This window comes from Salvelinus fontinalis, chromosome 6 (assembly GCF_029448725.1).
Source record: "Salvelinus fontinalis isolate EN_2023a chromosome 6, ASM2944872v1, whole genome shotgun sequence".
NCBI lineage: Eukaryota > Metazoa > Chordata > Actinopteri > Salmoniformes > Salmonidae > Salvelinus > Salvelinus fontinalis.
The window spans coordinates 40,759,312-40,821,331 of NC_074670.1; the positions used below are offsets into that span (position 1 = coordinate 40,759,312).

A 62,020-nucleotide genomic window follows, 5' to 3' on the forward strand; every position below is an offset into this window, starting at 1 on the left:
CACTGCCTACTGTCCCAAACATAATCTCTCTGGGCATTTTTCAACAATGAGCCAATCCCCTTGTAGCTCAGTGACTGTTATTTTAGTGGATTTCTGTGCATGCCCTGGGTATTCAGAGAAGCCTTGCACTTCAAGAGCACTTCAGCAAAGATGTTTACTAACAGCCATGGAGACAAAGGGAACTCTTCTCCTCATTATTACATCTGTTGGAAGGCAAATTGAGTTCTGTCCATGCATCTCTCGAGTAATGAGAAAAGGGTGAAAAGCGAATATGATATTTTGTCACATCACATCTCTGTCTGTGTCACTCAGAAATCATAGTGACGTTAGGGAGCTCTGCTGAGGACCTCATCGCCGCTTTTCATCAGTATTCATTTAATTAATCATCACTTTCTTACTCTGGAAAATATTCAGCAAGAAGCGAATCACAGATTGGATCAGAGCAGCCACATCTCTTGGGGGTCTTGTAAGTAGTTAGTGACTAAGGGACAGGTTCAACCTGTCAGAACCAATGAATATTCCTCCGGATTCACCTTCAGATGCATGTTAGTCTCAATCTCACTCTAAATTACCACGTTTGCAGAAAGTTCTCATGTATCTCATTTAAATAAACAACTTAATTGTAATTAGATTCAGCCATAGATTTACTATTACTCTCTCTCTCTCTGATTATCTCCTTCCTCTCTTCCTGAGAGACATAATTGGTCATGTCAACATCCTGCTGCCTGTAAGGGAATGATACAATCCATGGAGAGGTGCTGTAAGTGTAGTGATTACAATCCTTGTAATCTTAAAGTCTGTTGAATTGATTTAAACATTAACTGATGTTTAGTTGATTTTATTTAATTTGTCCAAATTGAACATTTACAATACCAGCATGTTCAGGGTCAGTGTCTCCATACTATGACTCTACACACACGCGCGCGCACACACGCACGCGCGCGCACACACACACACACACACACACACACACACACACACACACACACACACACACACACACACACACACACACACACACACACACACACATACACATACACATACACATACACATACACACACACACACACACAAACACACACACACACAAACACTGCAGTCCAAGAAAGCCTTGTTATATTGTGTGACACTAACAGGACTGTGGTTGGGTTGCTGCCTGAAGGCAGAGCTCCATCCCTGTACAAACAGTGTTGGCAGACAGTCTGTCTGACTGTCACTGTGTCTCCCATGACAAAGTGCTGACATTATGTAACTGTGACAGAATTTCTCCAAGGGCAATTTCAAATAATAATTTAAACAATGTAACAAGTGAAATGTCACCATTCACTAATTATTTTTTGTGCTAATTGTTAATTAGGCTCTTAATGGGGATGATCTTAATTAACAACGGCTATGAAACTGTGAGGGCAGTATGACCATAAATGAAGCCAGTAATTGCTAACCTCCAGTGATTAACATGGATATTATGGTATTTTACCGAGTTTGATAAATGGTATGATAGATTGAATATATTCTCTCTATAAATATGTTAAAATATAGAAGAGCTCCATGGCAAAATATAATTCATCCTGCCATAAAATCCTTTCATTTGTCTGTCTCTAACTGTTCGACAGCACTTTCAGTTTCAAATAAAGCCGTAACACATAATCAGCATGTCTTATACTGTGTGAGCAGTTACAGTGTTTCTCAAGTCATCCTGACTCCACCACTGTCCATTGTTTTCTTTATATTGGCTAATATTAGTATTATCCGTATGTTTTTGATTGCTTCTGTCTTTGGAGAATATGTTTGGCCATAAAAAATAGTGACCCCAGGAGAGTGGATTCATTGTGTCGGTGAGATAAAAGACGCCATTGGAAGAAATCAATACCATATCTGTCTGCTAAATTGTTGATAACACCATTGGCTTTATTTGCTTTTTTTTCCCTTGTCTCCACATTTTTGTCGCCGAATTTGCTTGGAGACATGATGTGTTACATGGCTTCTGCACATTTAACGGATGCAGGTGGCTGCGTGGAAACCAATGACTATCACAGTGTACGTATCGATTTGTTTGTTGCTGAGGTGAATTTAGTTGTTCATACACGAAACCAACTCTTAATACTGAACGTTCAATACATGAGCAAGTGCAGATGGATAACCTTTTGAAAAGGTCACAGAAAGGATACATCCGTGACAGAGACTAACTACTGTTGCCTTCACTGACAATGATGTGCATAACCCAACAGAGTCAGAATGTTGTATAATTGTTTCAGAGTGGAACATCATGAATTACTTATCTGCTCTAAAAGACTTGCAATGCAGCTCTAGCCTGATTGAATTTGACAGAGAGGGCTGATCATTGCATGGGAGATGACATCCCCTCAGCCTCAATGCCAACGTACGCATCTCACTCTAATTATCCATCCTGTTTTGTGGACCAGTTATGATACAGGGGAACAAACCTTCACCAAAGCCTAATTGCTTTTGCAAGATGTACAATCCTTAGACTGTGTCCTTAAGTAGTCACTTGGTTTTCCCTAAGGAATGTATCCCTCATTCTGTTTTCCATAAAATGTAGGAACCTTTAAGCCATAGAGTTCACCAAAGTTGAACAGTCGCAGTCCCAGATGCCACTTGGTATGTCTGTAGTACCGTAGTAAAGACAGGTTTTATAAGACTTAACACACTACTCAAATAAAACCTAGATTTATGACAAACCAGAATAACTTATTTTGGCCAACAACCTATAAACCAGAAAACCAATCATTGTCCCTTGATTGTTCTATTTTGTGTTATAGTCTCACTGTGTAGTTTGCACTATGATTTTCTAACAGGTATAATGAGAACAAGGGATACATGATACCCCCTTGTTAGAATTCTCGTAAAGTTGAAGTCACATGCCTCATTGTTGACCTGGGTTTACACTTGTGCTGAGAGGTGAGTTGTATCTACAACCACCAGCAGGTTTAAACTACTATAATCTTTGAGTAGTTAATGACTATTAGATATAAATTAACAATCACTGAAAACCATTTCTCTAATTGAATATTCCAGGACTGACATAACTGCTCCTTTGTATGAGACGCTATACCAAATAAAAATGTATCGATTGATTAGCCTATCATCATCTGCCATGAATATCCCCCCCGAGGGCCACACCGTCCACCTCTTCGCCATAAAAGCGTGTGATGTCAGCAGATTTATACCCAGCACTCCATCTGTTAATTAAACTCATAGGGCCCTGGGTTCCAATGCATTTAAACTACTCCTGCATCTGGCACGTTACCACAATTTAAAGCCTGATCCACAAGTGCGGTGGTAGATATCACATCCCTGTGTATAAATCCAGCTCTTCTACTCCCAGAAGGAGATTTGCACCATGGACAAAATAAAGTCTGCCTGTCAGGGGCCAGAGAGAGGTGGGTGGTCCACTGTAACCCCACTGCCCGATGGGTAATATTTATCTGTTGTTCAAACAGAGGTATTGCATATTGATTGGGCTGCTGTTACTGCAGGGCAACATAAAAACTAACCTCTCTCACCATTACGAGCCAGGCAGAAGATCTGGAGAGTCCCATGTCAGAGGTACTAGAGGGACAGTAGCTATGTTTTCATTAACTTGTACAGTAATTTTTTGTCGACATTTAGAAAGTTTGCATAGAAAATAGATGCCTTTGCCTGCTACGGTGCGTTTTCATTTAACTACCTTGTTTCAATAAAAACAGCTGGATGTAATGATCTAAAAATATTTTTTACATTTAACCTTTATTTAACTAGGCAAGTCAGTTAAGAACAAATTCTTATTTACAATGACAGCCAAACCTGGATGATATTGGGCCAATTGTGCGCCGCTCTATGGGACTCCCAATCACGGCCAGATGTGATACAGCCTGGATTCAAACCAGGGACTGTAGTGACGCCTCTTGCACTGAGTTGCAGTGCCTTAGACAGCTGCACCACTCGAGAGCCCAAATATACTGTAACAGTCAAACGTTTGGACCCACCTAGTCATTCCAGGGTTTTTATGAATTTTTTACTATTTTCTACATTGTAGAATAATATTGAAGACATCAAAGCTATGAAATAACAGATATGGAATCACGTAGTAACCAAAAAAGTGTTAAACAAATCAAAATATATTTTATATTTGAGATTCTTCAAAGTAACCACCCTTTGCCTTGATGACAGCTTTGCACAATCTGTTAACCAGCTTCATGAGGTCACCCTGAATGCATTTCAATTAACAGGTGTGACTTGTTAAAAGTTCATTTGTGGAATTTCTTTCCTTCCTGTGTTTGAGCCAATCAGTTGTGTTGTGACAAGGTAGGGGTTGAACTTTCAAGAACTTTGAACATTTCTTCTTGTGCAGTGGCAAAAACCATCAAGCGCTATGATGAAACTGGCTCTCATGAGGACCGACACAAGAAAGGAAGACCCAGAGTTACCTCTGCTGCAGGGGATAAGTTCATTAGAGTAACCAGGCTCATAAATTGCAGCCCAAATAAATGTTTCACAGACACATCTCAACATCAACTGTTCAGGGGAGACAGCCTGAATCAGGCCTTCATGGTTGAATTGCTGCAAAGAAATCGCTACTAAAGGACACTTATGAGAAGAAGAGACTTTCTTGGGCCAAGAAACTCGGGCAAAGGACATTAGACTGGTGGAAAGTTGTCCTTTGGTCTGATGAGTCCAAATTTGAGGTTATTGGTTCCAACCGTCTTTGTGAGACCCAGAGTCAGTGAACGGATGATCTCCGTTCCGCTAACCCGGACGACACAGGGCCAATTGTGCGCCGCCTCATGGGTTTCCCGGTTGCGGCCGGCTATGACACAGCTTGGGATCTAACCAGGGTCTGTAGTGACGCCTTCAGCACTGTGATATAGTCCCTTAGACCGCAGTGCCACTCGGGAGGCCCTGATTTTACTGTTTTATATATATTTTCTCACTACGAGGTTGGAATAATACTGTGAAATTGTGAAAATGATTGTGCAATTATTCCCCCTCCTGGACATTATGGGCATGAGCATCTTGGTTTTTTATTTGTTTTGTAGCTCCATGATGCCTAGCCCTCACCCATCCTTACCCTTCTCACCCCTCACAAGAGATTGATAGATTGTGGCCTTAGCTAATCATTTAGTAGCCATGCACTACACCCTTGTACATGCCCTGAGCATGCACTGTTTCTAGGTTCCTATTGGTCAGTTAAAGGGTATAAATATAGGCCTCAGCTAGGCCTCAGCACGAGAAGTATTTTTTTCTTCAAGGTGTTATCCTTGTGAGAGCGTTACTGGATATATGCCTTTTGAGGTGTGTCGGTAAGAAATACTATTCCCATCCACATTTTGTCAATAAAGTTATATGTATGGAATACTCTGGAATACTCTGGAATACTCTTTTAAGCATTAAACTTTCAAATAGCTCTTTGTTGACTGTTGCTGGGTGTTATCGTCCTCCATCAGCACCGGCCTGTACCATACCTGCCCTAAGCTCTCTACTGGCCCCTTACACTAAATCTGAATTTGTCCTGCTAGGTGACCTAAACTGGGACATGCTTAAACCACCTGACCAAGTCCTAAAGCAATGGGACTCCCTAAATATTTCTCAGATTATTACCAATCCCACAAGGTATGACTCCAAAAACCCAGAAAAGGCTACTCTCTCTGGTGTTTTCTGTAATGACCTTAGGGATCACTGTTTTACAGCCTGTGTTCGTAATGGATGCTCAGTGATTTGTCGTAGACGCTTGCTAAAAAAATTAAATGAGCAAGCCTTCCTTCATGAACTGGCCTCTGTAAATTGGTATAGAATCAGCTTGGACCTTCTTTTTTGATATTTTCTGTGATATTGTTAACAAACACACCCCAATAAAGAAAATGAGAACTAAACTGGTTCGACCGTGATCTTGCAGAGTTACTCCACCTCAAGAATTGCGTTTGGTGAAAGGCTCGCCACACGCATAATCAGACTGACTTGCTCTCGTTCAGGCAAATGAGAAATAAGTGTACTCAGGCTATCCGGAAGGCCAAAGTTAGTTACTTTGAGGAGCGGTTCTCTGTCTATGGGTCTAACCCCAAGAAGTTCTGGAAAATGGTTAATAAAGACCTGGAGAATAAACTCTCCTCCTCACAGTTGTCCATGTCCCTTAACCCTTTCATGCGTGAGTTCCAAATATCTCTAACGGTCGCCCCAGCGTGAGTTTTTTTATGCATGTGATGTTAGAACATTCTTTCCATTCCAGAATGTGATTGTTACGCCCAGTACATTTCATCTGTGCTGCCCTCAAACCAAGACACGCAGCCTGTTTTTATTTATAGGCTGTTTTCAACTTTTCAATTTGAAATTATTTTCTAACAAGTTTTTAATTTTCTAAAAACAGTGTGTTCCGACCTCATTCATTAACATAAAAGTAGTCATTTTTACTTTTCCGAGCAATGAATTTTTGACATTTCATGGACAAACTGAAATGGTCCACCCACACAGACAGCGTAGTGAAGAAGGCGCAGCAGCACCTCTTCAACCTCAGGAGGCTGAAGAAATTCGGCTTGTCACCAAAAACACTCACAAACTTTTACAGATGCACAATCGAGAGCATCCTGTCGGGCTGCATCACCGCCTGGTACGGCAATTGCTCCGCCCACAACCGTAAGGCTCTCCAGAGAGTAGTCTGCACAACGCATCACCGGGGTCAAACTACCTGCCCTCCAGGACACCTACACCACCCGATGTCACAGGAAGGCCAAAAAGACCATCAAGGACAACAACCACCCGAGCCACTGCCTGTTCACCCCGCTATCATCCAGAAGGCGAGGTCAGTACAGGTGCATCAAAGTGGGGACCAAGAGACTGAAAAACAGCTTCTATCTCAAGGCCATCAGACTGTTAAACAGCAATCACTAACATTGAGTGGCTTCTGACAACATACTGACTCATCTCTAGCCACTTTAATAATGAAAAATGTATGTAATAAATGTATCACTAGCCACTTTAAACAATGCCACTTTATATAATGTTTACATACCCTACATTACTCATCTCATATGTATATACTGTACTCTATACCATCTACTGCATCTTGCCTATGCTGTTCGGCCATAGCTCATTCATATATTTTTATGTACACATTCTTATTCATTCCTTTACACTTGTGTGTACAAGGTAGTTGTTGTGAAATTGTTAGGTTAGATTACTGGTTAGATGTTACTGCATGGTCGGAACTCAACACAGGGCCCCTCAAGGGCGCGTGTTCAGTCCCCTCCTGTACTCCCTGTTCACTCATGACTGCACGGCCAGGCATGACTCCAACACCATCATTAAGTTTGCCGATGACACAACAGTGGTAGGCCTGATCACCGACAATGTTGAGACAGCCTATAGGGAGGAGGTCAGAGACCTAGCCGTATGGTGCCAGGACACCAACCTCTCCCACAACGTGATCAAGACAAAGGAGATGATTGTGGACTACAGGAAAAGGAGGACCGAGCACGCTACCATTCTCATCGACGGGGCTGTAGTGGAGCAGGTTGTAAGCTTCAAGTTCCTTGGTGTACACATCACCAACAAACTAACATGGTCCAAGCAAACCAGGACAGTTGTGAAGCGGGTACAACAAAACCTATTCCCCCTCAGGAGACTGAAAACGATTTGGATTTGGTCCTCAGATTCTCAAAAGGTTCTACAGCTGCACCATCGATAGCATCCTGACTGGCTGCATCACTGCCTGGTATGGCAACTACTTGGCCTCCGACCTCAAGGCACTACAGAGGGTAGTGTGAACGGCCCAGTACATCACTGGGGCCAAGCTTCCTGCCATCCAGGACCTCTATACCAGGCGGTGTCAGAGGAAGGCCCTAAAAAATGTTAAAGACTCCAGCCACCCAAGTCATAGACTGTTCTCTTTGCTACCGCACGGCAAGCGGTGCAGGTGCGCCAAGTCTCCTCTCCTTCCTCGGGCGGCGTTCGGCGGTCGACATCACCGGCTTTCTAGCCATAGCTGCTCCCTTTTTCATGTATCCATTTGTTTTGTCTTGTTCCCTGCACACCTGGTTTTCATTCCCAAATCAATCCATATGTGTTTATTCCTCTGTTCCCCATCATGTCCTGTGTAAGATTGTTTGTGTTACGTGTATTTTGGAATTATGGATATTGTTAAGCGCATCACTTTTTGTCTATGTTCCGTGTTTGGGCACATTTTATGTTACTTTGTGCTGTCATTTTGGACCGGAATAAAAAGTGTGCCTGTTCACTACGCTCTGCTCTCCTGCACCTGACTTCGCCTCCAATACACACTCCTAACAGCAATAAGACTTCTGAACATCTAATCAAATGGCTACACCCCCCCCCCCCCCCCCCCTTTTACGCCGCTGCTACTATCTATGCATAGTCACTTTAATAACTCTACCTACATGTACATATTACCTCAATTACCTCGACTAACTGGTGCCTCCGCACATTGACTCTGGACAGGTACCCCCTGGATATAGTCTCGCTATTGTTATTTTACTGCTGCTCTTTAACTACTTGTTACTTTTATTTCTTATTCTGATTCAGATTTTTTAAACTGCATTGTTGGTTAAGGGATTGTAAGTAAGCATTTCACTGTTTCACCTGTTGTATTTGGCGCATGTGACTAATACAATTTGAATTGATTTGTTTGATAATGCATTTTAGTGGTGGAAAAGACCTTGTGAAATATCTACCTATTTTGGTGGAATGGAGTTCTGGCCTGCCTGGTAAAATCACCAGGCGGTATATTAGTTCATAGACCAATAAGAAATAACTTTCTAAACCTCTGCCAATAACAGCTAGTTTCAGTTTTCCCTCTCCAAACTTCTTGCTTGAGAAATAGTTTTTTGCTAAGAAGTTATTTTTGTTTATTTTTTACCATTTTATTTTAAAACACAGTAAGGTACTTAATTGTTACCCAGAAATGGTTTGATATTGAGATAAAAATGGTTGTATTAGACCTTAACAAAACGTGTAAATGCTCTGTATTTTCTAAATTTTGCATTTTCGTGGCTCTTGATTTTCCATTTGACCCAAGAAAATTATTGAAAGTTATTTCAGGGAGTAGCTGTTCAGCAGTCGGTGCGATTGTTGTACACTTAAATCTGAAAAGTTAAGCAGTAGCCTTAACAGTGTCCCTTTTAATTGTTTATAGGGGCTTCAGTTTTTAAGCAGGACTAAACTTTTGCTGAAATAGAGCAAACCGTTTGACAGCTGATGTGTAACCTCTGCAAATCAGACATGATCTGGCTCCTGGCAAAGTGTCTCACCTCGCGGCAGCCATTAAGACGGCCGTGGTGACCCCCGATCAGCCAGCAGGGAACCGTGGAGTCATACTCTCCTTCACCCAGAACATTACAATACTGACCTACACACTGCAATCCATCACAGCCAATATGTGGAGAGCTCTCCCAGTTACAGGGGTGTTGCATCATATGCTAGTAGTGTCTTTCTAGCTGTGGAGCACGGCTTGAAGAATGTGTGTTCAACATTTAACTTGTCACTGTTTGTTTGTGAGAAAAGCAGTGCTTCTACAGCATATAGCATTATCTAGTGTATGTTATCCATGATTGGCTTAGTAGTACATCAAAATACAAAGCTGTGAATTTTGCTGCTCTTTTTATTCATATATAATCTCTCTTTGTTCCCCCTGAAATCTAACAGAGGCTTTGGATCTATTCATGACAAATGTTTCAAATGTTATTATATATGCATGCTTTCCTTCATCTTACTGGTCTTACTGGCCATTTCCCTCTATATTTTTTGCTCACTCTTTCTGCCCATGTCCCTCTTTCTCTCCCTCCTTTCTCCCCTTTCCTCCTCTCCCTCTCTCCTCTGTATCCGAGGAAGGGAGGTGGTTGTATATTTGTTCCTTCACGGCTCCTCATCCTTAGATTAGATTTCTCCTTTCTCATTACCCACCCTAGTAGACCCCTCCGACCTCATCCCAGCCTCAGATATTATCTGACCCGTATAATTAATTAATTATAGCCCAAATATTATAGATTATTAAAAATAGCATAACTAATAGTGTAATATCTCAAGCTGTCAAGTTTAATAGTCAACATTGTCTTGGTCGGTCTTATCAGTGTGAGACACCTGGTCAGAATATTGATTTCTGGTCATTTTAACTGTCATGTGCCATCGCGATGGGGAATTGTCTGGTTTTTACCACTCAGAGCTCATTCAAAATCGTTAAACCGCTGCCGTGCTGTTCACAATCGTGGCTGACCCCCTCAAACACCCCTCCCTGGAACTATATGTCTCTACAGAAAATGTACCAGGAATCAGACATAGTGTTTTGAGTTGCTTTTATGTAGTGTATTTGCACAATACGAGACCCAGAGTTCTATTCAATCAAACCCTGAAGCCAGGTTTCTGCTATAAGAAAAAAAATGTTAATCTTGCACTGTTTGGATTCATGTTACATATTAATTAAGTGTATGCACGTGACCTTTCTACTGTAGCATAATGTTCTTGCACAAATCAAAGGGTCACTGTATATCCACATTTTTCAGGTTAGTTGCTACATTTACATTTACATTTTAGTCATTTAGCAGACGCTCTTATCCAGAGCGACTTACAGTAGAGTGCATACATTTTTTTACATTTTACATACTGAGACAAGGATATCCCTACCGGCCAAACCCTCCCTAACCCGGACGACGCTATGCCAATTGTGCGTCGCCCCACGGACCTCCCGGTTGCGGCCGGCTGCGACAGAGCCTGGGCGCGAACCCAGCCCAGCCTGGGCGCGAACCCAGAGACTCTGGTGGCGCAACTAGCCCTAGACCACTGCGCCACCCGGGGGACTCACCAACCCTGGTGACATATTATGACTGTTGTGAGGTGGTGCACTAGTACTTTTCCAACATTAATTTTTTCTGATTGTTTAAACAGAATCCAACAGGGCAGCTGTATTTGAACTAGTTTGAATGCCAAATGCCAGATAGGCTGGTCCATTTCTTGCACAGAGGGCCTGTCTCACTTGGGTTTGTAGCGCAAAATTATCAATATCTGGCTAATAATGGGGGCCACAAGGAAAGAAATGAGCCGGTGTGGGGGCCTCAAGGAAAGAAATGGGCCGGTGTGTTAGAAATGCCAGGGCCGATTTCTGGTTCCAGTATGCCCACTGTAACAATGTAATAAAATGTATCAAAAATCTGTGGTTGATTCACAGTTCACCTCTTAAAAGATGGCCAATTAACAAGGTTAAATGTCCCCTAGATGCAATGGCTCATTAGCTAGGTACAAGTACCTGACTTGCTGGATTTTATTTCAATAAACAGCTGCTTGTATGCTGACATCAGGGTCAGCTCACATAAGAAAGTCACTCATTTCCAGCTTTATCACAAGCCAGCATTAGAACTTCTTTCGTAGCTAGACGAAAATCCCCACAGGACGCTGTGACGCCAACGGCAGACAAAATATGGTTTTGCATTAGTTTGCCAGAAACACTCGGTTACCAAATTTTACTGAATGTGGCCCACAGTCTTTGATATTATAGTGAAAAACTGTTGTTGTTGTTACTATTATTACCATTAACAGAGTAAGTGAGGGAAGGCTACAATATTGTCTGAAGTCTGAAGCAAGATTTGGTGATATTAACATACCCACTATAATTCTTCTGGGCCCTATGGAGCAAGAAACGGTATCATCTGCAATACATTTCTAAGTTTCTAATTATCCTAATTATGATTCATTCATTTGATCAGATTAATTTAATAATCTAGAGGCAGAGCAGAGCTCATTAACCTTAATTAAGATCATTACTGAGTAAGATTCTCTCTCCCTCCATGGTGATTTAAATCTTCTAGTGTACCTGACACAACTTGGAGTCGCAGTGCTCTCCCTCTCTATCATCCCATCTCTCTCAGGGAGCCATGCCAGTCTCCTTCTCTCTGCCATGCAATCTCTCACAGGGAGCCATGCCTGTCCCACTCTCTGCCATACCATATCTCTCACTGGGAGCCTGGGCTCTCTCAGGATTGGCCTTCTCATGTTCGGTATTGGATGCTGACTGGGTGTTGAACATAATTTTTTCAGTGTCTGATTTGGGTATTTGTATTTATTCAGATTGTAAAACACATGGGTTAACCATCTTATCAAGGGTATATAATTTGAAAGACTGCTCATACAAGTCTGTGTATTCTATCATTATGTGGACTCTTTAACCTTATGAATGCTGCTTACTAGTGGGGGAGTCAGCATACATGTATCTGACATGGAATACAGATTTAAATGGTTAAATCTGCTCAACTCATTCAGTTTGGTATAATCAGATGTAAATTGATGTTCTTTACAAAACACAGATCCTGCCCTGGACCTGAACATTTTGCCATGGACTTTCGAAGATGGAAGAGCCTGGTGCATGTGACCCTATTTATTCAGCTGTTTTTATAACATTGGTGGGGTTGGGGTGTCTGTGGAAGGGCCAGACTGGTTTTTCATGTTGACAGATGACTCATTTTGCCGTTGAAGAAGAGAGAGGCTGTTGTCATGAGATTTAACTTGAGTGATTAATGTACGGATAACTGGCAGGTCACTGTCGGTAATTTACGGGGCCCTTTCAAAGTTCAGTGGAAAAAGAGGGTCTTGAAAGACACTATTTACATGCAAATTATCGAGCGTTATACGTCTAAACGTGGAGAATGGACTCTGAGGCAACGTGGAAATAGTAATTATGGAACCACGTCCCCCCAATCTGTTCGACGGGACAGCAGGACCCGCGGATGCTGCAGTAGAATTAATTGTGTATATTCAGATCAAGAGGTTGGACCACAAGGGACACATGAATGCGTGTCATAGTATGCCTACATGGGAATATGAAAAATAGGTGTTTTGTTTTAGGATAAAATCAGTGAAAACATATTCAAAGTTATAACGAATGTTTTATATGTTTTTCGATATCAGTGGTGTTTTGTGTGCCATTGGCGAAGGTGATCTGGGTTAAAAGGAGGTGGCAGCATTGTGGCGGCAGCATCTTAGCTCAAACAGGGAAGAAGAGCTTTAAAATATTTCAATATGATGATGTTACAATGATGATGCTTATAATTAGGCTATTGTTGTTTATTACTAGCCTATGTAATCATCATCATTATTAACAAATGTAAAGAGATATCAGGGAGAAAGTTTTTGTAGGGTATCATCACACCTTGGGGAGAAAAAGTTACATAAAAATCGATATCAGTTTTTCCTTTATTCATCCAGCAAATAAAGTCCTAGCCAATGATGTGTTTGGTCCTAATTTATAAGGCAATTATGAGCGTATTTAGTCACAAACTTCGAAAACATAAAGAAAGAAAGACGCGACTAACCACTGTTGGGACACGGCATAGATCCGATGAAAATCGAATAGTTGTTTAATTACAGCTTGGCCGTTGTGGACCCTGCTCTGGAGTCTGCATCAGCAGTCAGTCAGCCTCTTGTAGTGGAGTGGAGAGCAGGGCTGGTTCCCAGCCAGCTCCACTGACCTGGGCTTGCCCTCTTGATATAATAATCATGTTCATTCCTATCAAAATTACAGCTGATTGTTTTACCCATTATTTTCCCCAACTTTTAATTTCTACTGCCCAAATGATCATTGCCCGCAGTAATTGCAAAGAGCTGACCTTGTATGTGAGTGAAATCCAATTTTGTGAGGCTTGGCACACCTCTTTTTCTTCTTCCCTTTTTATGATGTGCCATATTCTACTGTTTTAAGGAGTGCATAAAATGAGAGTAAGTAGAATTTTAAGGTCGAGATTAGAATAAACACGTCTTTAAATCAAAATCAAATGATTTTGTCTATTATTTTTCTGGCATAATATTTACATCTCAGATTAGAAATCAATATTTCACTGAAAGGGGTATTACTTAGTTTATTCAATGCATAATTTAATTTTGGAAAGTGCCCTGTAATTTGCCTTAAAGATAACGAATCTCTCTCATCTGAACTTTATCAAGCGAATGCAATGAGTTTAGGCTAATGCTTGAATGGGTAGCTTATAAAAAAATAACAATAAGCCTAATAATAATAATAATAACAATAGCCATCCCTTACAGATTTTATACTGAAAACCTTAATTTGCAATGGATCACTGAATACTGATAAAAAGTTAGATCATGGCCTTATGATATTGTAAATACTTTATAAAACAATAAGTATCACAACCACAAAGTGGTCGATATAGGCGAGGGAGAAAGGAAAAATAAGCCTATTTAGATCATTTCCAGTTCAGTGGAGTTGAAACTGAGCTGACTGCTGAGTATATCACGAACCGCATCATCCCTCACTCTCCGTGCGCCTCTGTTTCCTCTCACGCGCGCATATGGAGATAATAGGCTATTATAGGCATGGGATTAATTCGTAGCAAATTACAACCCACAGTTGAATATGAATGCATAAATAAGGCGTAGCTTGTGTCTAAGTTTTGGCGACGAACGGGGTGTGGGGGGGGGGGGGGGGCGAGGTGTGCATGCATGACAAAAACGTTGGCGGGTCCTGAGGGGATGGTTCAAACCCAAAAAAGGAGTTGAGCAAGGGAGACTAACATCCAACAGTGAACCATCACCTCCTACCAGCCGTGTGTAACGTTGACCAGAGCAGTGCAGCCGTAGAGGGGTGGCAACGCAAGCTGTGCAGGAATACCGCACCAGACATTAGACTACTTTTCTCAAATTGTATGCGATATTATGTCATCGGTTGAAAGATAAGCTTAAATTTACTGTCTTGGTGCTAAATCTCTGATAGTTCAGAAGAAGAGAACGTACTCTTCCGCCTGAAGAGAAGTCATGAATAGAGAGAGGGTTCAGGTGGGAGATCTCTCAATCGCTTCTCCGCTGGCGTCTTGTGTGGCTGCCCAAACAGCGGTGATCGTCGTGGCCGCTCCAGAAAGCATGGACAATCACTGCGAGAAGCGGCTCTCTGACAACGAACTGTCGGTGTTTTCCTGTCCCGGCGGTATAGACATTCTGCAAGGGGACAGTCGAAACAACTCTCCACATCAAGAACCGGCTCCGATAGCAATTCCAACGGTTCACCGGACCACCGCGTTTTCTGTTTTGGACATTTTGGACCCAAATAAGTTTACGAGCAAAAAGCAAAATCCTAACCGGACCGGCAGTGAATTCGCCTTCGGGACAGAGAACCGTGGAGGTGACGACTCGAATCATGCTGTAGATCAGAAATCTTATGCAGAAGACTATGAATGTAAAAAATCTACAGCACTAAGTAAGTGTTTGTGTCTTTCTTGGTGACATTTGGTTTTCCAAAAGTGTTGTTGTTTATGATGTAGGCCTACTTGAATAGCCTACATGTTTCTGAAAAATCTAATTTAGGTTCGACATATAATATACATTTTGTTATCTTAGATGTTATGCTTCAGGAAAACGCTCAATTACTTAGGATATATAATGTCACCTATTAGTAAAACCACGTTTTAGCCTATTTGTTTTGATCATGACAAGACAGAGAACTGGATGAGTGTTCGTCTTATTAGGTTAGCCTATGTCTTTGAGGTTAGAGGGTCCTGCAAGTTGTTTTGGATCAAGGAGTTCGTGAAATTGTATTTTCCACATCTAACTTTGCATTCTATATTATGTAACTCTATTTCTGCTCAAATAGATTTTGATTCAGAAATAAATGTGATAATATCTGAGGTTAAATTAGGTTATATGATGTGGAATATTCTAGCCATGCACACATTCCCTTAGGCTACCCCAGAGAAAAAATGCATGCAATCTCTTTCTTCTTTTTTTACCCTTCAATTACATTTCATTAAAAGTGCTTTGCAGGATAATGGCGAAAATCGCCCCAGAGTGACATTCGGAACGTGGCTAGTTCGATATCCTATTATCGAATTGAGTAGCCTATCTCGTTCAGGCAGCTTGCCTGACTCTCCTTCAACATCTTAATTATAATGTCAAAATTCGGATAATTACACGATTAAACCCGATTATTATTATTATTAGGGTAGCTATTGATCCCACAAAAGAGGCATGAGATTGATATTGTCTGCCGATATAAGATAAACACAAATATTGCCCCCCACTGTCATTTTTTTAAACGAAAATACAAGGAACAAACATTGATCTCCGTAACCACTTTATAGGGTTTGCATTTAAAATATCAGTCAGAGAAGAGGACTACCAGCCATATCGACCGGGTGATTTGTTATGGACTGCCTAAAATAGACAAACTAACAAACCAAAAAACATTATTCTTAAGATTATAGGATCACATGAAGAGGGTTTAGCAAATTGCCAAAATTGTGTCAACAAACAATGCTGAAGATGTGCAGGCCTTAATGGAAAAAAGATTCCCCTGGATGTATAAGTATTGTTTAAATCATGCAAAAGTAGGCTAACGCAAATATTTGGTTGATATAAGAAATTGTAATAATTTGTTTTGTTATACGATGGCGCGTGTGCGTAAAAGTGATGTGTGGTAGGACTTCTCCTGAAGATAATTGAAAGACAATTTTGTTTATTTAACTTGCACCTGGTTATGGGGTATAATGGTCATATATTAAAACAAACTAAATTAATCTAAAAAGTTTGAGAAACAATACGCCTATCCTTATTGAACAATTTAGGCCTACTGTAATGTAACATAAATGGATTTAAAAAATAGATAGTATTGTTAGAATATTTAGTATGCCTATACTCAATTAGAGTAAAGATTTTCCAAAATTATTAGGCCTCAAGTATTTTTCCCATAAGGTGTCAAAGTAGACCATATTACAAGCAGGTTTTCAATATTTCATTGATAGACTTTTACATTTTTACGCAGAGCATTATTTATGCATATATATGCTACTGTAATAAATCCTTACGCTACAGCATTAGACTACATAAATGCACCAGGTGGAGATAAAAAACACAGTTTATCTTCATAAATACAATTGTATGAAGGTGAGAGGATAGATAGAGGATAGAGGAAAAAGTTATCCATTACGCATTAGCTGGCATGATTCTTCATCACTATTTCCTTCAGCAATATGTTAATTAGAATATGCTTCTTGGTAAGTTATTGAATATTATCTATCTAAATGACTTGGACTTTGTGATTCTTAATTTGAAAAAACTCAATTGCAGGTCTTGTTTTCTTTACAGATGAGGGGCTGGTGTACAGATCGGACGAATGCGAGAATGATTTCAACAGAGACTCCCACTCTGACAGCGAGATGCAGGATGACTTGTTTAGTGAGGAGAGCAGCAGTGGCCTGACTGAAAATACCCAGGGGGAACTGGGCCACCATGAAGACGACGACAAGGAGAGCAAGAGCCCAAGAAGTCCTGACGGACAGCAAACGCAACAGTCAGGGTCGAATGGACAAAGTCATCAAGGAAAGCCGAAGCGAAAGCGCTCTGGCTCCGATTCAAAGTCGGGTAAGCCCCGAAGGGCCCGGACAGCATTCACTTACGAACAACTTGTTGCACTGGAGAACAAATTCAAATGCACCCGATACCTCTCCGTGTGTGAGAGGCTAAATTTGGCACTGTCACTTAGTTTGACTGAAACTCAAGTCAAAATCTGGTTCCAGAACCGACGGACCAAGTGGAAGAAACAGAACCCTGGCGCAGACACCAGCGCCCCGACGGGCGGGGGGCCGAATGGCCAGAGCAATGGACTAGGGGGCCTGAGTCCGCTCAGCCCGTCTCCTCCCATGAACGGCCATCTGTCAATGCACACGAGCTATGGTCACGGGCCAGGTGGGTTAGTCTGCACCACCCAATTACCCTTTCTGCCAAGTCATGCGGTACTGTCACCTTTCATGTTAGGATCTCAGACCTACGGAGCGCCTGCGTTTTACACTTCACACCTATAAAGACATACGTGTGGTTTTACGCCCAAACATTATGTTTTCAGAGGCGTCTTAAATTAACCGATATTATCAAACGAATTGACTCCAATGAAATATTAACTTAATAACCATATTACACGTATGGTTTAAGAGAACTAATGACATGCCCTTACCTAAAGACTAAAATGCACTTGACGCAAGATGGGCAGAACTCTGATGAACATTTCATGTTGCTGTTTCGTCAAGGACATTTAATGCTCGAAGAAAACGTACCTTTACCAAGGGAATAATATTTTTATTATGCTAATGTTCTATTTGACTTTTGTTTTTCATTTTGATAGAATGTGAATACTCGTGGTCAAAATGTATATAGGCCTACAAATGTTGACAAATATATGTCTAGCTTCAAATTTCGAATGCAGTTCATGAATCTTAGAGAGTTGAAAAAATACATGTAGGCCTATCAATATCGTTCATTTACATCTGGAATGGCTTGAAATTTTGTAATTACTGTGTAACTAAACTGTGAAAGTTAAATATGATTGTTTTCATATAAGTTGTCGTTACTAATTTATTTCATATAGTTACCTGAGAACATGTGGCTGTGATGAATGCTCACTTAATCTGGATTCGTCTTTGATAAGACAAAGTAAAATAATAATAAACTATAGGCTACCATTTACAAACGAATAAGCTACTTTAATATGAATATTCAATTGATCCTGTTTCAATCAGTCGATAATTTTTTTCCCTTTTCCTCCAAATTAAAGACATTTTGGAACTAAACAGAGTTTTTCCCCCCTTTTTAAGAAATGTTTAACTCTTATTTGACCAGTTATTTATGTTGGTCAACCGACGATATTATGTTGCATTTGTTTTCTAACAAAAAAGCTATAGCCTATATTTAATGTTTTTTTGTGCGGAAAAGGTATAGTAGATATAGAAAAAATACAGTAGCCCAACCATAGGCCTATTACTGGATCCGTCATGGCGAATATCTATAACGTAACTTTTATTAATTAAATTGAATTACTTAATGGATTTATTAATATAGGTTTTATTGATACGAAATTTGACAGCGGCTATCTGAATCAATTTGATGAGGAAAAACACTCACTGGTAACTTAAACGGCATCCCTGTGTAAAAGAGGGATTTTAACTTCATAACTATTGAGAGAAACGAGTTTCATTGTGGGAGAACGTCATTGCCTTATGAATGATAGATACAGGCTACTAAATGCGCTTGTGCATAAAACACCCCTTATAGGTTATAGAATATTTGAATGAGTTCATAATTAAAAGTCTAACAAAAACACATGTGGTGATTGAATGTATTTAATTAAGCAATTTCATTTTTTTCCCCATCTGGGATCAGGAGACGAATTTGAATAGGGCCACTTTAGAAGTGCAAAACATCCAGTCAATAGTGCACGTTTTGCACTATCGATGCAAGTTGTAGGGTAGGTATATACAATATTTAAAACTATAGTTTCGTCGAGTTTATAAGGACAAAAGTGACATTGATACAGAATTTATTTATATTCCTTTTGCACCTGATGACTATTTCGCTTCGGATCATAGTCTGTATTTATACAGTGATGAAATGGCACATGCCAGCCATTAGGGAACGTGCTCCTGGAACCATTCTAGAATTTCACATGTAGGTATGACTAAATACAAATGGATTATACGATGTAGCCTAGAATATAACCTCCACTTTGTAGATAGTCTAAACAACTTTCCAGATTTCGGGATTATTTGGAGCATGGGACATTTCTTGCAGACGCACAGACCCGAACAAGGCGTTGCAGAAAATAGCCTATGGAGTGTGTAATTTTTGTTATCTGACAGCTGTTTTTATCAAGTCTTAGGATCTTGGAGTATCTTGTTGGACAAAATGTGAGTTTTAAGGGGTTCATTATGTAAATATTAAATTATTTTCAACACGTTTTGCAGTGGAATCATTAAATTCCCCTCTGCATTGGCGAGCGCACTGCGCGACTCTTAGAAAAAAAAGTTCTGGATAGAACCAAAAAGGGTTATTTTGCTTGACTCATATATGGCACCCCTAAAGGTTCTATATAGACCCTTTTGTAAGGTTCTTTGATCAGAACCCCAGGGGTTCTTATTCACTGAACCAAAATTGGTTCCATATAGAACCCTACCAATTTCGGTTTTATATAGAACCTTAAGGGGTGCCTTGTATGAAACAAGCATAGAACCTTTTTTTGGTTCTATCCATTTTTCTAAGAATGTGTGTCACTTAGGCTATATGTCGCTAAACATGGAATCACATGGCCTATCCGTCTCTCTGTTGCCGCCGGTAATTTCAGAACAAAGTTGCCTACAAAGTTGCCAATGTCTTTGCAATTGATACAAACAAGCAACCTGATGACTGCATTAAAAATATAAACAGTAGGCTTATAGGCCTATTTCATATTGAAAAACATGTTCAATAAATTACGTTCAATTTTGCTACTTGTAGGCTATTGTCTATATTTTGTCTCAATATATTTCATAATGTGTAACCTAACATGTGCGCGATGATGTGCCAAATCGGGGATTTACTGCATTTTTATTGGATACGCATTAGAATAAGCCTTCTCAATATTTGCAACCATAGGTGGTAATATCTCTGTAGGATCAGATCCGTCTTCAGTATTGTGAAATAATTACAATGTTAAGGACATATCTGATCCATTAGCAACGTTCTCTTTCTTTCTTTCTTTCTTTCTTTCTTTTCTAACTTTCAATCATATCAGTATTGACACATGCTCCAACAATGTACTTAGCGACCTTTCTCTCCAAAAGTGGCTCCCGGAATTAGGCCTATAACTAAAGCGGACATTGCCATTGGCTGCACAGAGATCCATTATGATAAATCCCAACAGTGGAATTTGAGAAGCACACCTTGATTAGGCGGATGACAATTCTCATTGTTTTGTTGAATGATTTTTAATTTCAACCTCGTTATTTCTAATTGTTTCATGACAATGAGCACAAGATCAGCTGCTCACCAATTTGACAGATCCAACAAAGTACCTCCTCCAACACCGCCAAAACATCAGCAATATGTAGGTGTCGGCTATTTTTTATTTCACCTTTATTTAACCAGGTAAGCTAGTTGAGAACAAGTTCTCATTTACAACTGCGACCTGGCCAAGATAAAGCAAAGCAGTGCGACACAAACAACAACACAGAGTTACACATGGAATAAACAAGCATACAGTCAATAACACAATAGAAAAAAAAGAAAGTCCATATACAGTGTGGCCTGAGGAGGTAAGGCAATAAATAGGCCATAGTAGCGAAGTAATTACAGTTTATCAAATTAACACCGGAGTGATAGATGAGCAGATGATGATGTGCGAGTAGAAATAGTCGTGTGCAAAAGAGTAGAAAAGTAAATAAAAACAATATGGGGATGAGGTAGGTAGATTGGGTGGGCTATTTACAGATGGGCTATGTACAGCTGCAGCGATCGGTTAGCTGCTCAGATAGCTGATGTTTAAAGTTAGTGAGGGAAATATAAGTCTCCAGCTTCAGCGATTTTTGCAATTCGTTCCTTTATGCTTGATCTGATTGAATCTAGGTCTTACTTTCTTTTGAATGGTCTCATAAAGGCAATAGTGTAATTGTTATGTTGAATAGTAGGCCTATTGCAAGATATAATTTTATAATAACATGACAATTAACTGATAGAAGTAGGCCTACATGGTGAACTAGGCATAAACTTGATTTGGGTAACAAAACATCAAAAATAGTTCAACTAAATGTATACATTTTGGGGATTTTATGATCCTTAGGCTAAATACGACCATTTTAACAAAACATTTGACTCTCAAGCAGCCACTGTCCTGTCGTAAAAATATATGTAATTCCAGAAGCAAATTGAATCCCTGGGCTACTCTTTCACTGACATCTACTTGATTGCAAGCGCTGCATCTACTTGAATCTTCAGGCGCTGTTGTTGAGCTGTGTTTTGGTTCATTGTGTTTCTAGGCACCAATTGGGCAGGTCGTGTGGGAGCAAATGTTATGAAAAAGTAAATGTTGCACCAGGGTAGGCTACTGTCTACTGGTCATTGGGAGCACATTAAACTAATTGCTTGCACATAAGCTGTCATGTTCTTTAATATTGAAACCTCATTAAACATTCCCGGCATAATAGTTTCCTTCATTCATTTCACTGTGTCAGCAGCTGAAATATTATTCGATGAGCATACTCCCCAACTTGAGTATTTTTTGTTCCTATTAGGGCCTATGTCAAATCGAATTTGCTTGCATTGTTGTTTACATGATTTCTAAAAATCTATCCCCAAAAATAAATAAGCCAAGATGTACTAAGCCAACACAACAAGAACACTCACTAATTATCAACATATGTGGGGCGACAGGTAGGCAAGTGGTTAGAGCGTTGGGCCACTAACCGAAAGGTTGTTGATATCGAATCCCCGAGCTGACAAGGTACAAATCTGTCGTTCTGCAACAGAACAAGGCAGTTGTTCCCCGGAAGTTCGTCATTGATTTTTTTTTTTTAATCTTAAGACATGCATAGTTAAATATAATAAATAATATGTATTATCTACACAATATCAGATGAAATAAGCATTATTTAAAATGTTAAAAAAATAATGATACAGTGTTTATTATGAAACATGCTGCACAGGGCAGCTATTGGCAACCTATGTAGGTGTAGGCAACATTTGTAAAAGCTGCCGGTCATCCACAAGTGGTAACTTCTGTTACCACTTCCACATCGAAAATTAAGCACTGGTTGTTTATGATAATTACAAAAGAGATATTGAAAAATTGAGTTGCAGTGTACAAAGCAGTAAAAAGAGTTCTGAGAGTTATGGCATTGAAAATCACAACGATACATCAAGTGTAAATATATGATAAAGACTGGCATCACATTCATGTTACACATAAATCAATAAATAACTTTATTTGACAAATGATATTATAAAAACGAATCAAAACGGTTTGGATGTCTTTTACAAATCAGAAAGCATGCAATTCAACAACGTATTATTACATGTACATTAAATGGCCGATAAGTCTTTGTGTGTGAATCTTGAAAAATGTTCCTGAGTTATTTCCACCAGTAGAGACAGTATCTGTAGATGAGCATGATATTTCTGGCACAAAATCAACCGGTCTCCTTAACTTTCTGTTAATTCAGTGCATAGCCCAATTAAATTGGTTTGCAAACTTTGCATGTTTCAATTTTTGTCGATTTGTTATATGACGTCTGTCACTCGTCTCATGGAGCTCCTGAAAAATGAAGTATGAAAGGTTTAGAACTACAGATCTTTATTAATGGTTATGTTTCATAATACAACACTGTTTTTCCAACAGTAAGTGTCTAGGTGGGTTTTGAATAATAATGACTCCTCTCAAATGCACATGGGAATTCTACACTATACAGTACATGCACAAGTAAAGAGTTACGCATGGGATGATTAATCCAAGTGCAATAAGGTTACAGTATATATTTTAAATAATACATTTATCGCAACGTCAATACACTAACGACTAGTGACTGAATGTAAGGCCATGTATCCATTGTGTTGGGGATGAATTGTACTCCCTGCACCTCAACTGAGCTACACAGAAAGAACGGCCACTTGTTTCTGAGTGAGTAGCCTACTTACAGGTTGAAAACCTTCCTCTCTAGTCTGGAGCGTAAAGTGATGGCACTCTTCTTGAGACCATTGAAGTTGGGGTATTTCTTCTTGCCCTTCCCTTTCCCTTTCTTGCCCTTCCCGGGTCTTCTCCAGTGGCAAGCTCTATGTCCCTCATCACCTCACGGTCCCGCCAGTCTAAACAAACAAACAAATTAACCATAACTAGACTCATGGCTCTATTCAATCAGTATTACAGTAGTCAGCATTACTGCGTTATTGAAATGTAAAGGCAATGGCTCCAGCGATAGCGGAAGACTGCATTCACGGTAAAGGCTGTATATATCGTATCAAATGGAAATTACCTTCACATTTCTAGCATGCAATCTATAACAACTAAGATCCTTTGAACGCGTAATTTCGGATAGCCATGCTACCTTCGCCCTCATGTTGGTGCTAGCAAGCAGGCTAGGTAGTACTAGCTGGTATCAACAGGCAATACAGTAGGGGTTGGAAACTACAGTGAGCTTCGATTGGCCAATAGCAACGCGACGTCACGTAGGGCACAACAAATTTTCAGCATTCGCCAACTTTGGTCCCGCCCTGTTCACACTCCCTGACAATATTTACAAAGCCCAACGGTCGACTCTCACTTCGCTTCTCGTCATTAAAAATTTATGGGGCTCAGATGTTTCATCGCCCCGCCCCAACGCGCTAAATGGATTTCTGGTGTAAGGCTTCAGAGATACATATTGAATGGAGACCCTAAACTTGATCGTGTGTAGTCTGCAGACATCCAATCACATACTGTAGACACAGAGGCCTAAAGATGACATAAACATCAATTTACTCAAACACTTGGATGGACCAGAGGATGAGAATGTCGAAACATTCAAAGACAGGACACATTAAAATACAGAGCTGCATGTAGCTTAGTGGTTAGAGTGTGGGCCAGTAACTGAAAGATTGCTAGTTCAAATATCCTTTGAGCAAGGCACTTAACCCTAATTTTCTCCAGGGGTGTCGTACTACTATAGCTGACCCTGTAAAACAACACATTTCATTGCACCTATCCAGTGTATGTGACAATGAAACACATGCAGTACCAGTCAAAAGTTTGGACACATTGGGGCAGCAGGTAGCCTAGTGGTTAGAGCATTGGACTAGTAACCGAAAGGTTGCAAGATCAAAATCCCTGATCTGACAAGGTAAAAATCTATTGTTCTGCACCTGAACAAGACAGTAAACCCACTGTTCCTAGGCTGTCATTGAAAATAAGAATGTGTTCTTAACTGACCATCCTTTGCCTTGATGACAGCTTTGCACATTCTTGGTATTCTCTCAACCAGCTTCATGAAGTAGTAACTTGGAATGTTTTTCTAACAGTCTTGAAGGAGTTCCCACATATGCTGAGCACTTGTTGGCTGCTTTTCCTTTACTTTGCGGTACAATTCATCCCAAACCATCTCAAATGGGTTGAGTTCAGGTGATTGTGGAGGCCAGGTCATCTGATGCAGCACTCCATCACTCTCCTTCTTGGTCAAAAGCCCTGGAATTGTGTTGGGTCATTGTCCTATTGAAAAACAAATGATAGTCCACTAAGCACAAACCAGATGGGATGGCATATCGCTGCAGAATGCTGTGGTAGCCATGCTGGTTAAGTGTGTCTTGAATTCTAAATACATCATAGACAGCGTCACCAGCGAAGCACCCCCACACCATCACAACTTCTCATCCATGCTTCACCTACTCTGCATCTCACAAAGACACGGAGGTTGGAACCAAAAATCTCATATTTGGACTCATCAGACCAAAGGACAGATTTCCACCGGTGTAATGTCCATAGCGTGTGTTTCTTAGCCCAAAAAATTATCTTCTTCTTATTGGTGTTTTTTAGCAGTGGTTTCTTTTCAGCAATTTGACCATGAAGGCCTGATTCAAGCAGTCTCCTCTGAACAGTTGATGTTGATATGTGTGTGTTACTTGAACTCTGTGAAGCATTTAAAACCTGTTTGGGATAGGGGGCAGCATTTTCACTTTTGCATGAAATGCGTGCCCAGAGTGAACTGCCTCCTACTCTGTCCCAGATGCTAATATATACATATCATTATTAGTATTGGATAGAAAACACTCTGAAGTTTCTAAAACTGTTTGAATGATGTCTGTGAGTATAACAGAACTCATATGGCAGGCGAAAACCTGAGAAAAATCCAACCAGGAAGTGGGAAATCTGAGGTTTGTAGTTTTTCAAAGCTTGTCCTACCGAATACACAGTGTCTATGGGGTTAAGTTGCACTTCCTAAGGCTTCCACTGGATGTGAACCGTCTTTAGAAACTTGTTTCAGGCTTCTGCTATAAAGAAGGGGGGAATGGGAGCTGAATGAGTCATGGGTCTGGCAGAGTGTCTCGGGCTCGTGACGCGCGCTCCCTACAGAGTTAGCTCTCGTTCCAGTCCTTTGCTACAGACAATGGAATTGTTCAGTTGGAACATTATTGATGATTTATGTTAAAAACATCCTTAAGATTGATTCCATACATCATTTTTGATATGTTTCTACGACCTGTAACGGAACTTTTCGAGTTTTTGTCTGGACCTAGTGCTCAAGAAGATGGATTACTGGGCTGAACACGCTAACAACTAGTGGCTATTTGGACATAAATGATGGACTTTATGGAACAAATCAGTCATTTATTGTCTAACTGCGATTCCTGGGAGTGCATTCTGAAGAAGATCATCAAAGGTAAGTGAAAATTTATAATGTTATTTCTAACTTCTGTTGACTCCAACATGGCAGAAATTTCTTTGGCTGGATTTGGCTGGATTGGGCTCTGAGCGCCGTACTCAGATGATGCTTTTTCCGTAAAGTTTTTTTGAAATCTGACACAGCGGTTGCATTAAGGAGAAGTCTATCTTTATTTCTGTGAATAACACTTGTATCTTTTATCGATGTTTATTATGAGTATTTCTGGGATTCCTGTGGCTATCTACAAGATCACCGGATGTTTTGGAATCAAAACATTACGGCACGTAACGCGCCAATGTAAACTGAGATTTTTGGATATAAATATGCACATTATCGAACAAAACATACATGTATTGTGTAACATGATTCCCATGAGTGTCATCTCATGAAGATCATCAAAGGTTAGTGATTCATTTTATCTCTATTTCTGCTTTTTGTGACTCCTATCTTTTGCTGGAAAAATGGCTGTGTGTTTTTTTGACTTGGCTCTGAACTAACATATGTTGTTGTGCTTTCGCTGTAAAGCCTTTTTGAAATCGGACACGATGGGTAGATTAACAAGATGTTTATCTTTCATTTGCTGTATTGGACTTGTTAATGTGTGAAAGTTACCTATTTCGAAAAAATATTTTTGAATTTCCCGCGCTGCCTTTTCAGCGGAATGTTGTCGAGCGGTTCCGCTAGCCGAACGCCTGCGCTAGAAAGGTTCATTGAGCTGCAATCTGAGGTGCAGTTAATTGCCAATTTCTGAGACTGGTAATTCTAATGAACTTATCCTCTGCAACAGAGGTAAGTCTGGGACTCTGGGTGTTGGTAAGGCCAGATGGCATGACTAGATTTATTCGTAGTGGCTCGAAGGCCGAGGCGATGAGTGGTAGTGGGTAGCGGTTCTTCACCGTGATATCATTGAAGCCCCGGTCGTTGATGCACAGGCGGTGGGTTTTGTCCTTCTTCTCCAAAAAGAAGAACCCTGCGCCAGCGGGGGAGACAGAAGGACGGATACACCCTGCAGCTAGAGAGTCCACGATGTAGGTCTCCATAGCCTTGGTCTCCTGACCCGACAGAGAGTACAGTAGTCGCCGGGGTGGTGCCTGGAGGAAGGTCGATCCTGCAGTCATGGGGTCGCCTCGAGTCCTCTCGGCAACGGAGACGTCGGGGACTCCCGGGATGCCTTGGAGGCGAGGTGGAATCCTTGGGCAGGCTAGTGGAATTGGACCCCCTCTCCTTCCTGCATTCCCGTAGACGACCATCAATCCGGATGGTCAAGGCAACGAGCGAGTCGAGATCTGTCAGTAGTTCCCAGGCTGCTAGTTCGTCATTATCCTCCTCCTCTGAGACTCTCCAGCGAAGCGTTCCGGGGGAGGTAAGCGGGGCTCTTGGGAAACCGGGGAGGCCGCGCTGCTAACAGCTGGGTTATTGAGTGGGTGGGAGGTTACTGTCGTGGTAGAATGCCTGACAGACAACCCGCGGAATTGCTCCAGCAAAGTGTTCAACGCACGGTCATGGCATTCTGCCAAGGTCTGGAACCCTTCCATAAGACCACGAAGCAACTTCTCGTGCCTTCCAAAGGTGGCTCTTGGGAGGAGACAGCGTTGTGGAGCTGGTCCGAGTTTGCTGGGTCCGTCAGGGCCAGTTCGTACTGTCAAAGCTTAGGAGAAGACCCAGATGCAGACAGTTTCGAAGTAACAAAAGTTTATTACAAAAACAGAGGGGCAGGCAGAGGTTAGTAGTCCAGAGCAGAGTCCGCAAGGTACAGAATGGCAGGCAGGCTCAGGGTCAGGGAAGGTAGAATGGTCAAAAACCGGGAAAGCTAGAAACAGGAACTAGAGACAGAAAGGAGCACGGGGAAAAACGCTGGTTCGCTTGAAGAAACAAAACGAGCTGGCAACAGACAGAAGACACAGGTATAAATACACAGGGGGTAATGAGGAAGATGGGCGACACCTGGAGGGGGGTGGAGACAAGCACAAAGACAGGTGAAACAGATCAGGGTGTGACAAGTTTAGCTGTTCAGCAGTCTTGTGGGGGTAGAAGCTGTTAAAGAGCCTTTTGGTCCTAGACTTGATGCTGCGGTACTGCTTGCCATGCGGTAGCAGAGAGAACAGTTTATGACTTAGATGATTGAGTCTTTGACAATTTTTGGGGCCTTCCTCTGACAATCAATCAATCAATAAAATGTATTTATAAAGCTCTTTTTACATCAGACGATGTCACAAAGTGCTATACAGAAACCCAGCCTAAAACCCCAAACAGCAAGCAATGCAGATGTAGAAGCACGGTGGCTAGGAAAAACTCCTTAGAAAGGCAGGAACCTAGGAAGAAACCTGGAGAGGAACCAGGTTCTGAGGGGTTGGCCAGTCCTCTTCTGGCTGTGCCGGGTTGAGATTATAACAGTACATGGTCAAGATGTTCAAACGTTCATAGATGACCAGCAGGGTCAAATATTAATAATAATCACAGTGGTTGTAGAGGGTGCAACAGGTCACTATCTCAGGAGTAAACGCCGGTTGGCTTTTCATAGCCAAACTTTCAGAGTTAGAGACAGCGGGTGCAGTAGAGAGAGAAAGTTGAAAACAGCAGGTCCGGGACAAGGTAGCACGTACGGTGAACAGGTCAGGGTTCCATAGCCACAGGCAAAACAGTTGAAACTGGAGCAGCAGCACGACCAGGTGGACTGGGGACAGCAAGGAGTCATCAGGTCAGGTAGTCCTGAGGCATGGTCCCAGGATTCATGTCCTCCGGGAGGGGAGGGAGGGACATGGAGAGAGAAAGAATTAGAGGGAGCATACTTAAATTCACACAGGACACCGGATAAGACAGGAGAAATACTCCAGACACAACAGACTGACCCTAGCCCCACAACACATAAACTATTGCAGCATAAATACTGGAGGCTGAGACAGGAGGGGTCGGAAGACACTGTGGCACCGTCGAACGATACCCCCAGACAGGGCCAAACAGGCAGGATATAACCCCACCCACTTTGCCAAAGCACAGCCCCCATACCACTAGAGGAATATCATCAAACCACCAACTTACTACCCTGAGACAAGGCTGAGTATAGCCCACAAAGATCTCCCCCACGGTACGAAGCCAAGGAGGGGCCCAAACCCAGACAGGAAGATCACATCAGTGACTCAACCCATTCAAGTGACACACCCCTCCTAGGGACAGCATGGAAGAGCACCAGTAAGCCAGTGATTCAGCCCCCATAATAGGGTTAGAGGCAGAGAATCCCGGTGAAGAGAGGGGAACCGGCCAGGCAGAGACAGCAAGGGCGGTTCGTTGCGCCAGTGCCTTTCCATTCACCTTCACACCCCTGGGCCAGACTACACTCAATCATAGGATCTACTGAATAGATGAGTCTTCAATAAAGACTTAAAGGTCGAGACCGAGTCTGCGTCTCTCACATGGATAGGCAGACCATTCCCTGCCTCCAGCTGTTTGCTTAGACATTATAGGGACAATAAGGAGGCCTGCATCTTGTGACCGTACAGTACGTGTAGGTTTGTATGGCAGGACCAAATCGGAGAGATAGGTAGGAGCAAGCCCATGTAATGCTTTGTAGGTAAAACCTTGAAATCAGCCCTAGCCTTTACAGGAAGCCAGTGTAGAGAGGCTAGCACTTGAGTAATATGATACATTTTTGGGGTTCTAGTCAAGATTCCAGGACCGCCTATTATATAGGTCCTGGATGTCAGGATGCTTGGCCCCAGTGTACTGGGCCGTACACACTACCCTCTGTAGCGCCTTCCGGTCAGATGTCGAGCAGTTGCCATACCAGGCGGTAATACAACCGGTCAGGATGCTCTCGATGCAGCAGCTGTAGAACCTTTTGAGGATCTGAGGACCCATTCCAAATCTTTTTAGTCTCCTGAGGGGGAAAAGGTTTTGTCGTACCCTCTTCACAACTGTCTTGGTGTTTGAACCATGATAGTTTGTTGGTGATGTGGACACCAAGGTACTAAACCTGCTCCACTTCAGTCCTGTCGATGTTAATGGGGTCCTGTACGTTCCTCCTTTTCCTGTAGTCCACAATCAGCTCCTTTGTCTTGCTCTCATTGAGAAAGAGGTTGTTGTCCTGGGACCACACAGCCAAGTCTCTGATCTCCTGCCTATTGGCTGTCTCATCGTTGTCAGTGATCAGGCCTACCACTGTTGTGTCGTCAGAAAACTTAATGATGGTGTTGGAGTCGTGCTTGGCCACGCACTCATGGGTGAACAGGGAGGACAGGAGGGGACTAAGCACGCTTGAGGGGCCCCCTTTTTGAGTATCAGCTTGGCAGATGTGTTGTTGCCTACCATTACATCCCGAGGGCGGCCAATCAGGAAGTCCAGGATCCAGTTGCTGAGGGAGGTGTTTAGTCCCAGGGTCCTTAGCTTAGTGATGATCTTCGTGCGCACTATGGTGTTGAACATTGAGCTGTAGTCAATGAACAGTATTCTCACACTTTTCTCCAGGTGGGAAAGGGCAGCATGGAGTGCGAGATTGCGTCATCTGTGGATCTGTTGGGGCGGTATGCGAATTTGAGTGGGTCTAGGGTTTCTGGCATGATGGTGTTGATGTGAGCCATGACCAGCCTTCCAAAGCATGCCATGGCTACCGACGTGAGTGCTACAGTTACCTTTCGCTATCTTGGGCACAGGGAATATGGTGGTCTGTTTGAAACATGTAGGTATTACAGACTTGGCCAGGGAGAGGTTGAAAATGTCAATGAAGACAATTGCCAGTTGGTCCGCGCATGTTTTGAGTACAGGTCCTGGTAATCAGTCTGGCCTCGCTGCTTTGTGAATGTCTTGCTAACATCGGCTACGGAGAGCGTGATCACACAGTTGTCCGGAACAGCTATGGATCTCATGCATGCTTCAATGTTACTTGCCTCAAAGCGAGCATAAAAGGCATTTAGCTCATCTCGTAGGCTCGCGTCACTAGGCAGCTCGGGGTTGGATTTCCCTTTGTAGTCTGTAATAGTTTTCAAGCCCTGCCACATTCGACGAGCATCAGAGCCGGTGTAGTAGGATTCAATCTTAGTCCTGTATTGACACTTTGCATTTTTGATGGTTCGTCTAAAGGCATAGCGGGATTTCTTATGTGTCCCACTCCTCGAAAGCGGAAGCTTTAGCCTTTAGCTCGGTGCGGCTGTTGCCTGGGATCCATGGCTTCTGGTTGGGAAATGTACGCACGGTCACTGTGGGGGCGAGGTCGCCGATGCACTTATTGATGAAGCCGGTGACTAAGGTGGCATACTCCTCAATGACATTAGATTCATTCCAGAACATATTCCAGCCCGTGCTAGCAAAACAGTCCTGTCATCTGACCACTTCTGTATTGAGCGAGTCATTGGTACTTCCTGCTTGTAAGCAGATTATGATCAGATTTGCCAAATGGAGGGCGAGGGAGAGCATCCAGAGGTGGTCTAGAGTTTTTTACTCTGGTTACACATGACATAAAATGGATTTAAGTTTGCCTGCATTAAAGTCCCCGGTCACTAGGAGCGCCATTTCTGGATGAGCATTTTCTTGTTTGCTTATGGCCTTAAACAGCTCATTCTTAGTGCCAGCATCGTTTTTTTGTGGTAAATAGATGGCTACAAATAACATTGATGGCTACGAATAACCCTCTTGGTTGATAGTGTGGTCTACATCTTATTATGAGGCATTCTACCTCAGCCGAGCAGTACCTCAAGACTTCTATGGCTAGCGGGACACCTGTCGACAACATCCGGTGAAATTGGAGGGCGCGCAATTCAAATTAATAATTATAATATTAAACATTTATGAACATACAAGTATCTTACATCGTTTAACTTCTCTGGGATAGGTGGGACGGTGACGTCCCACTTGGCCAAAATCCAGAAAAAATGTAGCGCGCCAAATTCAAATATATTACTATAAAAAAATGAAATCACACATGAAAGACACCAAATTAAAGCTATTCATGTTGTGAATCCATCCAACATGTCTGATTTCAAAAAGGATTTACAGGGAAAGCACACCAAACAATTATGTTAGCTCAGTACATAGCCACAGAAAAATACAGCCATTTTCCCAGCAAAAGATAGTAGTCACAAAAAGCAGAAATAGAGATAAAAACAATCACTAACCTTTGATGATCTTCATCAGATGACACTCATAGGACATCATGTTACACAATACATTTATGTTTTGTTCGATAATGTGCATATTTACATCCACAAATCTCGGTTTACATTGGCGCCATGTTCAGAAATGCCTCCAAAATATCCGGAGTAATTGCAGAGAGCCACGTCAAATAACAGAAATACTCATCATAAACTTTGATGAAAGATACATGTTTTACACAGAATTAAAGATGCACTTGTTCTTAATGCAACCGCTGTGTCAGATTTAAAAAAAAAACTTTACGTAAAAAGCACACCGTGCAATAATCTGAGACGGCGCTCAGATTTATCAACATTTCTCCGCCATGTTGGAGTCAACAGAAATACGAAATTACATCATAAATATTCCCTTACATTTGATTATCTTCATCAGAATGCACTGCCAGGAATCCTAGTTCCACAATAAATCGTTGTTTTGTTCGATAATGTCCATTACTTATGTCCAATTAGCTACTTTTTCTAGCATGTGTAGTACACGTGTCCAAATGCTTGCGCAGATGCAGGCAAACGTCGGACGAAAACTTCAAAAAGTTATATTACAAGTCGAATAAACTGGTCAAACTTAGTAGAGAATCAATATTCAGGATGTTGTTATAATTTATATCCAATAAGCTTCCAACCGGAGAATTCTTTTCAGTCTCTATAAGTAATGGACCGCATGGCGATATCATGAGGAATGCGCGTGACCAAGAACTGGCAATCTGCCAGACCACTGACTCAAATACCTCCCATCCGGTCCCACATTACAGTATAGGCTTCATTCAGCGTTCTACAGACTGTTGACATCTAGTGGAAGCCGTAGGAAGTGCAAACAGATCCATATATTACAGGGAATTGAATAGGCGATGACTTTAACTTCTTGTCAATACGGGGGCGCTGTTTTCACTTTGGAAAAAATCGTGCCCAAATGAAACGGCCTCGTGCTCTGCTCTAGATCATACAATATGCATATTAGTATTACTATTGGATAGAAAACACTCAAGTTTCTAAAACTGTTTGAATTATATCTGTGAGTAAAACACAACTCATTTTGCAGCAAACTTCCATACAGGAAATGAAAAATCTGAAAACGAGGCTCTGTTTCAGGGCCTGCCTATTCAACTGGCTTTTATTTATCGATATGCATGCACTTCATACGCCTTCCACTAGATGTCAACAGGCAGTGGAAGGTGGAATGGGGTGTCTAGCTTGATCTGAGGCCGAACAAGAGCTTTTGGAGTGACAGGTCCGGTATTTTCTTTGTCTTCGACGGCGCGCGAGGGACCTCGACATTGTCTTCTGAAAAGCGTTCGGTATACATGGTGAATATTTCCGGCTCTGATTTTATTTGATACATATGATAATAACATCATAAAGTAGTTTTTTTCAACCGAGTTTTATCAGTTTATTCAACGTTTATTGGGACTTTGAGTTTTCCGTTCTTTGCGCCAAGAGAGGATGGGAATGTTAGCAACCTTGGCTAGCATTGTGGCGTGAATTCGACAGAAGAAATGGACATTCTAAAACCAAACAACGATTTATTCTGGAAATAGGACTCCTTGTACAACATTCTGATGGAAGCTCAGCAAAAGTAAGACAACATTTGTGATGTTATTTCGTATTTCTGTGTAATATGTTGATGTCTATTCTCCGCCGTGTTGGTGAGCACTGTCTCACAATAACCCAAGCTGTATGTTGTGGTAAAGTTATTTTTAAAAATCTAACACAGCGGTTGCATTAAGAACCAGTGTATCTTTCATTTGTCATACAACAAGTATTTTTATGTAAAGTTTATGATGAGTTCTTTGGTCAGATTAGGTGAGTGTCCAAAATATCTCTGGAGATTCTGGTGAATCGTTGCTACGTATTCACAATGTATAACCAGGATTTGTAGCTATAAATATGCACATTTTCGAACAAAACATAAATGTATTGTATAACATGATGTTATAAGACAGTCATCTGATGTAGTTGTCCAAAGGTTAGTGATTAATTTTATATCTTTTGCTGGTTATTGTGAAAGCTACCGTTGCGGTGAATAAATGCGTTTGTGTGTTTGGCTATTCTGGTAAGCTAATATAATTCTATATTGTGTTTTCGCTGTAAAACGCTTAAAAAATCGAAAATATTGTCTGGATTCACAATATGTTTATCTTTCATTTGCTGTACACCATGTACTTTTCATAAATGTTTTATGATGAGTATTTATTTATTTCACGTTGCTCTCTGTAATTATTCTGGCTGCTTTGGTGCTATTTTTGATGGTGGCTGCAATGTAAAACTATGATTTATACCTCAAATATGCACATTTTCGAACAAAACATAAATGTATTGTATAACATGTTATAAGACTGTCATTGAATGAAGTTGTTTCTTGGTTAGTGACTAATTTTATCTCTATTTTGTCGGTTTTGTGAAAGCTACCTATGCGGTGGAAACATGGTGAAAATATGCGGTTGTGTGTTTGGCTATTGTGGTTAGCTAATAGAAATACATATTGTGTTTTCGCTGTAAAACATTTTAAAAATCGGAAATGATGGCTGGATTCACAAGATGTTTATCTTTCATTTGCTGTATTGGACTTGTGATTTCATGAAAATTATATTATATGATATCCCTGTCCCGTTAGGCTAGGCTATGCTAGTCAGCTTTTTTGATGAGGAGGATCCCGGATCCGGGAGGGTGATGAAGTAGAGGTTGAACCAGTCTCAGAATTCTCACTTCCTGTTTGGATTTTTGCTCAGGTTTTTGCCTGCCATTTGAGTTCTGTTATACTCACAGACCTCATTCAAACAGTTTTAGAAACTTCAGAGTGTTTTCTATCCAATAGTGATAATAATATGCATATATTAGCATCTGTGACAGAGTAGGAGACAGTTCACTATGGGAACGTAATTCATCCAAAAGGGAAAATGCTGCCCCCTATATCAAAGAAGTTAAAAGCTTAAATTCCTGTTAATCTAACGGCATTGTCCGATTTACAATAGGCTTTACAGCGAAAGCAAACCATGCGATTGTTTGAGAATGGCACCCCACATCAATATATTTTTCAACCAGCACAGGATTCATAAAATCACAAATAGCGATTAAATAAATCACTTACTTTCGAAAATCTTCCTCTGTTTGCAATTCAAAGGGTCCCAGCTACAACATACATGGTCGTTTTGTTAGATAAAAACATTTTTATTCCAAAAAGTCAGTTTAGTTGGCGCCATTGATTTCAGTAATCCACTTGTTCAACATGCAGAAGAAGGAATCCAAAAAGCTCTGCTAAACTTTGTTCAAACAAGTCAAACTACATTTCTATTTAATCCTCAGGTACCCTAAAATGTAAATAAACTACAATATTTCATACGGGAAGAAGTATGTTCAATAGAAAAGTAAAATTAGCCTCCTCTTCGTCGCACGCTGACAGACTGATTTTCCACTGTGACTCTTTGTACCAAAACACCAAATTCTTCCTCCTTTTGGAAGAAACAAGCCTGAAACCTTGAACAAAGACCGTATCAATTGTGTTATAGTCTCATACATTGTTTAAACATTTATCCTAACTTCAAAGTGTTTTCTATCCAATGCTACCAATTATATGATATCCTGGCTTCTGGGCCTGAGTAACAGGCAGTTTACTTTGGGCACGTCAGTCAGGCGGAAATTCCGGAAAATAGAAGAAGAAGTTTTAATATTAAACATTGCGCACCAGCAGTTATTGACAAATAGACACACACCCCTCGTCTTACCAGATGTAGCTGCTCTGTCCTGACGAAATGGACAGAGCAGCTCAATATCATCCAATATCATCGTCGTTCAGCCAAGTCTCAGTGAAAAATAAGATATTACAGTTTTTAATGTCCCATTGGTAGGATAGTCTTAATCATAGATCGTCCAGTGTCTTTTCCAATGATTGCACGTTGGCCAATAATACGGAGGGTAGTGGTGGTTTACTCACTTGCCGACAAATTCTCATAAGGCACCCAGACCTCCGCCCCCTGTTTTTCCATATTTTCTTCACGCGAATGATGGGGATTTGGGCCCTGTCCTGACAATGCAGTATATCCTTCGCGTTGGACTCATTAAAGCAAAAATCTTTGTCCAATTTGAGGTGAGTAATCGCTCTTCTGATGTCCAGAAGCTCTTTTCGGTCATAAGAGACAGTAGCAGCAACGATAGCAGCAACATTATGCACAAAATGAGTTACAAAAAAATTGCAAAAACGAACACAATAGCACAGTTGGTTAGGAGCCTATAAAACGGCAGCCATCCCTTCTGGCGCCATTATTTATAAATTAATTTTTAACAAGGCACACCTGTTAATTGAAATGCATTCCAGGTGACTACCTCATGAAGCTGGTTGAGAGAATGCCAAGAGTGTGCAAAGCTGTCATCAAGGCAAAGGGTGGCTACTTTGAAAAATCTCAAATTGTTAAACACTTTTTTGGTTACTACATGTTTCCATATGTGTTATTTCATAGTTTTGATGTCTTCAATATTGTTCTACAATGTAGATAATAGTAAAAATAAATTAAAAACCCTGGAATGAGTAGGTGTGTCCAAACGTTTGACTGGTACTGTATATTTTTAAGACAACTTAATACAGATACTCGATTATGGTTTTAAATTAAAGGTCAAACCTAAAATTCCTCATACAGACAACACAGTGTGGAAGACCTGATGAGCCTGTAAGAGACAGTTTCAAAGACATGCAGCCAGCCCAGGGCCCAGAAAGTGTTTCAAGGTCCTACAAAAGGATGGTGATGGTATGGGGGATTAATCATGGCTGTGATGGCCCACTCCAAGGCTACGGCTAACCTTGATGGAATAGGTGAACTGCACCGTCAACTCAGTCTCATAACGGCATCAAACTGAAAATGTTTTGTTTGTTTGTTTGTTGTTATTTTGTGTCCTGTATTAAGGCTCTTCTCAATCACCCCTGAGAGTGACATGTGAGAGCCTGTAAAAGAGAGGCACCAATATTAGTTACAAATTAATTTGGGGTGGGGGAGTGTTCATCTCCCCTGGGGTGGCAGGCAGGGTCAGGTTGGGATGGGATGGTGAAAGCCCCCTATTACATGATCCCTCTGTGGTTAAGTCCTGCATTTTGTGTGCTTTCGTTCCCATCCCCAGGATGAGAGGAGAGAGCCCTTATTAAGTTAAGCTGTCTGAAGCCCCTGCAGCATGGGCCTTTTCTCTGTCAACAGCCTCGATTGCACTCCAGCTGTGCCCGCCCACCCGCCTGTCCGCCAGGGTCAGGCCACACAGACACACCATACAGACCAACCACCACAAAGGCAGCTGGGAGTCGGGACTGACACTACATACAGACAGAGCCTCAGGAGCACAGTCCTGGCCTGGGCCTACGGGCAGTAGAGGTAGCCTACGTATACACTACCGTTATTTCACAAAAAACATACACTGTTTGAGACTGTGGTTCCTGAACCATAACTAAAGTGGATCATTTATTATTTCTCTGATGTAAATGTAATTTCAGAAAGTATGGCCTGGTGGTTTTAGAGTGTAAAAAATAGCTGCTGTAATAACTGTATTGAAATAAGTCATCAATACAAGCCTGGAGTATCATTAATAAAATATTCCAGCTAACTATTGCTAAATTCAACGTGAGCCACATAGCAAATTAAATAAATGTCATGACTATAATTGGGAATTCTAATTCAAATCTACTTATACCTTAATGTGCAAAGATGGATCATGAACCGTAACTCTTTCTCTCAGACATCGAAGACTTATTCAATATTGTTAACAGTGATAACCTATAAAAACCTGACCTATCCTATTTTTAAGAGTTTGGAATGGTTAGACAATGAAGTAAAAAATTAAGAATTGAGTTGGCATCAAAAGATAAACGTGCTGCAATGTCTACAAGCCAGGGTCTACTTCTCTTTCAGACTGGCAACAGTCAGAGACCCATAAATCGGTTACAATAGAATATAAAATAAAACCTATGAGTGTGTGGGGCCACACTAAGAAACTATTTAAGGGCATTTGAGAAAAAATCAATAGTGTTCTAGGAGAGCGAGTAGAGTGACCAGGCAGGCAGTGAGAGGATTGATGGACCTCTGCAGGTCCTCATACAGTTGGTGCCTGGCGGGTGGCCTGGCGGACCAGTGGGAGGGCCTGTCGCTGTGCTGAGCTCAGAGAGCCCTAGACACACTGTGTGGCAGTGGCTGGATGGGATGGGTCTGCAGGGCTGATGGAGCGGGGGATCAATAGAGTAGTTAGTTACAAAAGATGCTATTTCACAAGCGAGTGCCCCGAGTCAGCTGGCCCTGATACCTGTTTGTTAACAAGTGACTGCAGGCAGAGAAAGCACATCCGACGCTCCGCTGGCAGCAGCCAACACACGCTTAATTGGCTTTTAGCGCGGCCTCCGGGAGAGGGAAAGAGAAAGAGAGAGCCAGTGCCCAGAGCCAGACACAGCAGCCCAACCTATTATCAGGGCTATTGAAGAGGCCCACCCCCCCATGGCCCCCTGACTTTGGCACTGTGGTGCTGTCTTGCTCCTCTCCTTTGCGTGACGGGATGGGACTGGGAGTGATGGAGAGTTCCAAGGGAGAAAACTGGGGGAGTCACAGGCAAAAAGTGTTTCCATTGTCTCTGGCTCTCCTTCTTTACCACAGTCTAGACCGGAGCGGGCTGCTACTGCACAGGGCAACTATTGGTACATTATTAAGACCATTATTGAAGGTCTTAATATACTATAAACACCGTAATTTTTTTTTGCATATTGGCAATGCCTAGAGCCATATTTGCTGACTGCTGTGAGCTAGAGAATTATACAATTACTTTTTTCAGTCGCAATTCCTTGATATTTTTTTAATTTTAAAAAGGTAAAGTATGTAATAGGACCACTCCTATGTCCCTCACCAGGCTCTCTGAGTTTCCTATCCTCTTTCTCTAGGCGCTCAGCATCCTCTGGGTTGGTGGGTTTTCCCAGCTCGTCTCGTGGGATGATCTACCCATGGGAAGGAAATCATGGGAATCGCACAACATTTTTGGCATCATCAACAAAAACAATCGTCTACACGCCACTTTCACTCTAATTCTGCAAAGCATTACTTACCAGTATCTAAAAGTAATATTCATTGTGTTCTTCAGAATCTCAAAAAAATATATACATTTTTTTAATTACCATGACAATTGTAATGCTTTCACCAAAAACTCATCTTGCTCACCTTGACTCGGTCCTGGCCATCACAGAGAGCACCTGTGCTTGACAGGCTGGAAGTGGCCAGCGAATGTGATTTACACTACATGGCCAAAACTATGTGGACACTGCTCGTCAAACATCTAATTCCAGAATCATGGCCATTAATATGGAGTTGGTCCCCCCTTTGCTGCTATAACAGCCTCCACTCTTCTGGGAATGCTTTCCACTAGATGTTGGAACATGATGCAGGGACTTGCTTCCATTCAGCCACTGATGTTAGGGGATTAGGCCTGGCTCGCAGTTGGCGTTCCAATTCATCCCAAAGGTGTTCAATGGGGTTGAGGTCAGGGCTCAGAGCAGGCCAGTCAAGTTCTTCCACACTGATCTCGGCAAATCATTTCTGTATGGATCTCGCTTTGAGCACGGGGGCATTGTCATGCTGAACCAGGAAAGGGCTGTTGCCACAATTTGGAAGCACAGAGTCGTCTAGAATGTCATTGTATGCTGTAGCATTAAGGTTTCCCTTCACTGGAACTAAGGGGCCTAACCCGAACCATGCAAAACAGCCCCAGACCATTATTCCTCCTCCACCAAACTTTACAATTGGCCTTATGCATTTGGGGAGGTAGCGTTCAAGTGGCATCCACCAAACCCAGATTCTTCTGTCAGACTGCTCCAGAGTCCAATGGCGTCGAGCTATACACCTCTCCAGCCGACGCTTGGCATTGTGCATGATGATCTTAGGCTTGTGTGCGGCTGTTCCGCCATGGAAACCCATGAAGCTCCCGACGAACAGTTCCTGTAGTAGTGAGTGCTGCAACCAAGGACAGGTGAGTTTTACAAGCTACGAGCTTCAGCACTCGGCGGTCCCGTTCTGTGAGATTGTGGCCTACCACTTCACGACTTAGTCGTTGTTACTCCTAGACATTTCCACTTCACAATAACAGCACTTGACCAGAGCAGCTCTAGCAGGGCAGAAATTTGACTAACTGACTTGTATGAAAGGTGGCATCCTATGACGGTGCCACATTGAAAGTCACTGAGCTCTTCAGTAAGGCCATTCTACTGCCAATGTTTGTGTATGGAGGTTGCATGGCTGTGTGCTCAATTTTATTCACCTGTCAGCAACAGGTTTGGCTGAAATAGCTGAATCCACTAATTTGAAGCAGTGTCCACGTACTTTTGTATATATAGTGTACCTGGACTTCATCTGGCCGGCGAACTTTTTATTCTCCACCTCCTCCTCTATCTAGTTGGGAACCCAGAACTGGTGCTGGGAGCTATTCCTGGATACCAGGATAGAGGAACGGGTGTGAGGAACTTTCCATTTGCAATGACCTGTTCTTTATTAACATCAATCTGTAGCAATTCTATAGCTAATAGCTGAGAATTTAGTTACATTGTTATGGGAGAGTCTGTTTTCATAATCTCATTATCTTTACATTTTAAAACTAATAACAGAGATTTACAATGCCTCTGAACAGATAATAGTGCTCTAGTGGCCATATCAATGGCAATAAAAACTTTGTGAGAAGTTAAGTTGTGTGCAGTAGTTGAACCCGAGACGTCGCAGTTGCCCATTTCAATGTTTACTCAATAAAATCGGCTAGTCATTGAGGGTGTTGTGAGGCTGTATGTACTTAATGATTTTTCCCTGCGGTGGGTTGCTCCTCTCCCCAGTAATAGAGGTCCAGACGGAAGGGGATGATTGGAGCTTTCTCCCTCTCCTCACAGGAGTCACTAGCCTGGTCTGCGGGGTCCTCACTACCTCCTGCTGCAGAGCTAAAAAGAGAGACGGAAAACAACAGGGAGTTACAAATAGTTGAGAATGTGGTTCTTCTCATTGGCCGTGACACCAAATATTTCCAAGTAGCAGTCCCACATTCCAATTCATGTGGAACAATATAATGGAAGGGGATAGTGCAATACATGTCATAAACATAAATTATGTTAGAAACATATACAGATATGAAGTGAAGCAGAGAGGGGTCACCTGGAGCTAGGTGCGTGTGGTTGGCCCTGCTTGGAACAGGTGGGGCCCTGTTCCAAATCAGTGGCTCTTTTTCTGGGCCTGGAGAGGGTGTGAGAGGCTGCTGGTGCAGGACGCTTCACTGGAGGCTGGACTGGATTCTTACTGACCACAGAGGTAGAGTTAGAGGGGGACGCCTCCAAACCTGGAATAACCAGCAGAGTAGGTTATATAGGTTATATATTATATTATATGAGGTTATATATATTCAAGGACTTCCATAGACGTATGCACAGATTTGCCTAGGACATTATACTACTTCAGTTTTGTGTGCTCACTGATCAGAGTGTCTGTGGGTCAGCTGTTTATTGTCCTAGCATTTTGTAAAACGTACAACTATCCTCTTAAACACACTTATATTGTCAATGGTAGTCCTACATCCACAGCCTCTCCAAGAACAAATCGGTAGTAAAAAAATTCTGTGTGGCCCTCGAGCCTCGAGATGTTGCTCACACCTAATGTAGGTGATGCTAACACATTTATGAAGTGAAGGCTAGGGCAGGGTGGAGTGGAGTGGCTCGGCCACAGTGCATTAGCCTCCTGGGTGGGCAGGGAGGGTCTGTAGAGGGCTTCTATGGGGGTCAGACTGGAAGGCTAGTAGAGAGATCACAGCTCTGCTCTAAGCCGACACCTGCCCCAGCCCCACGCCAGGACAATTTAAACTTATTAAAACAAATAAATGAAAAGATTTAAAGAGCAGTTTTTAGGGTCACAAAGGACACTGGGTAATTGCCTGACAGCTATGTATGTGAGTATCTAACCTCATCTTTATCTCCTCTCCACTCCACCACGTATAATATCAGTGTAGGCAGATAAGAGTAACAGGCCAGATACATTAGAAAATTCTTTGGTACTATGAAAAATGTATGTTAAAATAAATCACCCCCCTCCCCAGGAACAAAAGAGGGCAATAAAAATAATGTAATGTTGGTCAGAGGCACAAGTAACATTTGAAATGTTTCATGCACTTTCTCCTTTCTCCTCAGAGAGAGCTCTTTCCTTCCTTGGCGTTTCCCTGGGTTAATCCAAGAGCCCTCCATCCCTCTAATTTATTGCATTGTTCCCTGCAAAGACCCCATCTGAGGAATTGTGAAATACTAGCAAATCCTTTATTTTTCTGTTCAAATTGACAAAAATGGTAGCTATTTGTCTGAAGCAATAAAATTGCAGGTGTTAAAGAGATAAATCAATAAGAGGAAATAGAGAGGCCTAGCGGCAGGGAGACACAGAACGTGGCTGCCAATGGTGGCCATATTGATTTTCCTGAGTTCAGCAAGCCTTGTAATTAAAATGTAAATTTGAGAAAGAGATAACATCCTGACAGGAGTGCTGGGATAAAGAGATAGATAAAAGATCAGCCGTGAAAAGAGCAGTGGAGAGAATGGAGGAAAGAGAGGAAAAAGAGAGAGAGAGATTTGTTTTGAATGAATCAAAGTTGGTTTTGAGAGGGAAGTAAGATATGTTTTCAGAGAAATGTTTTGACGTATTTGATAGACTAGTCTGAATGTGATAAATTTAAGAAAAAAAAAACCTGATACAAAAAAGCATATTATTCACCGAACTGTTATCTGTATTTTACTTTCTACTAATATTTTTTATAAAAGAGTAGGCTACCTATTTTCTTTAACTGTTGATTACACTGCTGCTGGAAAAAAAATTGACCTAAAACTGAATAATTTATTTTGCTTTAGTTTCATTGGACTACTTTCATTTGTAACAAATCCCTGGGGTATCTGAAAAACATCTAAAGCAGGCAAGAGAAACATCTACAATGTGCCGTTAAAGTCCTCAAGCCAAAATCAATAGAGATCCAACCAGAACACTGGTACTAAATACATCACATTTAGTGCCACTAAAAAGACTACTTTGCCAGATTCATTCCGGGACCAAATCATAATCATTTACCCTCACAGGACGATTGCTTCTGATTCAATGAGGAAATATCCATTATGTTCGTCACAGAGTATCTTGTGAGTGTGTGCGAGTGAGTTTTCCGCAGCATGGCTCTGCTCACTCCCTGTCCGTCCCTGTGGTTTAGCCCCCCTACAGAGAGACAGAGACCAGGTGGATGTAAATTACAGCATTGGGCTAATGGAAGCTTATTAACAGCAATGCATTGTTAATTTGGCATGGCTTCCGCAGATCATTACATAGCTCACTAATCAAACCAGCCTGCTGTAGACCCTGTAGGCTGGCTCCCATTCACTTTCACACACATTAAATGGAGCAATCAAGCAACTGGACAACACACAATGAGGAGTGTTTTTTGGCTAATCAGATTTCAAATCTAATTAAAGTGAAATGGTCAGTTTAATTTGAAAACGTGATGATGAGGAAATCGGATAAATTGAATGTGAACTGTCACGCCCTGATCTGTTTCACATGTCCTTGTGCTTGTCTCCACCCCCTCCAGGTGTCGCCCATCTTCCCCAGTTATCCTCTGGGTATTTATACCTGTGTTTTCTGTTTGTCTGTGCCAGTTCGTCTTGTTTGTCTAGCTTACCAGTGCTCGTCCTATCAGCGCCTGTCTTTTTCCAGCCTCTCTTCTTCTCGTCCTCCTGGTTTTTGACCCTTGCTTGTCCTGACCATGTACCAGCCCGCCTGACCACTCTGCCCGTCACTGAACCTGCCTGCCGTCCTGTACCTTTGCTCCACCTCTGGATTACTGAACTCTGCCTGTCCCTGATCCTGAGCCTGCCTGCTGTCCTGTACCTTGCTCCTACTCTGGATAATAGACCCCTGCCTGCCTTGACCTGTTGTTTGCCTGCCCCTGTGGTTACAATAAACATAGCTACTTCACACGGTCTGCACTTGGGTCTTACCTTGATTCCTGATAGTGAACCTAAAACATGATTTAAAAGCTGAATCTGAGCATACAGTATGAATGTGTAGCGAAATGTAGATTGAAACAGACAATACATGTCCAGAAACAATTCATTTAGAACTTCTTGAGCCCGAAGGTATTAATGGACATTTTGTCAACTATTATGACAAACTATTAGCGACTGCCCCTACAAAGCAACTTCTCATTTTGAAAATGGCCTGTGACAATTTTGGTCAGTCTTGTCCAAAACTGAGATTTGGGAGATGATAAGAAATAAATTGTGTCATGGGTGCGTTGGGTTTATTTAAATGTTTTATTCTCCCAATTATGAGATATATCCAATTGGTAGTTACGACCTTGTCTCATCACTGCAACTCCCCAATGGACTTGGGAGATGCGAAACATGACCTGCCATGACCTAACAAACTGCTCGCTTAATCCAGAAGCCAGCCGCACCAATGTGTCAGAGGAAACACTGTCCAACTGACGACCGGAGTCAGCTTGCAGGCGCCCGGCCCACCACAAGGAGTTGCTAGAGCACGATGAGCCAAGAAAATCCCCCCTCCCCTAACCCGGGCGCCTGCTGTGACACAGCCTGGGATCGAACTCGAGGCTATAGTGGCACCTCAGCACTGCGATGAAGTGACTTAGACCGCTGTGCCACTCAGGAGGCCCGGGTTGGGTTTATTTTAATTCTGCCCACATGCCCACAGCTGGTAGCACCCTAGTAATTACATAGCACATTCAGAGCTCAGCTGCACATGACCAGATCAGATCGTAATGCCCATTGTCAGCTTGGTTTGACATTTGATTTCCCTATGGGGCTAGTTAGGGACCATCAGTAAATTACACAATGTACAATATTTTAAAAGGTCAATAGCTCCTAATTTCAATGACTTAACCTCAAGCCAACTATACCTTTTAGAAATGAATATACAAATATTGAAGAAACTTAAAGTTGCAATATGCATCTTTTGGGGCGACCCGACCAAATTCACATCGAAATGTAAGTGTAGGTCCGTTCTATATACGCTATCTCTATGCTTCTCGTTCTTAACTTTAGTTTTTGCATCTTTTACCTTCAGTTTTGTACACCAGCTTCAAATAGCTGAAAATACAATATTTTTGGTTATTGAAAATATATTTCACAGTCGTTTAGATGAAACAATGATTATCTTCACTATACATTGCAATTTCTTCATTTTGCACCTTTAATGAGAACACTTAAAGTTGTGCGACATGAAAATTGTGTCCCATTTACATTTTGTAATTTCCCACGGTGTCACACCAGCCAGCTGAAGTTATACAGAACAAAAATATAAACACAACATGCAACAATTTCAATGATTTACTGAGTTACAGTTTATATATGGAAATCAGGCAATTAAAATAAATTCATTAGAATTTCACATGACTGGGCAGGGGCGCAGCCATGGGTGGGCCTGGGAGGACATAGGCCCACCCACTTGGGAGCCAGGCCCAGCCAATCAGAATCAGTTTTTCCCCACAAAATGGCTTTATTACAGACAGAAATACTCCTCTGTTTCATCAGCTGTCCGGGTGGCTGATCTCAGACAATCCCGCAGGTGAAGAAGCCGGATGTGGAGGTCTTGGGCTGGCTTGGTTACACGTGGTCTGCGGTTGTGAGGCCGGTTGGACGTACTGACAAATTCTCTAAAACGACGTTGGTAGAGAAAATTATCAAATTCTCTGGCAACAGCTCTGGTGGACATTCCTGCAGTCAGCATGCCAATTGCACACTCCCTCAACACTTGAGACATCTGTGGCATTGTGTTGTGTGACAAAACTTCACATTATAGAGTGGCCTTTTATTGTCCCTAGCACAAGGTGAACCTGTGTAATGATCATGCTGTTTAATCAGCTTCTTGATATGCCACATCTGTCAGGTGGATGGATTATCTTGGCAAGAGTGCTATAACCACTTGCATTACAGGCAACCTCTGAACTTTGTGCATGACCCATTTTGTTACAGCCTTGCAACTACATATCAATACTGTTGCCATTAGAAATTACACACACTGGGAAAATGAGCATTTGAATATAGAACTGGACTATGGGAATAAACTGATTTGCTGTCAATAATGGAAGACATAGTATATTTTCATAAATCCTATTAGGGGGGGGGGGGGGGTGCACAGGTAAATGAGCAAATGCGTGTCTTAGGTAAGGTAAAACTGCTTTGGATAATTGAGTACAATGCTGAAGTACTTTTAATCTGAAGTTGAAATCAGCCTAATGACAAGGAATATGCCTCATCTCTAAGGTCAAACCTACAACCTTTACTAACACCGCACAAGTTGGGCCCTAAACAATCACTCTACAAACAAACCAGCTTTTACTGGCATTATTTGGCACCTTCCTCATGTGTATATGAACCAGTCCAATCAGTTGGGGATGTGTGTGTGAGGTGATATCCTGAGGTGAGGGTGAGAGCTTACTGGGATTATCGAGGAAGCATGTCCCTTTACTATGCTCTTTATTGCTGTTTGGTTGGCTGTGGCCCTGTTGTATATGCATGTACCCCTGATCCTCTGCAGCTGAGCAAACTCACCATTCTCCTCCTGTAGATATTTCTGGAGTTTGTGGTTCAAAGCTCTCCTTCTCTGGCACATCCTCAAAGTCCTCATCATCGTCATTACTGCCCTCCGGCGCTTTCATCTAGTGGATAGGAAGAGGGTGTATTTTTAGTACAGAGTCAGCTCAAAATGTATGCATGGTTGACTGACTAAAGAAAGTATCATCAGTCCAAATGCTAAATGGAAATGCATTAGCAATGTAAACTGAACAAAATATAATCGCATCATGTAACAATTTCAAAGATTTTACTGAGTTACAGTTCATATAAGGAAATCAGTCAATTGAAATAAATAATGATGCCCTAATCTGCGTGTTTCACAAGACTGGGAATACATATATGCATCTGTTGGTCACACATACCATCAAAAATCAGAAAACCAGTCAGCATCTGGTGTGACCACCATTTGCCTCATGCAGCGCGACACATCTCCTTCCTCCTTGTGGCCTGTGGAATGTTGTCCCACTCCTCTTCACTGTACGGTGTTGCTGGATATTGGCAGGAACTGGAACACGCTGTCGTACTCGTCGATCCAGAGCATCGCAAACATGCTTATTGGGTGACATGGCGGGTGAGTATGCAGGCCATGGAAGAACTGGGATATTTTCAGCTTCCAGGAATTGTGTACAGATCTTTGCAACATAGCATTATCATGCTAAAGTACGAGGTGATGGCGACGGACGAATGGCACGACAATGGGTCTCAGGATCTCGTCCCCAGTGTGCCAGTGGCCATCGAAGGTGAGCATTTTCCCACTGAAGTCGGTTATGACATCGAACTGCATTCAGGTCAAGACCCTGGGGAGGACGACAAGCACGCATATGAGCTTCCATGAGAAGGTTTCTGACAGTTTGTGCAGAAATTCTTCGGTTGTGCAAACCCATAGTTTCATCAGCTGTCCGGGTGGCTGGTCTCAGACAATCCCACAGGTGAAGAAGCCGGATGTGGAGGTCCTGGGCTGGCGTGGTTACATGTGGTCTGCGGTTGTGAGGCCGGTTGGACGTACTGCCAAATTGTGTTTTCAAGTAACTGATACAATAGGAATGCCAAAGGTAGCATTTTTAAAAGTCTACTTATGGTCTTAAAGACAACACATGTATTAGTTAATAATAATAACATATATTTAATCCTGAAAGATGTGAATAGGAAAGAAAACTGTGAAGGGAGCAATAGACAGTCCAACAGATGGAGCGATAAGTGGAGTGTATTGTGGCCCTGATTTAGAGGTGTGGGATAGGTGTCTGCGTGTGGAGCTGATAAGAAACCTGAGACATGCTGGTCAGAGAAAGACCGGGTCACCAAGCGATATGGAGGGCTTTCACCTCAGAGGCAGCAAGCTGCATTTCCTCAACACAATCGCTTCAGGAGATTTACTCAACACGAGCTCCCAGACACACAGATCTAGGCCTATCTGAGAAGACTAGGTGGCAACTAGCCTAGTTATTAGGATTTCAGCTATAATCACTACCACATAAAAACCCTGCAGAAATCTGTCTGATTTATCAGGGAGTGCATTTTACTATTTTTCATTTCACACTTAAATAAAAGCAGGAACACTTTCTCAGACAACAGGGACTTGGTTGTATGAAACTAAACTACCACAGGACAGGTGTAGATGAGTGGCCACCATGTCCATGGCACAGTCTGTCTGTAAGAAGATGCTGCTGAGAACGAAGAAGGTGGGCTGCCTGCTTCAGGACAGGAGGGGAGGTGTGATGGTCTCCTCCTTTTCTCTCTTCTTGCCTGCCTGCCTGGAGTCTCTGCCTTCACATGCTCATCTATTACCCGGCCTGTAAGTTTTGCTATCACTCTAACACTAATCAAAAGAGAAAACTGTCACCGGCGCTGACCTGCGGAACCTCCAAATTACTCTCTTCAGGAATGACAGGGGCACTTAACTCCCTAGGAGAGTAAATGACCACCATCAATCCTGGCGGAATAACAATGAGCTGCCCTGCCACCAACATTTTTTGGGGTATAGAATCCGAGTCAGGGAATTTATGAAAGGTGAAAGCAACCCAAGATGTTTTTGCCCCTCTCTCTTTCTCTCTCTCTCTCTCTCTCTCTCCTCTTTAAGGGAGGCTATTCTGTTCTGCTCTGTCTGGGGGATGAGCGAAGCCTGCATCAGCCTTCAACAGAATTTATGCTTTTTAATTTACTCAAAATGTAGTTAACCATTCCCTGCGCTACAATGCATAACAGAATGCGATCTAAAAAAAAAATAGGGGTCATTTTCATCATACATTATACATAACGTCATGCCCTTCGTTCGTCTAGGCATACGAGCCAGTTTTTACGCACACTTTTCCATTTGTTCAGCTTAATTGCTTCCATGATTACCTTTATGTCAGGTAGTAAAGAGAGATCAAGGCTTGATTTTTATTTATCTTATTCCCCCTCTTTATTTTTCATTACCCCCTGTGCACGGTGTTGATTACGGTAGATTAGGGTCTAAACTGTCTTTGGATGAGGTATCAATTACTCCCTGTCATCTCCTTCAGCAGGGAGACGAGCCACAGTTTTGTACATGCTACTCAGAGAGGCCGGCTAGATGGTGGTAGCCTAATTGGAATAAGTGACTCATCAAATTTCTGCGCTTATTAGACACTGAGACCAATTGAATCGTCCCTTAATATTAGTGATAAGGGGGGATCGATAAAGATACATATATATCACAATATTATTTTTGTTGCCAAATATTGATTTGTAAAAACACAACCAACTTTTTTTGCTACTGTAGGAAGCATTAGCTAGTGGTAATCGGCTGTGCCTGTACCTCTGTATTTTTCATCCTTTAGCTCTCCAACTTCTTTTTAAATAGTGAGCCAACATGTTATCAGTACTTTTATTTCCCTGACTCATGCTCTATCTTGTCTCTTTGCAGCAGAAATATAGTGAGCAATATGTTTGGAACATCAAATCGCAATAAAACCGCAGTATCGATTATCAACACATATAGAATTGTGAGAATCGCAATACATATCGTATTGACATCTAAGTATTGTGATAATAACGTATCGCGAAGTCCCTGGCAATTCTCAGCCCTCCTTAATATTACAACAATAACATAGATTATAATGAATTCATAATTCCTGCTCTCCGAGAGTGAGAGGGAAAATGTGAGAAAACAAAACAAAGAAGTATGGTTTTGCAATGATACGTAAGTATTTTCCTTTATTTCATAGAATATATCATATTAATAATGGGGGAAAAAAGCTTGAAAATATATGTTCATGGATAAAACAGAGATGATAAATATTAAGGTATGAGGTAGCCAAATCACCCAACCAAATTTTTGGCAATAAAAATGATTGCTTTAACAACCCTATTCTATTTTAACGGATTCTGCCTCCAAGAAAAAGTGCAATCCACAACATAACCCAAACTTTCTACATTACTCCAGGCACACATGCAGTTTTTCATTCTCAGTAGCTAGCAATTGTGGAAAAGGAGATTGCCATTTTGTTTATACCAGTTGTCTTCTTTAATCCTAAGCAGTTATTTCTCCCTTGATAGATTAAAACCCCATGGAAAAAGATTACGAGCCCACTAGAAATTCCTGGTCGACAAACATTATTTAAGTTTTAATTCGCTTTAATTCTGCAGTGATAAAATCAGGACTGCCATCTTGAGATGGCAGCATTGTAACTCTTGTACAGGGGTGTGTATGGGGAGGAGAGAATTAGCTTTTATATAGAAACATTTTGCTGACACAATCCTACCAAAAATATGGTCTCTATTCCCTATCCCCTCCTTTGCATTTAAACAGACCTTTTCCCCATCCTGTACAATGTATAAATAAAGAAAATCACTTTTTCTACCTCTTACAAAATACTCCAGAAAAGCTCCCCAAGATCATTTTTGAGTTAACAACATGGATATATTAACCTAAATGGTCTACACTTAAATCTGCTGCATCAGCAAATACAGTTGTACTCTTCATTTCTTTAAGTATTTCTGTGTTATTTGTCCTTTTTCATTCCTTTGTAAATCAGAGACAACGACTGTATGTCATTAATTCTGAAAAATGTATCCAATTACACACCTTTATCCTACTTAGCCAAATAAAAATGATGCAAATGTGTCCATATGTACATTTCATAGACAGAAGCAAGCGCATTAAAGAAGAATATTAGCCATTCTTCCCCAGTGCTACTTGGTGTGCAGATGGCTTTGAAACATCCAGGGTGAACTCTATCGATTGGCCATGTCAAAACCTCCGTCCCTTTCCCCAGTGAAAGGTGTAGATAATGAGGTTCCGGTTAAATATCAACCACCTACTGGGGAAAAACACACTTTAGCGGGCTAAAGTGCTCCCTGCGCCCTCCAATATATTTTGTGTGGTCTAATTAACTCTGTAAGCAATCTCTATTACTTTGTGCCCCGGGAAGCATCCGCCCCAGCGCACTCCTTAAGTAAGTCTGTTATCCTTTAAAAAATACATATTTTAGGAGACAGCCTCGGACAACTGAACTCTCAACTTAATTTGTCTTTTGGCAAGTTTGATGGCTATGCATTTAGAAACCCATTCAATCTTATAAACTAAAAATGTTATGTACTCAGCTGTGATGGTCCTCAGTGCATCTGCTATTTATATGCTAATATCCACTCTCACTGGAAGGTCTTGCAAATGATTAGAGCAAACCAATAACTCAGGTGTATGGGCTGCCGGAGCCAGGCAGCTAGGTCGAGGGAACGGCCGGGGGAATTAAACGCTGCGAGCCAGTCAGGAGGAGCAGAACACACTCAAGCCCGCTGGAGGTGAAAAACCCTTAAAGATGTTCTCCATTGTCTCTGACAACAATTTAATGCCCCTCACTGCCAGGCTGGGCCGTGTGGCTCTAAGACAGCATTCAGTCTCAGAAACAAGTCCACAGACAGACACACCATATCCTCAGCAAAGAGGAGCATTTTACATTATGCATTACCGTGGAGGGAGATTGTGTTCTGTGAATATTGTAAAAGGCTTTAATGCAAGAATCATTTACATAGGAAAATGTAGCCTAACCCAAATGTGCTTTGCACTTGGAAAGCATTTTCAGTCACATGGTTATGTTAACACAGGAGGTTGGTGGCACCTTAATTGGGGAGGACGGGCTCGTGGTAATGGCTGGATCGTGGTAATGGTCTCCATGTGTTTGATGTCATTCCCTTTGCTCCGTTCCAGACATTATTCTGAGCCGTCCTCCCCTCAGAAACCTCCTGTGGATGTTAATGAGTATTTCCACTATACATACTGCATATAGCCTAGCTACCATTCGATTGGTTCTGTGGTCAAAGGCCATGTCCAAATATTGCGTGGTACTTTCTAGCTGCGGCGTTTGATAAAAAGAGTCTCTGACAAAAAGTAATAAAAGGCCCATTCTGTAAATAAGATTCAACGGGAGGGAGAGGATATGACATGAAGATAAACAGAAGGGAGACTGAGGGAAGCTTTGGGAATGGGAAGATGGGTACCAGCCAATGGTAATGGTCCCTATCCCAGGCCTACTATCCCACTGGGTGTCTGGGGGATACACTAATGAGAATGCAGAGTCTCGGGCCCCTCAGGGGCCTCCCCCGGGACTCCATCCTGGTGGGGCCAGCCAGGTCACATGACAGATCCTCCAAATGACACTGTCAGCTTCCCCAATGTCTTTACCCTGAACGGCTGGAAGAGGCAAACTGGGCCAACCAGCGTCGTGACACGGGTGCAATCATAGGATGATGAGACTATTACTTAACCTATCTAATGAATATATTTGAACTATGTCAAGATAAATGCATGCTGAAAGTCATTCACATTAAATAGGTCTAGTCTCTGAACATCATAAAGATCATGATATTCAGGGATATAACAACAGTTATCCCCTTACTTATCTCAAATGAGTGATCATGTGCTTGAATTAACCCTGTACAGATCTGTGGTCAGTGTGGTTTAGGGGTGCAGAAGGTGAAGACAGACTAGGCTCCGTTAGCTCCACGAGTGGAGTGGTGCTAACATTAATACCAGTCAGTCTGTAGATATTGTACACACGGCCTGATCAGGTGAGGATGAAGAACAGAACAGGCAGGGGGATAGACTATCTCTTTTTATCTCCAGTTTCCCAATGAGAAAAACACGAAGACACATCAATTATTGCTCTTCCTCCTGGTACTGATAAGATGCCTTATCTGGGGTAAACAATGCAATATTCATCCCATGCTGCATGTTAAATGTGCTCCTGTTTTGGGGTGGGGGGTGGGGGGTGGGGGGGGGGAGTTGATAAGGTGCCTGCTTTACAAATTCTCCCTTCTTTACAAGAAACCTCAGTGACCAATAATTAAGGGGGCTTAAATGATATCCTGAGATCCAGCCAGCTGCAGAGTGCTGGTGTCAGACACATCCACCTTTTCCATTTATCAGATGGGTGCCACTGCCAGCAGAGAGGGAGCCCAGCAGGCAGAGAGAGATGAGGAATACTGCAAGAGGAAGAGGGTTACTGCAGTACAGCAGGCACTCAGTCTGGACGTGGGTTAAGGTTTGGCCCGATCATTTAAAATAGCACTAGGAGGGAAAAGTAGGTCATCCTACATGGACATGGAGGATGGATCCCTCAATCAAATATCAAATTGATATCATTGGAACATTTATTTTAAGCAGTTTTCATGGATATGTAAAAAAAAAACAAGCTTAGTTCCACAGTGAATTAAAACATAACATACTGTAAATGATCCAAATCTATGATTGGATCGTTTCATTCATTCCGATGCAAAGGTCATTCAACTAAGACAAGACAGAATGTAGTGTAGGCTTACAGGCTGAAGCCATACAAATATACTAGAGGACTATTAAGGGTTGAGTTGTTTTGGGAATGTCTTTGCTTCTAGCCTTCACTTCCATTTTTTTTGTCAGTTGAGTGAGAAGCAGCAAAAACTACCATCTTTGCCATTTTTGATTTCTCAATTTACTCCCAATCAGTGCAAGTTTATTGAGTCGAAAAAGCAATCCCATCCGTGTCAGAGCCGTGATAAAGCAAATAAAGTAATGGAATGCTTTTACGGGTAAAAAGGAAAAACTAATTATGATAAAGGACTTTAAGTTGTTGCTTTATCACACAGCAATGGCTTTTTGCATTGAAAATGTGGGCTGACAGTGATAAACCCTTTACAGGGAGCAGTACGGCGCTCTGTCACTGTCACTTTTCTGCGTTCCCTCAAACACAGCGCTCTCCCTGCCCAGTTAAAAAGGAATATCAGGTGTCATAATGATGAGTTTCATAACTGCTATATATATGCATACTATTCCAGAGAGGGAGGGAAGTGAGCTGCTCTATTAGTACCTAGAGCCATGCCTCTCCATTCTCTCTTGCTGTGATAATCTCTGCCTGATGCGTTACATTTCAACACCACTATCATAATTTGCACAAATGTACAACTCTATATTTTTTCATTACCACTACAATGGTTCTTCCACTTCCAGGCCCCGAAACAATGTAAAATAAAAGACATGACAGAAGTGCCGAACATGAAATTACATTTAATGGATTTTTGCCTTCAGGTGGTAGTGGTATTGAGGCCATGGACACCATGTTACTGATGCCTCTCACTTTTCCCAATGAGACCATCTGTCATGACATGTCGAATTTCACTGTTTTCAGAGAAGATCTGAACATGTGAAAGTAGAGAGGATAAAAATGTGTCTCTGTGTGTATGAATGCACACAAATTGCATTTGTGCAATTTGTTGACTTCTATAAAAAAGGATTCTAGTTATAGTCAATACTGACTATATCCAGATATCCATTACAGTGATTTTTTTTAGTATTATTATCATCATCTCACTGAATGCGTTAATCACATTGCAGTCCTACTGATAGGCGTCAACCCCACTACTGGTTTGGTAAGCGGCAAACTGCTTCTAATTTGTTGTGCAATAGTGCCCTCTGCTGGTAACAATATAGTTGCAAACAGGCAGAGAAGTCACATGAACCACTTCACAGTGAAAGGACAAATGCATGCAAAGAAAAATACGATTGTGATCTGGATTTATTGAAAATTATTATGTTTGTCAAGACCTGCCCTTGTTGCTTAATAATGTGTAAATTGTACTTGTCACTCTGTGCTGCCTGGCCTTGTAGTCGATGTGCAGGTCTCCATATTTCTGAAGGGCTCTATCCAGAGACTTCTTCAAGTCTATGGATTGTCTGAGGAGCAGTTCTGGCACACCCGCCTTGGTGAAAACCTTTGGAAAAAATATCTGATATTCCCATCAAGCAGACCTCGCGCCTGTCCTGGAGTATGTAGACAGGCACTGGACAGTTTTTGAAAATGGCACGATTTGAATTTGAATGGTTCGTTCCTGTTCTACTGGATCCAAATGAAGTCTCCTTTAACTTGAATTATTTTAGGATTGAGGAGAACCACTGAAAGGAGACACTCCTTCCCTGTATGGCACATTTAAAAGACAGCATTTCTTATTCACAGTGTGATGATCTTTTGGAAGCGTTGATCAGAACTCTTTAGAGAATTACATCAAAGATTATCTGGGTTCTTATCCTCCTGAGACCCAGCAACTCATTTTTATCTTCTCTAGTGGACATCATTTCTTGGTCCATATCTCTGAGGCCATACAAGTCACTGTATTAAGTTGTGGTGCCACTTTGAGAGGACATTCTGGGCTTTTCAATGATGTCACATGTTGGGAAGTGACTTTGACAAGTTTATTTTATGGTTCTTAAAATAATGGCTGCCATCAACATTAGCATATTTTATGGACATTTGAAAAGTAGTGTGTGTAATTATGAATTATAATTTTTATGAGTGTTATGTTCAAAATGCAAAATGCATACAAAATGAATACCAAACGTTACCAATAAACTTTTCCAAACAAGTCAAACAACATTTATAATCAAACCATAGGTACCCTAATACGTAAATAAACGATAAAATTTAAGACAGAGAATAGAATGTTCATTACCGGAGATAAATAACAAAGAATGCGCTTTCCTCCACACGCATGGAAACACTACAGCCAAAATAGGGGCCACTTAGAAAAACAACTTCTTGCAAATTTTTCCAAAAACCAGCCTGAAAGTCTTTCTAAAGACTGTTGACATCTAGTGGAAGCCCTAGGAACTGCAATCTGGGAGGTTTTCGCCTTATAATAAAAGTGACAGCCATTGAAAACAGTGGTAGGCCCAATTTATTTTTTTTGGGGGGGGGGGTGGTTTGTCCTCGAGATTTTGCCTGCCATATCAGTTCTGTTATACTCACAGACATTATTTTTAGAGTGTTTTCTATCCAAATCTACCAGTTATATGCATATCCTAGCTTCTGGGCCTAAGTAACAGGCAGTTTACTTTGGGCACGCTTTTCATCCGGACGTCAAAATACTGCCCCCTAGCCCAAAGAGGTTATTTAGCCATTTTGCCACAACTTTGGAAGTATGCTTGGGGTCATTGTCCGTTTGGAAGACCCAAGACGTAGACTTCATGTCGCGTACTGTGGCACTGACACGTCACGTGTCAGTTTGCTTGTAAGTTTATTATGAACGATCTTACCATGAACGCCTTAAAAATGTATACGTGTTATGTATCACATGTTAGTTTAAATGTCTGTTTAGTTTATTATTAAAGATCTCACCATGAACGCCTTACAAACGGCTACATGTACATGATTAGGGTAAAACAAAAACAAAAATTGCCAGAGCAATCTAAACAATTTAATTTGTCGATTTACAAATACAATACAAAATGTATTAGGCTAGTTGATATCGCAGCCAGCCACCATCACTTTGTAGATATGCTTATTTCTCACATCAATACAGACACAAGGGCTTCTTTGTTGGAGATAGCCCTATTCAGAAATAAGAGGTAGCCTAGGTTTTTGGTGGCGCATTCAAAACAACTTGGAACTCGGCAATCTCTGACTTCTGACTTCAGTGCGTTTAATTAAGACAACTGGGAACTCTGAAAAAAACTAGCTCAGACTGGGAACGGTCATCCAACTCGGAATTTCAATTAAGAAACTCTGGCATCTTTCTCTGACCTGAAAATCACTGATGGCAGACAGAAAAGAAAGGATAATGTATGTCAGAGGGGTTGATGAGGGAGGTAAGGGATGGTCCCTGGAAAAGATGAGAGAGGTGAGTTGTGAGAGAAACTCTGGGGGGGGTGTCATGACTATTGGAGTCATACACCTTAACTGTACCTACCTTACTTAATGTTACTTAATGTGACCCAGTAGTTAGCCTTGAGATTGACTATTTGGAGAAACCCCCAGGCCAGTGTTGGTACTGCTGACAGCATGGCAATGCTGCCCACCGCAAGGAGGCAAATGCAAAAAGTTATCATCTGAGATTTTTATATTCACCTTAACTAACATCTTGCCCAAACCGGCTGCGCGTGTGCGCCATCGTGCGCTATCGTTCATACATTTATTTTGCCCCCCCACACCAAACGCGATCACGACACGCAGGTTAAAATATCAAAACAAACTCTGAACCAATGACATTAATTTGGGGACAGGTCGAAAAGCATTAAACATGTATGGTAATTTAGCTAGTTAGCTTGCACTTGCTAGCTAACGTTAATTTGTCCTATTTAGCTAGCTTGCTGTTGCTAGCTAATTTGTCCTGGGATATAACATTGAGCTGTTATTTTACCTGAAATGCACAAGGATCTCTATTCCGACAATTAATCCACACATAAAACGGCCAACCGAATCGTTTCTAGTCATCTCTCCTCCTTCCAGGCTTTTTCATCGTTTAAATTATATGGTGATCGCATCTAAACTTTCATTGTATTACCACGACTACCGGCAAAACAGTTTGTCTTTCTATCACCCACGTGGGTATAACCAATGAGGAGATGGCACGTGGGTACCTACTTCTATAAACCAATGTGGAGATGGGAGAGGCAGGACTTGCAGCGCGATCTGCGTCAGAAATAGGAATGACATCTATTTTAGCCCTTGGTGTCGCAGACGCTCGTTGGCGCGCACAAGCAATAATTGAATAATATGGATTTCTAAATTTATTTTGCGACGCTCGCGCACGCGACGTGTCCAGTCTGGTCAGCATGTTAACGGATGGTGACCCCAGCTAAGAACGAAAGAGCAACAAGGTTTTCCAGGCCTTGCCTTCCTTTCGCCCTTCTTCCAAACCAAGTGATTTGAAGCTCTTGTCGAAGCTCTTGGTCCCCTCCTTGATTATCCTCCGGTAGCTATAGCTCTCCTTCTGTTTCTTCTGCCCCTTGTCCATATTCAATCTCACCTTGATTGATAATAGAAATAAATGCAATTTATATTTAATATTATTACAAATACATCTCTTATATAACTCTTGGAAGGCCAGAAAATATATTAACAGTGGACAATAATTTTTACCTGGTCAAAAACCTCCACATCCTTCTCAGCCTGTGCCTGAAGGTGGTCCTCGAAGTTGTTCTGATCTAGCTTGAAAAATTCCGCCATAACAGGTGAAGTTTCAGTGATCTGAAAGTATGTTATACAAATTAACATTTTAGGCAGGCTGTCCCGGTCGGTACACTTATGACAACATCCAGCTCAAAGTGCAGGACGCGAAATTCAAAATCTATTTTTTTTTAAATATTTAACTTTTTCACATTAACAAGTCCAATACAGCATATGGAAGGTACACATCTTGTGAATCAAGCCAACATGTCCGATTTTTAAAATGTTTTACAGGGAAGACAAAATATGTACATCTATTAGCTAGCAAAAGACACAACTTTTCTTACTCCATCAGGTGCTATCACAAATTCGACCAAATAAAGATATTGATAGCCACTAACCAAGAAGAAACCTCATCAGATGACAGTCTGATAACATATTTATTGTATAGCATAGTTTTTTTTTAGAAAAATGTGCATATTTCAGGTATAAATCATAGTTTGCCATTGCAGCCACCATTACAAATCTCACCAAAGCGACTAGAATTACTACACAGAGCAACGTGTATTACCTAATTACTAATCATAAAACATTTCTTAAAAATACACAGCTCACAGCAATGGAAAGACACAGATCTTGTGAATTCAGACAATGTTTCAGATGTTCTAAGTGTTTTACAGCGAAAACACAATAAATCGTTATATTAGCATACCACATGTGCAAACGTTATCAGAGCATTGATTCTAGCCAAAGAGAGCGATAACGTAATCATCGCCAAAATATATAGATTTTTTCACTAACCTTCTCAGAATTCTTCAGATGACACTCCTGTAACATCATATTACAACATACATATAGAGTTTGTTCGAAAATGTGCATATTTAGCCACCAAAATCATGGTTAGACAATGAGAAAAGTAGCCCAGCTGGTCAGAAAATGTCGTGCGCCATATTAGACAGTGATCTAGTCTTATACATAAATACTCATAAACTTGACTAAAAAATACAGGGTGGACAGCGATTGATAGACAATTTAATTCTTAATACAATCGCTGAATTACATTTTTTAAATTATCCTTACTTTTCAATACAGGTTGCGCCAAGCGAAGCTATACCAAACAAAATGGCGGCATAAGCGTTTAACATTTTTCAACAGAAACACGATTTATCATGATAAATTGTTCTTACTATGAGCTGTTCTTCCATCAGAATCTTGGGCAATGAATCCTTTCTTGGGTCTAATCGTCTTTTGGTCGAAAGCTGTCCTCTTGCCATGTGGAAATGACCACTAACGTTCGGCATGAACTGGAAACATGCCCAGCGGTTCAAAGTGTCTCAGAAAGAAATGCCTCAAAATCGCACTAAACGGATATAAATTGCTATAAAACGGTTTAAATTAACTACCTTATGATGTTTTTAACACCTATAACGAGTAAAAACATGACCGGAGAAATATTACTGGCTAAACTAAAGCTTGGAAAGAGAGCAGGTCCGATGTCCACCGTGCGTCAGGCGCAGCAGGAAAGGGACGCTACTTCCACCTTGTGCTGTTTTATACAGGCCCTGATTGCGCAATCGACTCCATTCAAAGCGTCACCACGTAATGACATCCAGGGGAAGACGTAAGCAGTGTTTGTATCCTCATAGCATTTACAGGGACTTTTAAACTGACCCCAGATCAGGGGCCAAGATTTCTGAAATCTGACTCCCTGTCAGGAAAAGTGCTGTAGAAAGAGTTCTGTTTCACTCAGAGACAAAATTCCAACGGCTATAGAAACTAGAGAGTGTTTTCTATCCAATAATAATAATAATATGCATATTGTACGAGCAAGAATTGAGTACGAGGCCGTTTGAAATGGGCACGATTTAGCTGGCTACTCAGTAACGCCCCCTGCAGCCATAAGAAGTTAACCTGTCTAGGATCAGCGTGGCGCTAGCGGCACACCCCCCCCCCCCCCACTGAAAAACCAGTGCCGCGAAATTCAAAAAAAATATTTTTTTAAAATATTTAACTTTCACACATTAAAGTCCAATACAGCTAATGAAAGACACAGATCTTGTGAATCCAGTCAACATTTCCGATTTTTAAAATGTTTTACAGGGAAGACACAATATGTAAAGATGTACATCTATTACCTAAAAACACATTAGCATAATCCACCATCTTTTATTTGTCCACCAACACCAGTAGCCATCACCAATTCGGCTAAACTAAGATATTTATAGCCCCTAACCAACAAAAAAACTCATTAGATGACAGTCTGATAACATATTTATGGTATGGGATAGGTTTTGTTAGAAAAAAGTGCATATTTCAGGTAGATGGCATAGTTTACAATTGCACCCACCATCACAAATGGACTAGAATAATTACAATGAGCAACGTGTTTACCTAACTACTAATCATCAAACATTTCGTAAAAATACACAGCATACACGAATCGAAAGACACAGATCCTGTGAATACAGACAATATTTCAGATTTTCTAAGTGTCTTACAGCGAAAACACAATAAATCGTTATATTAGCTTAGCACATAGCAATTAGCAGCCCAGCATTGATTCTAGCCAAAGTGAGCGATAAAAGTCAACATCGCCAAAAGATATTAATTTTTTCACTAACCTTCTCAGAATTCTTCCGATGACACTCCTGTAACATCACATTACAACATGCATATACAGTTTGATCGAAAATGTTTATATTTAGCCACCAAAATCATGGTTAGACAATGTGAAATGTAGACAAGCTGGTAAAGAAAAAGTCCTTGCGCCACTTAGACAGTGATCTACTCTTATACATAAATACTCATAAACGTGACTAAAAAATATAGGGTGGACAGGGATTGATAGACAATTTAATTCTTAATACAATTGCGTTATTACATTTTTTAATTTATCCTTACTTTTCAATACAGTTTGCGCCAAGCGAAGCTACGTCAAAAAACATGGCGTCCTAAGCCACTAAAATGTTTCGACAGAAACACGATTTATCATAATAAAAATGTCCTACCTTGAGCTGTTCTTCCATCAGTATCTTGGGCAAAGGATCCTTTCTTGGGAGAAATCGTCTTTTGGTGGAAAGCTGTCCTCTTGCCATGTGGAAATGTCAACTGCGTTCGGGATGAACTGAAAAACGTGCCCAACTTTTCACATCGTTGCAAAAATAAATGTCCCAAAATCGCACTAAACGGATATAAATTGCTATAAAACGCTTTAAATTAACTACCTTATGATGTTTTTAACTCCTATAACGAGTGAAAAGATGACCGGAGAAATATAACAGGCTAAACTAACGCTTGGAACAGGTGCGCGCCGGTGTCCTCTAGGCTCATGACGCAGCTCCCAAAGAATGACTAGCTTCAGGGTTTTTTCATTTGTAGGGCCTGTGAACGCGCAATCGACCCCGTTGGAATCGTCATCACGTAAAGGCATCCAGGGGAAGACGTAAGAAGTGTCCGTATAGTCATAGCAACGACAGTGCCCTTTTAACTGACTTCAGAAGAGTGGCCAACATTTCTCAAATCTGACTCCATGTCAGGGAAATTGCTGTAGAATGGGCTCTGTTCCACTTAGAGACAAAATTTCAACTCCTATAGAAACTATAGACTGTTTTCTATCCAATAATAATAATAATATGCATATTGTACGATCAATGATTTTGTGGGAAGCCGTTTAAAAAATTAGCCAAATTAGCATAAATAGTCTAAACAGCGCCCCCATCCCCAACAGGTTAAACAAATATAGCAATAGACAAACAGCACTAAATCAGTCAC

The 62,020-nt window shown here is 41.4% G+C and overlaps 1 protein-coding gene and 1 pseudogene across 1 annotated transcript; one reads left to right on the forward strand and one right to left on the reverse strand.

Moving 5' to 3' along the window:
• The first annotated feature begins 14,491 nt into the window (after positions 1–14,491).
• LOC129857837 (NK1 transcription factor-related protein 1-like) lies at positions 14,492–20,255 on the forward strand. The gene is made up of 2 exons (XM_055926470.1): positions 14,492–15,202; positions 17,086–20,255. Exons 1-2 carry the CDS (start codon positions 14,764–14,766, stop codon positions 17,799–17,801), a joined length of 1,155 nt encoding a protein of 384 aa, XP_055782445.1. The 5' UTR covers positions 14,492–14,763; the 3' UTR covers positions 17,802–20,255.
• A 2,278-nt stretch (positions 20,256–22,533) lies between these two features.
• Positions 22,534–58,309, reverse strand: LOC129858615 (UV-stimulated scaffold protein A-like; annotated as a pseudogene).
• Between the last annotated feature and the right edge of the window lie 3,711 nt (positions 58,310–62,020).

Excerpts from the sequence above, each read along its gene's own strand:
- LOC129857837 (XM_055926470.1), top strand. The coding sequence starts at position 14,764 with ATGAATAGAGAGAGGGTTCAGGTGGGAGATCTCTCAATCGCTTCTCCG. Across the intron at positions 15,203-17,085 it reads TAAAAAATCTACAGCACTAA|ATGAGGGGCTGGTGTACAGA; the intron begins GTAAGTGTTTGT and ends TTTTCTTTACAG.